At 34.2% G+C, this 72,089-nt stretch overlaps 3 protein-coding genes across 9 annotated transcripts in view; 1 reads left to right on the forward strand and 2 right to left on the reverse strand.

Moving 5' to 3' along the window:
• Positions 1-10,876: 10,876 nt before the first annotated feature.
• On the forward strand, positions 10,877-14,801 carry LOC114281873 (uncharacterized). The gene is made up of 6 exons (XM_028224467.2): positions 10,877-11,229; positions 11,891-12,497; positions 12,617-12,829; positions 12,918-13,019; positions 13,145-14,409; positions 14,521-14,801. Exons 1-6 carry the CDS (start codon positions 11,116-11,118, stop codon positions 14,596-14,598), a joined length of 2,379 nt encoding a protein of 792 aa, XP_028080268.2. The 5' UTR covers positions 10,877-11,115; the 3' UTR covers positions 14,599-14,801.
• Positions 14,802-16,578: 1,777 nt separating this feature from the next.
• FU (kinase family with ARM repeat domain-containing protein) lies at positions 16,579-35,169 on the reverse strand. 4 transcript variants are annotated; one of them, XM_028254244.2, is made up of 23 exons: positions 34,927-35,169; positions 34,284-34,420; positions 34,114-34,188; positions 33,579-33,671; positions 33,343-33,417; positions 33,082-33,174; positions 28,953-29,016; positions 28,731-28,815; positions 26,865-26,937; positions 26,717-26,785; positions 26,542-26,622; positions 26,343-26,430; positions 26,102-26,254; positions 25,469-25,607; positions 24,840-25,011; positions 24,238-24,336; positions 23,608-24,156; positions 21,922-23,070; positions 21,415-21,648; positions 18,498-18,641; positions 18,202-18,282; positions 17,913-18,101; positions 16,579-17,161 (listed from the first exon to the last, which is right to left on the reverse strand). In XM_028254244.2, exons 2-23 carry the CDS (start codon positions 34,371-34,373, stop codon positions 16,916-16,918), a joined length of 4,041 nt encoding a protein of 1,346 aa, XP_028110045.2. In that variant the 5' UTR covers positions 34,374-34,420; positions 34,927-35,169; the 3' UTR covers positions 16,579-16,915. The 4 variants fall into 4 exon arrangements, with proteins under 4 accessions (XP_028110045.2, XP_028110043.2, XP_028110044.2 ...); XM_028254242.2 differs by having other exon boundaries at positions 26,328-26,430; XM_028254243.2 differs by having other exon boundaries at positions 26,328-26,430; positions 34,284-34,382; positions 34,927-35,057.
• Positions 35,170-56,199: 21,030 nt separating this feature from the next.
• The window catches only part of LOC114274175 (uncharacterized), a 23,182-nt gene continuing 7,292 nt past the window's right edge, over positions 56,200-72,089 (reverse strand). For 2 of the 4 annotated variants that reach the window (XM_082885719.1, XM_082885730.1), the window contains exons 6-18: positions 70,280-70,374; positions 69,496-69,628; positions 69,214-69,393; positions 67,840-68,030; positions 67,625-67,691; positions 66,764-66,897; positions 66,446-66,512; positions 65,161-65,223; positions 64,826-65,070; positions 64,617-64,746; positions 63,908-64,000; positions 57,387-57,590; positions 56,200-56,735 (exon numbers count right to left, since the gene is read on the reverse strand). In XM_082885719.1, the coding sequence (XP_082741845.1) occupies positions 56,478-56,735; positions 57,387-57,590; positions 63,908-64,000; positions 64,617-64,746; positions 64,826-65,070; positions 65,161-65,223; positions 66,446-66,512; positions 66,764-66,897; positions 67,625-67,691; positions 67,840-68,030; positions 69,214-69,393; positions 69,496-69,628; positions 70,280-70,374 (1,860 nt within the window). In that variant the 3' untranslated portion in view covers positions 56,200-56,477. Of the gene's footprint in view, positions 56,736-57,386; positions 57,591-63,907; positions 64,001-64,616; positions 64,747-64,825; positions 65,071-65,160; positions 65,224-66,445; positions 66,513-66,763; positions 66,898-67,624; positions 67,692-67,839; positions 68,034-69,213; positions 69,394-69,495; positions 69,629-70,279; positions 70,375-72,089 lie in introns of all 4 variants that reach the window. The other 2 variants (XM_082885715.1, XM_082885726.1) reach the window with 1 other exon arrangement.

The following is a 72,089-nucleotide window of genomic DNA, read 5'->3' on the forward strand; positions in this document are numbered from 1 at the left end:
CAAAGTTGATCCAAAATAAGTATATAAAACTAAATTTTTCAATAATCCCCCACATGAATGAAATGATGAAGAGAAAATACAACAACATGAAGTTTCTAATGAGAGTACAAAAATCGAAAATATTATGCAAATGATATATAGCCTTTGGCTTTGAACCTTCCCTTATGAGAGACACTATCAGATTTACTAGCTAATCAATGAACATGATGTCTTGAACTGTTCAGCTATTTGTGTAAACTAAGACAATAGGACTCACACAGCATATTTCCAAACACAGTTTGGTTCTCACGATTGTGTTCATTTTGGCCTTGAATAACCTGTACTTCATGAGTGCTCTAGAGAATTGTAGCCCTCACAAATCTTATGGAATTGGCCCAATTCACACTCATATAGGTGATTCTTATGAAAAGTATCCTGCCATACTCCACTAGATATTCCTAGATATAAGAATTATTAAAAACATTACTTATCCTAACACGCTACAAACATCACTATTTTTCATCATAAAAATGGATAGGAGTTCGACTCCCCAGTGATCTTTATGAGTTGTCCCTTTGAATCTAGATCTTGGAATCTCCACTTAACTAAGTTGGGTTACCGTTGTGGTAACTCTTATTTAATAGGCTTAAGTCTCATTCCCCTCGTTGAATTCTCAACTAACTCTCTTGCTAACCCTTTAGTTAGTTGATCCACTATGTTGTCTTTAAACTTCACATATTCAATGGAACTAATTTTATTAGAGAGTAATTGTCTCACGGTGTTATCACTACAAAAAAAATAAGGTTTTAGAGACTAAAATTTAGGGACAAAATTATTTTTTATAGACCAAATATTTTTGTTGCGAAAAGTGTAGTTATTATATTTTTAGCAATGAAATTAGACATTAGTGATAAATTATTATCCTTTTCGGACCAAGTTTTTTGTCTCAAAAACTAAACCATTTTGAGAACAAATTATTTTATCCCTAAAAGTCTATTTAGTAGTGATATTTTCAAAATTTTGTCGCTAAAAACCTTATTTTTTACTTTTCGCGACGACCTTTTAGCGACTATCCTCATAACGATACAAGTTGGTCCCTAAATGTCTTTTACAACAAAATTTTCACTTTTAAAAATCAAAATATTTGGTCTCTAAAACTTTTATATGTTGTAGTGTATGTAGACAACGAATGTGACGTGACTTACCATTATACATATGACTCTGTGCTATACCTATTGTCGATTGACTATCACAATATATGCATATAACAGGCACAAGTTTTGGCCACATTGGAATATCTTCAAAGAAGTGACAAAGCCATTCTTTTTTTTCTCCAGCTTTATCTAAAGCAATAAACTTTGATTCCATAGTAGACCTAGCAATGCAAGTCTATTTGGAAGATTTTCAAAATACAGCCGCACTACCAAGAGTAAAGACATACCCACTTGTAGATTTTGAGTCTCTAATATCCTATATCTAGTTCGCATCACAGTATCCTTCAATGTTATGAGTAAATTTGAAATATCTCAGAACCCTTATAATAGTTTTCCAGTGTTCTACTCCTAGATTACTCGTATATCTACTTAATTTACTTACTGCGTAGGCTATATCTGAGTGAGTGCAGTTCATCAAATATATTAAGCTTTCAATAATCTAGGCAACTCTAATTGAGAAATACTTTCCTGTACATTCTTAGAAAGAAACAGATTAACATCCAAAGGTGTTCTAGCAAGATGATTATCATCTTTGCTAAATTTGTCAAATATTTTCTCAATGTAATGTGACTGTGACAAAGCATATTCTTCTGATGTTTTGGTAATTTTCATACCAAGAATTATATCAGCAATCCACATGTCCTTCATGTCAAAATGTTTGCTCAACATTTTCTTGGTAGTTTTAATCATGTCATTATTGCTATCAATAATGAGCATATCATCAACATAAAGGAATACTATAACATAACCTTTGTTCTTGTTCTTAACATAAACACATTTGTCACATTCACTAATTTTAAACCCATTTAACATCATTGCATTGTCAAATTTCTCATGCCACTATTTTGGCGTTTGTTTTAAACCAAATAATAATTTAACCAATTTACACACTTTCTTTTCTTTTTCAAGAACAAAAAATCCTTCTGGTTGTAAATTTCTTCATTTAATTGACCATTTAAAAAATTTGTTTTCACATCCATTTGATAAATTTCTAGATTGTTCAAAAATGTAATGGCAATTAGCATTCTAATGGATGTTATTCTAGTAACTGTTAAGTGTATGTCAAAGAAATCAAGACCTTCTTTTTGTCTATATCTTGTGACCACAAGTTTTGCCTTGTATTTATCAATTGATCCATCTGCTTTCATTTTCCTCTTGAAAATCTATTTGTATCGAAGAGGTTTACAACCTAGTGGTAAATCCACCAATTCCCATGTGTGATTTTGCAAGATGGATTCAACTTCACTATTTACAGTCTTTTTCCATAAAAGAGCCTCAAGAGTAGACATAACTTCTTTAAAAGTTGAAGGCTCATTTTCTAACAAAAATGTCAGAAAATCTAAACTAAAAGATTTTAAGGTTCTAACATGTTTACTACGCCTAGGTTCCTATTCTTCATTTTGATCTATCTCTTGCTCTTGTACTTGATCTTGTTCTTAATCATGACTAGCAATAGCATCGTAAGATCTTTTGTTAGTGCTAGTCTCTTATCCAGTTTTATTAGGAAACACATGTTTAAAGAACGATGCATTTCTAGATTCTATAATAGTATTTACTATTCTTGGCATAACCGATGAATATGCAATCAACGGTTTTCGGACCTATTTTAGTCTTTTTAGGACTAGAAATAGCCATTTTAACCAAACACCCCCACACTTTTAAGTATTTGTAGGATAGTACTCTTCCATGCCACATTTCATATAGTGTTTGATTTACTTTCTTTCGGGGGTATTTTATTAAGAATATAATTAGCTGTAAGGATTGCTTCCCCCAAACAAGTTCTGAGGTAATCCAAAACTTATTAACATGGCATTCATCATTTCTTTTAAAGTCTTATTTTTTCTTTCGGCAATACCATTTTGCTAAAGTGAGTAAGGAGCGGTGGTTTGATAAATTATTCTATATTCTTTACAAAAATCACCAAAAGGTGATTCATATTCACCACCTCTATCACTTTTTAAAATTTTAATTTTCTTGCCAAGTTGATTTTTAACTTCATTCTTATATTGAATGAAAGTTTCCAAAGTTTCATCTTTGGTTCAAATTAAATAACCATAAATATATCTAATATAGTTATCTATGAAAGTGATAAAATATTTTTCTCACCTCTAGTTTGAATTTATTTAAAATCACAAATGTCATTATAAATTAATTTAAGTGGTTCAGTACTTCTTTCAATTGAATGAAAAGGAGTTTTAATTAATTTTACCTCAACACAAATTTCACATTTATGATTTGGATCAATTTCAAATTTAGGTAAACATTCCATATTAATTAATCTACGTAAAGGTCCACAATTAACCTATCTTAGTCTACCATGCCACAAATTTGAATACTCAAGCTAATGAGAAGAAGATGTATTTTTATTATTCATAGAAGGTACAATAGTCATTACATTCATTTTGAAAAAGGCCATTAATCATGTAACATTTTCTTACATGCATTCCATTTTTGGTAAGTACAAATTTGTCACTCTCAAAAACTAGCCTAAACCCATTCTTGCTCAACAGAGATCCAGAAATAAGATTCTTGCGAATGTCTGGTACATGCAACACATTGTTGAGGGTGAGTTCCTTTCCATATGTTATCTTCAGAATAACCTTTCTTTGTCCTTCAACTTTAGAAGTTGAGGAGTTGCCTATGAACAGGTGTTCTCTATTGTCCACCATTGAATAGGAAAAGAACATCTTTTTGTCGGCAGAGATGTGACGAGTAGCTCTAATGTCCACCCACTATTCTTTGAGATTTCTGAAAAAGTTAGCTTCGGAGACAACGGCTGAAAGGTTTATGTCATCAACACCATTAGAGATTCTGTCCATTTCGGTGAAATTGGCTTGAGCAGGTTTCTTACTTGAATTTCCTTTACCTTTGCACTTGCTACAACAATATTTGGCCTGATGTCCCTCTTTGTCACAAATGTAGCATTTGCCATTAAACTTGAACTTCTTGGTGTCACCTCCCTTAGAGCCTTGTGAGGAACCCCAGTAAACTTTCGTTTCTTCGTTTTTTTTGCATGTTCCACCACATTAGCCTTTGACTCTATAGGATGCTTTCCAGTCCACTATTCAAAAGTTCAGTTGTCTTCCTCAATCCTCAAATGCACAATCAATTTCTCTAAAATCATTTCTTTGCGCTTGTGTTTGAGATAATTCTTGAATTCCTTCCAGTGTTGTGGTAACTTTTCAATTAAGGCAGCAACTTAGAAGGACTCGCTCAGTGACATGCCTTCTGCATGGATGTCATGCAGAATAAGTTAGAGATCCTAAACTTGGCTGATCACAGTATTTGAATCAACCATCACAAAATCCAGAAATTTGCCCACCACAGATTTCTTCGAGCCAACATCTTCTATTTTATATATATTTTTTCTCCAACGACTTCCATAATTCCTTTGTCGTATTGATAAGGCTATAAATGTTATACTATTTATTATCAAGCCCATTCAAGATATAGTTGCGGCAAAGGAAATTTGCATGCTTCCAAGTATCGACCACAACAACCACTTCTCAGTCAGTTTCATCCTCTTTCAGAACAAGAGCATCCTCATGAAGGAAACGGACCAGATTTAAAGTAGTAACATAGAACAACATTTTTTGCAGCCATCTTTTCCTAAGAACTTTTCTGGCTTTTCCTCGTGATTCATCAGCACTGTCACAACAACAGGAGGGATTAGGGCAGTCAGTACCCGCATTAACACTGGTTTGAGTAGTTTCAATAGCCATGAATTCTGAATTATAAAACAGAATTAGAATTAGAAACTGATACTACACAGAAAATTACACCTTAAAACACATAATATAAAAAAATAAAAGAAACTAAATTGTAATTCTGGTTTGGAGGGTTTTTCTGCCCTTTCGAACAGATATCACAATGCCTATAAATACAGGCCTTTTTTTCAGCAAATTCATTCATTCATTTTCCTTCTAGTTTTTCATTCTTTCTGTTTTTACTCTTCATATTAGTTCTTAGAGATTTAAGAGAGCTACAAAACTCAGGTTCTGGTTCGCTTGCACAGATTGTTTGTAGTGCTACTACAATTTATGATATTGATCATTGTATCTGGGAGATTGACACCAATAATCCGTGAGCACCTGTGCAGCGGCGAATCTGTCTTAAGGGTAGAATGTCACACGCTCAACTTGATTGTACTTTTGCTGTTCTAATTTTTCGGTGATTTTGTTGTTCTAACTTTCCGATACAACAACTTTCTGTAAGTAATTTATCTTGTTAGTTTCAGTTTTATTTTATACACAAAAGATTGTTCCAACAATTCTTGCCTTCTATCTTTGTTGTTGATGTGGCATTCCATAATGTAAGTAGTATTTGAATTAATAGCTAAAATAAAAAGCAAGGTTGAAGTGAAAATATAAAAAAGAAAATTTAGTCAAAAGTCCCTTAACATAATTATGTAGTGTTAAAATGACAAGTGAATATTTTCTAATGCATAAAGTACTTTAAATTTTATGTATCATGAATTAAGGACATAAAAAATATACATGCATTTTATTTTAGACAACTTTATCATTTTATCTTCCATTACTTTTCTCTTCCTATTTCAACCATCAACGTGATATACCTTCTCTCTCTCTCTCTCTCTCTCTCTCTCTCTCTCTCTCTCTCTCTCTCTCTCTTCATATATATATATTTCAAGGTAAATTTTTTTTAAAGATCGTAAGAGATGGTTCGATCGAGTTGTAAAACTTGGATAATTGCTATATTTCGAATCTTATTTGTTGTATTTGGATAACTGTTTTGATCGAAACTTGCAATTGAGACGTACAAGAAGTGTGTATTTTGTTTGTTTCTTTAGATGAAAGAGTAAGTAATTGTTGAAAATGTTTTTGGTGAGATTGAAGATTGAACAATGTGTATTTCATTTGTTATGATTATTTTTTATTGAGTTTAACTAAATAAGGATGTTTTTTTGTTTGTTGTTGCATTAACTTTACTTTTCTGGTAATATATGGCTTGTGTTTTATTTGTTGATATGCTCTGTTTGAATATGACAGTGAACTTTTACTCTAATTTGCTATAACAATATGTAATCTATCTTTTGTTTGCTAATTCTGTTTTAAATTAACAGTAAAATTTTACTTTGTTAATATTATCATTTCATTGTTTTAATAAAAAAATTATTCAATTTTCCAATTGTTGCGATAACAATTATAGTACTATAGTGTTTAGTGATGATGATAGTAATTTACTATTTAAATACTAAAATTTCATAGTGAAATTTACTATGAATCAGTGTAAAATTTTATTATAAAACAGAATCAAATCTTACTGTTGATGTTAATTTCGACAATAAATATTTTGATTTTTTTTTAAAGAATTTCATGGCCAACATGGATTAAATAGATTTTAACGAGAGGATTCTAAAAGGGACTATACTGTCTCTAGTCCAGTTCGACCTAGTGGGTCAAGCTTTGAGCCATGTTTTGATAATTTAAACCGTTCACATTTTAGGGTATGTAGAATACATCATCCCTGCAAAAAATGAAGTCAATCGGATAACAAAAATCACATGTTCAAATCAATTTTATATGACCTGTTTATTTTCTCACTATCTATTTTTTTCATACAAAATTGATTTGACAATGGTTGCCGTTATCTGATCAACTTAATTTTTTGCAAAGATGACGTACTCGAAAAATTCTAAAAAATAAATGATTCGAATCATCAAAACGATGCCAAAAAATGAGTGAAAGAGCCCAACATCACATCTCCAGTCCAATTTAGGATTGAAGAGAAGCAAGTCTCATTCTAAAAATATCAATTTTATTAAAAACCGACACAAATCAAAAATTATATCATTTTAAAATTTGAAATATAAAAATTAGCCACTCACTAAGGATATTTTGACAATAGTGGTGTATGTTGGCGTTTTCATGACAATTTATGTGATTGTCCTTAATGCATAATAATTTTATTACTGGAGGATTTTGACCAAATTCTCCTATATAAAATGGATATGTAAACTATTATATATATATATACATATATATTATAGCCATTTTTACATAGGCAAAATGCTTAATAACATTGGAAATGCTATTATAATATTAGATATTTGGCATTTTTTCCTAAAGAGATTTTCGCATTTTCACACAAAGTGCTTGACAAGTGGCTTTTTTTAGGTAAAAAAGTCAAAAAATTACTAAAAAAATAAAAAAAATAAAAAGTTAACAACTTATATAAAAAAGTCAAAGATTTTATTTTCTCTCTACTTTTTGCATATCTTTTCGTAAAAACTAAAAAGTCATCCCAAACATACTAATTTTTTTTTTACATTATATTTTAGCCAAGAAACCAAAAAATAATTAAATAAATATGTTTCTAAACGAGACCTAAAAGAAATGATCCTACACACAAAGGGGTGTTTTAAAAAATTAGTAAAAAGTTGACTTTTTGACTTTTTATCTTTTTTTGTGACTTTTTTGGCCAAAAAATTAACTTTTTTGGTGACTTTTTTATGACTTTTTTAGAAGAAATTGGTAAAAAGTCAAAAAATTAAATTTTTACTAAGTTTCCAAATTACCCCCAAAGTAGCTTACGTAAACAATAAATAAATTAACTTATGTAGTCAAGGACTTTGAAAAGTCCTGCCAAACACCACCTAGTCAAGAAGGACTTTAGTATGTGTTAATTTTTCAGAGTAAGGATCCTCTAGAGTGATTTTTTCTTAAAGTTTCCTAAAGTGCTACAGTGTATGGTTGAGATTTACTGGCAAGTCACATCAATTTTTCTGATGTGACTTGCCAATAAATCTCAACCATACACTGTAGCACTTTAGAAAACTTTAGAGAAATTTCACTCTAGAGGATCCTTGGTGAATTTTTCTCTTACATTACATGATCAAATTTAACAGTGTCCACCTTTTCACTTTCCACTAATTATATGAAGACAGATCTAGTATCTTAAAAAATAAAAAACAGAAGCTAAAATCACATATTACTTAATTTTCAGATAATTAATTCTTTTCAACTTATTTAAAAGTCTTATAAGACATTACACCAAAGACTCTTACACAAAATTTGAAAATAAAAATAGAGTAATAGTATATGTACCAATTAGTGTACCAACTAATGTACCAATTAATGATGTGTAATAATTTAAAAAGTATTTGGTATTTGTAATGTAATTAATGAGTGTACTCAATAATAATATCATAACTAGTATTAATACACTAATTAATATATTAATTGATATATATAACACAACCAATAAAAATAATAAAAGCCACTCCAAAAAACAACATCAAACAGAGCATATATGGATCATTTTGCCTTTCTACACTGCCAGCATAGCAATTAGCATGGCTTGGATTGATGTAGGCCTAGTCAGCCCAATTTGTAGTGGAGGTACTGGTTGATCTTATATACCGTCACGTGATACTCTAACAATGTTATGATTTGGGGAGAGAGTGGGACTTGTTAGAGAATTAAAAAATATAAGAAGACATGATGGATTGTATTAATTGGTGAGAAATATGGTCATGTGGTGCCCTAAGTTAGATTAACTAATAATTTTTGGAGAACGTACTAATAAGTCTCATATATAAAGTTCAAAATTGATCTAGTTCCAAAACAAAATACTTGTACAAATTAGTCTTATATATTTTTAATTGTTACCAAAAAATCTTTTTTTTAAATAAAAAAAATTTAAAAATGCTCCTACATCTTACCACTGTCGGACATCCGTTAGACGGTCATCGAAGACTCGCCGGATTATTTAACATCACTGGGAAGTCGCTGGAATATCATTGAAAATTCGTCGGAGTATCGCCAGAATATTCTGAACGGCATCGGAAGTCGTCAGAATGTCCAGAATATTCGCTGGACGTCAAGAATATTACCGGAGACTCACCGGAATGTTTAGAATATTGCTAAAAAAAGAAGAAGAATAAACTGATAAATTAAAGTGAAAAAACATAGCAAAATGTGCTAAATATTGATAAACTGAAGGGAAAAAAAAATTAAAAACAAACAACAATAGGAAAATATATATATATATATATATAAAGACAATTGAATATACTATTGCGTAATTTTAAGGACAAAATCGTCAATTTGATAAAATATAAACTAATTTGATAAAAATAAATGTCAAAAAAATATTTTTGAATATTTAAAAATTGTTTCTGCCCACTAATGATAAAATTATGTAAAATTGATAAATTTTTTAGATATTTATATATATATTTATTTATTTATTTATATCAAATTAATTTTTACTATGTGTTTGGATGATGATCATGTAATGGGTAGTTTTTATTTTTATTAAATTAGTTTCTATTTTTTTAAAAGTCAAATATGGCGACAACTTTAATATCATTATTAAACCAACCCATTAAATCAAAAATTCAAAACTAAAAACATTTCATATATTAAATATATCAATTATACATTATAATCGTAACAACCACCCATTACATAGTCATCATCCAAACACATAATAAAAATTAATTTTGTAAAATAAACGTGTAAAAAATTTATCAATTTTACATAATTTTATCTTTGATGGGTAGAAATAATTTTTAAAAATTTAAAAATATTTTTTTGACATTTATTTTTGTCAAATTAATTTATATTTTATCAAATTGACGATTTTGCCTTTGAAATTAAGCAATGGTATCTTCAATTGTCCTTATTTGGAACAATATTCAAAATTCAAGGTTAAATGTGTCACAATTGAAAAGTTAGGGAACAAACTGACACGAACCCCGAACTATAGAGACTGTTAGTGTAATTCGCCCTTTTTAATATTGATCAATTTGAAAAGCAATTTTTAAAACTATAAAATGTTACAGTTTCAAAGTATGATTCTATTAAGTATTTATCCTTATTAATCAAACTGGAAAACATGTTATGAAATTACAAAATTTTACAGTTTTAAAGAAAGTTATGAAACTATAAAATTTTACAGATCTAAAGAATAATTCAATTCAGCACCAAAAAAACAAAAACTGTAAAATTTTACAGTTTTCATCTCCTGTAATTAAAATTCGAAAATAACTTGTTTAGAATTTGAAAATTTTCTCCATTATAACAAGAAAATAGAAGTGTATAGTATATAAAAAAAAAGTATTAAAACTGATAGATCAACTAAAAGAGACGAATATAGAGAAACGTTTGTACTCCGACAACTATTTTTTGGTTTAGATCTAATCTGATCTAACGTCAGATTTACTCAATCTGAGTAGATCTAAATCAAATTTGAGTAGATCTACTCATCTTCTTCGCCGTCCATGAGCACGAAGCAAGGAGTTAGTGTTCAGTGGTTGTCTGTGAACCCCAATCAATGGTAGTCGTCGATGGTAACTGTAAATTAGAAAGAAAAAGAAAAAAATGAAGGCATGATCGTAGTCATAGTCGTCGCCGATATCAGAGAAAGAGAAATACAAAGAAAAAGCAGGGTGTAAGGAAAGATGAGAAGATAAATAGGTAAAAAACTTTTGAGTGTATCTAAAAAAAAATTAGGATTAAATAAAATACACCTTTTACAAAAAGGACTCCCCATAATTTTTCCAATATGTAGCACTGCCACAGTCCAGTCCAACATTTCAAAAACAAAAGCCCCAATTCTTGTACGTGGGCTTTCTCTCTTCATGGGCTCACTTTTTCGTTCTCTGTCGTTCGTTCCGTTCCTCCAAAACCTAACAACAATTTCTCACCCAAAAAAATAAATAAATAAATTCAAATTTCAAATCTCCGCTCCAACGGTCATCTTTTTGAAGGGTTTCCTTCCACCACACCGTATATATATACCCCATCATCACCACCGCCTCTTTCCCCAAATCAAATCAGTAGCAATCTCAGCTATTTCTCTCTCTCTCTCTCTGTCTCTCTAGAGAAACCCTATTCTCAGCATTCACAATCAATCAATCAATCAAATCACCAAAACCGTTAATTCTTCCTCATCAATGGATTTCCACAGCCTCACAAGGAGAGAACTCCAAGCCCTCTGCAAGAAGAACAAGATCCCAGCAAACATTACCAACATCGCCATGGCCGATGCTCTCAAAGCTCTTGAGATCGTAAGTCTTACTCTCTCAAATTTGAGTGAAATTTTGGTTAAAAGCTTGATCTGCTATGATATGATATGAACACCTTAATCTTTTTTTTTACGAATTCCAAATTTTTGTAAAATTTTTTTTAATCATTTTTGTGAAAGAAAACCATACCCAAATCCTTACTCTTTTTAACATTTAATCCTATTTGGGTAGAAATATGACTCTTGAACATTTAGTTAACGACTGAAGCTTCGTTTGGGAAGTTGGTTTCGTTTGGGAAGTTGGTTTAGAGGTTTTTTTGGGCTAAAATAGTCGCAAAAAACAAAATAGATTTTTTAGCCTAATAAGACAAAACATCACATCCAACCCATAATCGTTCCCTTCTTTTTCTCAACAAAGCCAAAAAAAGTCAAAAAAGTCAAAAAAAACTAAAAGCTTTTCCCAAACCAAGCTAAATAGCCAAAAAAAAAAAAAAAAAAAAACTAAAAAGTCAACCCACTTCCCAAACATAGCTTGAGTTCATCCTTGATTTGATAAAATAGTTGGAGCACATTTTTATTGAATTTGATGAAGGATTGGAGATGCTCTTAAAATGCATTACCAATCCCCTTTTTCTTTTTCTTTTTCGTTTTTTTTTTTGGGAATTGTATGTTTACAGATTTTATGTATTTTGATGCGGCATTAGGTCGAAGGGATGGAAGAGCTCTCGAAACCGTGCGAGTCTGAAACCGCGCAGTCCTCTGTTGTGTCGCCGGAAAAGACGGTGAAAACATCGCCGGGTGTTCCTCCTCGCACTGGTTGCAGAACATCTACTAGGCGAAAAGTAATTCAAAAAGAGCCAGAAAGTTCACAGATTTTGACTAGGACAAGCCGCGGAACAAGAAGAACAATCACTGGAGATGTGGAAAATGCAATGTTTGATGTGCCTACAACACCAGCTATGCCAAGCAGCCGAAAGATAGCTCCTGTTGCTTCCACTTGCCGGAAAATGGAGACCCAATTGAATGAAGAAGCGGAAAATGAGAAAAATGTGCCTGAAATGCCTAAAGAAACGATTACCCGGAGGCGGGCGACAGGAGCTTCAGCTCGCCAGAAAACGGAGACAAAGAAATATCAGAAAGAGGAGACTTCAGGTCTGAAAGTGTACAGCACACGAAGAACGATGAGGTTGTCAGAGAAGAAAATGATGGAATTGGAGTTGGACGATAATGACAAAGAAATGTCCAAGGATGTGGAAAGAATTGTGAAAGAGGATTCAGATGATTTTGGCAAAGCATTGGAGGAGGTTCAGGGTATGTCTTGTTTATGTTTGACTTATTATCCAATAGTATATTCATACTTGACTGTTTATAAGTGCATTTTATTTCTAGTTTTTGGAGATTTTCTGACGTGGATCGTGATTATCTTGCAGAAATGCATCGGCAGACGATATCTGATGATGTGCTTGTGAAGACTGATGATTTAGAAGCTCTTTCGGATAAAAAATCTGATTTGTTGCCAGAGAATGTGAGTGAACTGGAAGATAATGTTCAAGAGTGTATAGGAGATAACCAGGAAATAGACGACGTGAAGGCGAAACCGCAACAAATTTCCGAGCAGCTCCATGAATCAGACGAGAACAAGGGTAAGATTTTTTTCCTGGTGTTTCAGTACCAAAATAAATAAATAACTAAAGAAATTGTTTTTGACCTTTTCTACTCATCAAAATGCAGATGATGATGATGATTCACAGACAAAATCAGGAATGGGTTGTGAGAATTATGGTGAATCAGTTATTCTTTCTGGTGAAAAAGATGATATCTCAGACAAAGAGGGTAGGTTTAGTCTATCTCTCTGTCTGTATCTATCCCTCCCACTTGATTATCAGAATTAATTCTTAGTCAGTCACGGTTTTGGATTTTTCTTAGCTTTTCCGAATCTATTTGTGATTGAATTACAGGGTGTGATGATTCTGGGTTTGATACTGAGAACCCTACTAACTGTTTGGTGCCAGAGAATGTGGAAGGATTGAATGCTGACATAGATTTGGGTTTGAAAGATTCAGCTGATGTCCTATCCTCTGGCAGCATTGGCGTTGGTGTTGGCGGTGATGCCATTGACCCTGTTATTGCTCCCCTGCAGTCTTCAGTGCTGCAAGAAACCAATCACTTGTCAAGTGAAGAAGCTGTTGTTGATGAGGATTTGGTGAGTGAAGATTCAGCTAAAACAGAATCTGATGTATTATCGACTTGGATTGTCTCTGATGCTGCTGAAGCTCAGAAGGAGGAGGACGTTGAGTCTCAAAACCTAGCCAGCAAAGAGTCTGAGTGCTTTAACCCAGAACTAAATGATGGTCAAGATCTCTATTTGGAGCTTGCCACCAAAGAGCTGTCTGATGAGAAAGCCCCTTGTGATGATGCAGAAACTGACTTAGAAGCACATGGAGTTCAAGATCTCGAATCAAGCCTCATTGGTGAAGACAAGGTCTTAGGTGATGATGCAAAAGTTGAGTTTGATCACCCTGAACATTCAATTGTATCCAAGCAGTTGGAGAATGAAGAACCTGATCAACTTGATATTGAGTCAAGTAATGAAGATGAGTTGGATTCTGACAAGTCTTCCATTATAGTATCGGCAGTACTGGTAGCAATTGATGCACAAATCAATTTTGATCACCCTGAACATTCAATTGATTCCAAGCAATTGGAGAATGAACACCATCCAACTCCCGACACTGTCGACTGTGGAGAAGATGAGTCGGATTCTGAGGAGTCGGATTCTGAGAAGTCGGCCACCATAGAATCTGCAGTACAGGTTGCAATTGATCCTTCTGTTGAAGAAAACATGATGTTTTCAGCAAACCCAATTAGTTCTCACCCTGTGATTTCTGAAAACAATACCATTGAGCAATTAGCAGGCCAAGAGAGCATTGATTTTGTCAATCTGGTGGCTTCCGCAGACCCAAGTACACTTTCTTGTCCCACTTCGCTAACACCAATGAAGAAATCTTCAACTAAGACACCAACCACAAACCGAAAGATCAATAGTCTTTTGGATGATGACAAGGACAAAGAGAACATTGACAAGAGTGGCAACAAGTTGGATCTTACAAAAGAGAAGCCAAAGAAAGACAAGAAGGAATTAATCAACGAAAAAAGTCTAAGGCAGCTAAGGAAGATTTTCAAGGAAAAGTTGCGGATTAATGAAGAGAAGAACGTTGCTAAGGTGAGGTCAAAATTTCCCTTTGGTCACTTCACTATCAACTTTTTTGGATTGTGATTATTTTATGAGTTTGTTGTTTACTGATATTGTTGTTCGTTAACTGTTGACTAACAGGCAGGAAGGGTAAGACCAGCTTTGCAGACACTGTCCGAGAATCATTTGGCAGCAACTGAAACTGAAGACAAAAACTGAGTGCTTACATTGATAGGGTGGGTTGTGCTTTGATTGGGGGTTCAAAACCTTGGTTTGCCTTCATTTTTTTTTTCTTCGCAGAGAGAATATCACAATTTTGTGTTTTTTGTTTCTTTTTTTAAGTACTGAAATGAAATAATGGTGACTCAGCCAAATTTTTGCTGATGATGGGATTAATTGAGAGATTTATAATGTTTTGTTCATTCATTGTTATCCCTGTAGTTGCCTCTCTCTCTCTCTCTCTCTCTATTTGAACAATTGAGTTTGATTAGGGAAAAAATGGAGAAGAAAACATCAAAGAGCTCCAGATTTCTGATTGTTGCACCGCCATATCTAACATCATTGGCTTGATTTAATTTACCTTCATGCTGCAATATATCCAATAAAATTTCTTTGTGTTAACTATGACATGTGAAAATTCTTGGCATTTGTTGTGCTAAGCTTCTTTTTTTTTTTATACAAAGGAAATGCGCAAACACAATCAATGTCAGAGTTACGAGAGGTTTTGTTGAATGAAAGGCTCTAATACACTATCTAAATGAATGATGTCACACCAATGCAGGAGAAATCCAAAGGGTTTCATGCCCTTATCAAAATCTTGAGGTTTAATATCCATCAAAGTTTTTCTCTACAATCAATGTGAGATTGATAGTTATACGCAATTCCCAAAAATAAAATCTTGAGGTTTATTTTTATGAGACACAAAAATAATTTTTTGGTAACTTTAATGTGAAATTAAAGTAGGTCCCAACTATTGGTTGAGGTAGAATTAAATGGGTTTAGATTCTTTGAAATAAAGTTTTTTTCACCACAAAAAAAAAAGACCAAAAATCATGGAGAATTGAAATAGGTAAAAATGTTAATAATAAAGTGTTATGAAATCGGTGAATAGTGTTGTTTTGTAATTTACCAAAAAAAAAAGAAAAAGAAAAGTGTTGTTTTGTAGTGTTTCACATTTGTTTACCCTTTTTCTTTTTTTCTATCTGATCACATGAACTTAATAGTTAACTCATTCAGTATATTTATTTAATAGTTAACTCATGGCTTGAGAAAGAGACCAAGAACCCAAAACTCAGGAGAATTTCTCAATGGAAACTCTAATTGAAGAAAAAAAAAACTCTCAAATTAACCAAATCATGAGAGAGACAGTAATTGAGTAGTGCTCCATGTCCACGGCTTTTATTCACCGCATCATCACACTAACTGACATGGTGAGCATATGTAGCAAGCCATTTTGTTCGTGACTAATAAACATTTTTAGGATGATATTAGAAATATACAGTGAAAAGAAAAATAGCTTTAATTTAGTTTAGCTGTATCAGAATCCAACTCTGCATCTAACTTCAACTAAGGCTTGTTGATGCTGTTCATATTGGCTTATTGTCGGCAGGAGTCCCATCATCATTCTCATCCTCTGTTGCATTTCCCTCTCCTTTCTGGTCCAGTTTTATTCGAATTGATTGATTACCATCATAATGAAGAGAAGGGCAGTTTTCCAATTCATTTATCCGCTCCAAGGTTCATAAATGAAAATTGAGGCAGTTTACCAATCTCCAGAAAAAGTTTACAAGGTAAGCGGCAAGGAGGGAGGTGAGGCAGTTATGTTTTATTTTTTATATTCCATCTTTTTCTTCCCCTTTCTTCAGTATTTTAAGTGAAAATTGAAGATTAAATAACTTGTGTGGATCGCCACATAGACAACCAAGTCAGCTGACAAAAATCAGTAACCATATTGGGTATATTTAGCATTTATTTCTTTGTATTAAATTCTTTAAATATTTTCTTGGGAGCGACATGGTCTCAAATATTTTGGCTCTGTTCTTTCCACTTTTTTAAGCTTTGGATGAATCCATATATCAATAGAGATGATAAGTGCTTGAAATAATAGGTGTTGGATAGAATTATGCTCAAATAAACATTAGGGATGATAAGGTGCTTGAAAAAATTAACTAGAAAAAATAATCATAATAAAGTATCAACTGAAATAATGATAGACAAAACTGGTATTAATAAAATGCATATCTGACATCAAATTACAATGTGCTAGCCAACCAATTCAAATACATTGGAATCTGATGTCTTGAACACCGGTTATAAGAAGCCATAAACTGTTGTGCTCTTTAACTATTGATCCATATACAAATCTTCATTTTACTTGCTTAAGATTTACAAATTATCCAACAACGTTGGACTTTATGCATCCAATCAAACTTACAAAAGACCAAAGTCATTTTGCTCCGCCCTTCAACAGAAGTGAACCGCGATCATCGATATTGTGTGGAATTCAAGGAAATGGTATTTGTATCTGACACCAACTTCAGGCGTCAGAAGTTTTGCTCACTATGACAGAAGCATAATTAGCAATGGTCGACTCGGGGGATTGTCGCAGCCTTCCAATCACTGGAAATAGGTCTGATGAGCGGAGAAATTCTCTGCACGGTGGGTGCGCACACATCTTCGCCAATGAAAAAAGAGCTATCTTTAAAGGTGACTCGTTTATAGCATCCTTCCTAGTTGGGTTCAAAGCCACCACTGAACAATCTGCTACCAACTTCAATAATGCCTGAAAATGTTTTATTACCACCAAAAAATCGCATCAAAACAGTTCTTGAGGGTAAAAAGTTCCAAGTGTCATGTACATCATAAATTAACTAATGCTAGAAGGTGGCTTTTACCATATGCCATTTGTAATTTTCATCAAATACATGTTATTGTCCCATATAAAAAAATGTCATACCCAGTGCACAAGGCTTTTACTTACAACAGAGTTTGGGAGAGGTAGAAGATAATTATCTTGCCTCCACTTCTTTGTGGAGGCTAACTACCATGATTCGAACCCACGCCACAATGTTGGGAGCAGATAGCACTTGTTGTCATAGCTCTAGGTCACAACCTCTATCTAACCATCTCATATTTGTATCCTTAATGCATAAATTGTATGAAGCCAAGTGTAAAAATCGAATTTTCAATTGAACTATTTGTTTTATCAATAGAAAACTATTGAAATATTTTATGTTGCAGCAAACAAAAACAAACAAATAATTGGCAACCTGATTTTAAAAATGGACAACCCCTAGGCATTTGTGAAGAAAATATAATCATTTTCATTTTGTAGTACAAATATTACATAAGTTCACACGTTAAAGTATATTAACAAGACAAAGGTAGCTCTTGATAGCAATTTAATACAATTTAATGCATTTTATACTTGTTTCACATCTTAACTAAGATACCTTTCTAAACGAAATCAAAAATGAAAAATTAGCGTGGATAACATAACATGTAAAAGTAACAGGAAAAGCATGTCAACAAACCTGCATGGCTCCTTTAGAAACAATATCTTCACAAAGCTTGTTGGAATTGCGAACCAGATTACTTAGAGCACCTGCTGCATTTGCTTTAGTTTTGTCCTCCTCAGCCGAGAGAAGCAAATTTGCAAGTTGAGGAATAGATCTCCTCAGCTCTTCATACAACAGGTCATTGTGGTAGGCAGCATTGCCAATCTAGAAAAAACCAGGGAAGATGTTTGACAATCACTAATGCCAGAAACATAACAGGTTCTAGAATAAAGATCGTCTACATAGTACATGGAAAGGAACTTACAGCAAAGCAAGCAAATTTCCTTGTACGTTTATCTGAATCAGCACATCGATCAATAAGGAGACTAACAATATCACGCTTTGCCTATAATCAAAATTAGGATATAAGATAACTGCAATAGTTCCAGCCTCCCACAAAATATGAAAGAGAATTAACCTTTACTATCATTTATTTCAGTAACATCACAAGATTCAATCACTCAAAAGAACGAAATTCATTCTAAAAGAATCAAAAAGTCTGAAACAGAACAATTTATATGATTTAAAATGTTATGAAGCAATCTATCATTCAGTACTTACCAATGAACTATAGAAATAGGAACTATGCCGACACATGTTGCCTATAGCACTACATGTCTTTGCGCGTACATTGGGATCTTCATGTGTAAGAAAGGCCTTCAAGAACTCCAACATATCAGCCCCATTTATGTATTCATAGAAAACCTGCATATACAAATAATTTAAAGTTGGCAAGTTTCAAAAGATGTTGACCCCCTAGAAAAACACCTCATCCTGAAATCAAATAGATTTGCAACAAGAACACAAGATAAGTAGTTAAATTATTACTTCATCAGTGAACAAGAACTAGCAGAACAAACAGAGTTGGTTGATGTTAAACTTAGTGGCAAAATTACCTTTTAGGTGCATAGTGAAACTAGAATTTTTCTTGCACAAAAGCATTTAGACTTGAATGAATTACACAAATAATTGTCCATATCCATGTATGTATATAAGAGAAAGAGAGAGAGAGAGAGAGAGAGACCCAAGAAGCAGACTGAACTAGTTAAACACATTTCCTTATCATACACAGGTAAATTACAATGTATGGCTTAAATTTCTACATCAAAAACCATCTCTGCAAGACAGAAATCATGACTTGGTTGATAAGACAAAAAGAAATTCCAAAATTTTGAAAAAACAGCAAATCAAGAAAACATAGTGGGCACGGCTATGAAGCACCGACACTTCAAAATAAGTGTCGTTGCCTGTCGGACACAGGGACACAGCGGCAACACCACATGGCACGTCCTTTTATTTAATTAATTTTTTATCAAGGGACACTTCGGAGAACTCCGGGGACACACCAAGTAGTTGTTTTTCCCCCTTTCTTTAGTGGTTTGGATGGATGTTGGTGTTAAGTCACCAATTTTCCCAAAAGCCTAAGCTATTAGGAAATGGGCCCAACAATATATAACAAGCTATCTAACGCCCTCCCTCACATGCAATCCCGTTTTGCACGTGGAGAGACAAATAGAGAATCAAACAACCAAACAAAGAGGAAGAAACTAAACGGGGACATAATACCAAATGCTAAGACTTGAACCCAAGACCTCTTTCAACCAAAACTCTAATACCATGTTAAGTTACTAATTTTTCCAAAAGCCTAAACTATTAGGAAATGGACCCAAACAATGTATATCAAGCTATCTAACAGTTGGTTGTTGAATGTTTATTTCTTTTTGCTTAGATTTGAATACTTAATAGATCATCCATAAATATATAAACGATAAATATTAATTTAAAAGTGATTTTAGTATTAGTTTTTGTTAATTTTAATTTTTTGTGGATGTAATATTAATCTACATAGCAAAAAAAATAATTTTATTGTTGTAACCCTGTCCATATCTCCATTTCATCATGTCCCGTGTCCGCACCTGTGCTTCTTCGGAACACAGTTTTCCATTATGCACATCATTATCTACTAGATATAACATAAATGGCAACGAGAAAATGACCAAGAGAAATGCTGGCTTGACTCTAAAGGCAGTTACTTCATGCAAATGTTGTTGTATTAGGTCTGTTCCCTGTCATCTCTTCTGGCACTCTGAACTGACAACAAAAATCTAAATAACAGTCATTTTGGGCCTTGTTTCTACCTTTGGCTGATATAATTTCTCTAAGCCATTTAACATTTAACATATCAAACCTACCTATTTTAACATTCCTTATCTCCTCATTTATCTTATTCAGTGAAATTCGGCATAGTCCACCTTTACTCATTTTCCTTTGCTGCATTCTTACTGTATTTTTTATGCCCCGAATCAGCTAGTTAAACTTGGGCCTGTCATGTGTTGCACTGCACAAGAGAGCCCTATCCAAATTTAGCTGGTCATTGTTTGTAAGACGCACCCATCACAGAAACCTAACTTCATCCTTTTAATGCTCCTCTTTGTGAAGCGAAGTCCCACATTGCTTGGCTACTAAAGTAATATGCAATATAAAAGCATGAGGGCACCATCACCTCAATAGCTAGTTTTGGGGGTTAAGTTCTACCCAAGTCATCATGGGTTTGAGCATCATCATGAGGGAAGGATTGTTGGTACACAATGCCACTCCCTGCGATTGCTCAAAAAAATTGTTGGTACACAATGCCACTCCATGTGATTGCTCAAAAAATAAGCCTGCGGGGCTCGATGTCGAATGCCATAAAAGACACAAGTGAAGCCCTTAGGGTAGATTGCTGGTGGATCAATAAGATAATATTTTTAAAAAATTTGAACATAGTCTTCAAAAAAACAAATGTTACATAATTTTAATTTAGCTTTTAGAGTTGAGTTCTACCCAAGCCCGAGTAACATGGTATCGAATGCCATAAAAGACACAAGTGAAGCCCTTAGGGTAGATTGCTGGTGGATCAATAAGATAATATTTTAAAAAAATTTGACCATAGTCTTCAAATGTTACATAATTTTAATTTAGTTTTTAGGGTTGAGTTCTACCCAAGCCCGAGTAACATGGTATCAAAGCTGAAGTACCAAGGATGAGTAGGGTGTGTGTCCCTAGCTTGCACATTGCAGGTGCTGCCAAGTGATTACGTTGGGCATGAGGGAAGGTATGAAGAAGTCCCACATTGCTTGGCTACTAAAGTAATATGCAATATAAAAACATGAGGGCACCATCACCTCAATAGCTAGCTTTTAGGGTTGAGTTCTATCCAAGACCGTGTAACACTCTTAAACTAAGATAAAAGTGTGAATAGATATTAAAGGCTGAGGAAAGGAAAAAAACCAATAACAAGTTAGGCATTGCCAAGGTGTCCCCTTGAGCAACACTTCAAGAGGCAAAAGGCCTACTTTATTAAATGATACGGTCAATTGAAGCCATTCCACATACACACAGTGTTATGCTGGGAGCAAAACTAAACTAACACAACAAACATACGATAAAGAATGCCAGTCATTTTCTCGGAATCAATTGGAAAGAGTTAGAACTTGACCTTATCCATACGAGCCAGATCTGAGACTATCATTAGAACATCCATCATAACCTCTCTTGGACATGAACCACCAAGCAACCTTCTCACTCTGCCAGGATCCAACAAACCTTTGCCCAAAAGTTGTACTGCAAGAGGCCGATGGCTTATCATTTTAGCAAGAAATGCAACAGGTCTTGCAACATCTTTTAACTCCATATGTTCCAAGCACCGAAGAATAATGGCAGGGACTCCTACCTGTAACTTAGAAGCAATTATGTAAGAAACCAAAAAAAAAATATATATATATATATATAGGCTGTGAGACACCAATATCAGCATGTAGCATTTAATGTTTATTTTTAATGTTAAATGCAAAATAGATTTAACAAATGCTTTTAAAGTGAAACATATTTTATTTTGATGCAATTCATAACAAAGACATAAGAATGCACATGAAAGCGTTTTTCTTTCTCCCTCCATAAAAGGACCCAAAAAATAAAAATAATAAAGGAAAAGATAAGATCTGACCTCCTGAAGGATCTGTATATATTTTGCCATGTTTGTCTCAATTGCTTTTACCATGTCCTTGTCATCCATGCAAACTTTCCCACCAGGTGAACCCATGTTCAGAAGGAACCCACTATTCACTGAAGCAGTGGCAGATGGCAAGCCTGGGGCATTCTGTACTGCAACAAAAGGAAATGCTAGGAGATCAACCACGGCATTTATTATATCTCTGATCCCATCCTTCCCCCCACCAGGTCCACTCCAACATCTTACAAGCTTGAGATGTGCATCAGATATCAAATCAGTGATGAACCTGATGTGCTCACTCCTAACCAAAATCTGACGAAAAGTTGACACTCCACCTGAAAGACATTGACATATTGAAGAAACCGCCCACAAAACCCCAACCGGTGATAGACCAACATGATCGTTTGTATAGTCAATTCCTTGGGAAGAAGCATCTGAATGACTCTTACCCAACAAATCAATCAGAAGCTGAGGGATACCACTTGCACACAACTGTTGAACAGCTAATGCTCCTCCCCACTTCAGTCTAGATTCCAATAAGCCAACACACCCATCCCTAAGACCATGCCAGTGAGAGAGCATACCATTCTGCATAGAAGGCTCTCCATTTTCACCAACTGGTGGAATCTTAAGGTAGTCACAAAGTGTGGCAGTTCGCGGGATCAAAGGCACAGCTATTTCAGATATGGAAGACTCACATGGAACTCCACTTTCGAGGGATAGAATAGATGCAAAAGCCAGCATAGCAGATGCACAATGAAGCTGAAAAGAAGTCTTCGTCCTATCATCAGAAGAAAAATGATGGGCAAGAACAGAATGTCGAGAAAGCTGCTTTTTTGAAGATGTTGTAAGCATAAAAAGTGCAGAATTCCTTCCAGTTGTCTTCAAACACTGTGCAACGGTGGCAAGGATAAGACATGAGTTCAAAACAAGGACACGTGGATTGGCTATTTTGCATTTGACATTGCCAGCTTCTGTTTGGGGATCCTTATTTGAAGATGAAGCACACAAAGCTAATATGGTGAAAATCTCTGAAATAATTGTACCATCCCCTCCACCATTGACAACTGTGGGTTGAGAATTTGATAGTCCACAGAGAACGCTTGAAACAATTCCACTGTGCAGGCAACACCTCAACATAATCTAAAACATTACAAAAATGCATTACACTTCTGAATATGAGACACAAGACAATACGTGGCATTTGGCAAACTAAATGTAGAGAGACTTCCTAGTTATAGACTCTTGCAAACAAATGCAATAAAAAGATGCCATTTACACAAGGTTGAATTTGGGTGCTTAAGCACTTTTTACACAGACATATAGTCCAACGGAATTGGAATAAAACAAGAAAATAACTTCTGTCTAAATTTACCATGAAAAAAAAATCCAGTAAATTAGAATTTGCAAACAAAAATCCTATGTCTATTGCTAGCATATTGTTCCTAAGAAAAAGGAACCCAATGCTTCAAGGATACATTAACACTGATACCGATTGAACATGACAATAAAGTGGAAGGGTATTTGAATTAGTAAATGACCACGCATGCAAATAAGATTTGTAATAAACTAATGCATGGTCTTAGGCTATTAATGTTAAAGAAGATATTAGCAACGTATGCATGTGCTCATGCAATAGATAGAGCTAAACATCAAGATAATGAGGAAAGAAATAATCACCTGGATAGCAGCTGACAGGGCAGCCTCAAGACGTTGACGAAGACAGTAGTAAATAGCAACCTGCGTGGCTTTGGACCTGAGAAATGCTTTTGTCACTGCATCAACAATTTTTGATGACTCTGTTCCGACCAATGAACCTTGGTCATGTTCCCTAATGTCAAGTCGGAGTAATGAACGGCTTCTCAAAGCATTTAGTGGGAATAAATAAGCATTTTCTTTTACAGAAAGAATTTCAAATGCATTTATCAGTGACCAGATAGCCCTACAAGCTTCACAAGCAGCACGCAACAAATGTGTAGAGCCCAATATGAGACTTGAGCCTGAAGTTGCTAAGCACAGACATAAAAGATCTGCTACACCTGATACTTTAGCATGGTCCAAAACCAGTTTAAGAATATTAACCATTGTAGGAGGAGCAGAATCCACCTCAGTAGCCAACGTCGCTCTAGATGCTTTTAGACCCTGAGCTACTCTAGATAACACGACGGCAATGCATGCAGTGGACTCATTTAGAACTTTTCCAGATGCATCATTAGTGCAACCAACAACCTAGAGATTCAATGACATGAGAGCTAAAAGCAAGTTCCAAGATAGCTGATACGGAAAAAATTCCTAAGAAAAGAAAATAACCTGTGAATACAATTGTACAGAAGCAACCCAATGTGTAAGATATGAACTGCCAATCACAACCCCAGAATTATCAACTAGCTTTTTTATGATTGAGAAGCTCTGCACCAGAAATTTTACATGTCTCAGCATCCATTAAAAGGAGACTGCAGCTTGTACTCAACAACAATAAAAATTTTACTAGACAATATGAGAATTTAAGGGATCCACAGGCCTCCCAAAAAAATTAAATTATATCCAGAAACTAATTGCAACATTACTTAAAAGCATGGTAAAGGAAAACAGTCTGCAAGTGGAGAAATTGCCATGCTAAATCTGATAATTAACTCCACAAACTTTTATTAGAAATTAAATGAGTTAGCTGCAATATTGACACTAATCATGACGTTCTGATTATTATAAAAGAAAATGTGGTTAAATGTGCCTTGGAAAAATTTTTAAACTCCAACAAAATAAACAACATTTAAGCAAAAGAGAAATGGTGATTTGGGACAACATTTCAGCTAATTTTCACCTGTAGAACTACAAGCATTACAGCCAAAATGGTAAAGACACAAGAAGTGAAGCCAGAAGCATTCTTCTTTGGAAATCAAGCAAAGATGTACCTTTGCAATTATATCATTAACATCAGGGGATTTTAGATTCAGTATGTTAGCAGTAAACCCAAGCAGTTCATGTATTATTTCATCTAGTACTCCAGAAGAATTGAGAGCTCCAGCTGCAACTAAGTTCAAAAGGATTCTCAGTGACTGGTTTGAACTAAGAATATCTTGATCCCTGGAAAATTACGAGAAGCTGTTAAGCCGGAAGATAAACACAACAAGAATTCTCTAATATGACAAAGACCAAATAAATGGTTATGTAATGAGCACCCAGTAAATAATTTGGCAGGTGACTAGCACGACAAGAATTCACTGAACACCAGTGTCCTGTTCACTGAATCGTTGGGATGGCCCTGAGACACCCAGTTGGTAGATGTTGAGCATTCTAAACACACAACAGAAAACTACAAACATGATGATAATGTCAAAGTGATTAATCATCCTTGACCAAACACACCATTAGGACATTTTCTAACATAAGATTGTCCCAGATTGAGATTTCATCTTGGTACCTCTATGAATTGTCATGCATACACCAATATTGTTGTATTTGATAATTCACTACCAGTTTCGGCGCCAGAATTTTACATCCAAGTACGAACATATTGTTTAAATGCATGCATCCCATTTACCTGCAAGAATTTTGCTCTCCTTTGCACCAGTTCTTTAAAGGTAGCAAAATAACAGATAATGCTTCATTGTCTAGACCAATTAATTTAGCACCCTTGACTGTGCGAGAATTGTTTTCCAACCTATCCAAGGCCTGGCAACCTAAATGAAAAAATATCGTTCGTATAAGTTTCCTATGATTAATACCACAAGCTCAGGAAGTAATTATGCTAACTAAAATCAAGGAAACAAAACGCCCTAAATCAAAGCTACTAAAAAGAAATAAATGCTAGACATGCAACTGGTACATTACACGCTAGTTAGAAAGCCTACAGTGCATAGAATCATGGATAAGTGTGCATTCAGCTCGAGACAGAATAGAGCAGGAAAAGAAATTATAAAAAATTGATAAAAGAAATACAAGGAACAACATAATGGCATTCTATCTAGTAAGGAAAAAAAAAAGGCACATGAAGCTTAAATAAATATTATAAAATAATAAATAAATAAATAACCAAACTTGACAAGAATAAAGAACTAACTGTGTGGTAAATAAGCCACCTATGCATTAAATAAATAAACAAATATATAAAACAAATAAAACATAGCGAAGACAGGGAAAAATGAATATTTTGCCAATTTAGAACATAAGCTACCTGACTGCTCAGCATCAGTGGGAACCGTAAATCCAGGGAACTCCTCCCTCGGTGAAGAATTATCCATCATTATGTTAGGACTATTTGATTGGGCATCACTCCGATGGCTTCGAACACTACCGTTTTCCATAGCAACAGGAGATTGATTTTTACCTATCAGAATGTATCCAATAATAGTTAGATTCACTAAAATCATAATTACATATAATATACAGTGCAGGCTTACTATCAGGACTTGCACCAGCCAATCCAACTGGCAAATAAATGTTTCCTTCACCCCTCCAAGCTGCATTACATCCCCTAGCTGCAGCAGTCGTAGCACAAATCTCCTGGCAATGATTGACAACATTAAAGCATTATTACTTGTATAACTAAACTAACAACTAGAAAAAGAATTCTCCAAAACCTTACTTTATAAGAAAAGCAAAAGTAATTATTACCCTGGGTTCCAGTTCTTCTGAAGTTTCTTTAACAAATGGGTGTACCAGTAGAGCAGGCCAAGTCAGTCTATTATGTGGTTCCTGTACCCCATGATTTAATAACTAAATTAGCAGCTACTAAAATAAATGCTAAAAATAGGCATCCAATAGGCGTAGAGTTTTAGCAAATTAGTACCTTATTAAGCAAACCTCTTAGGAAGCTTTTGAAATTCAAACTCATATTGTCGGGATATTTCACTGGATCCTGGTAGGCAAAACTAACTTGTATCTAAATGCATTTCATTTCAGATTCAGAATTTTATGCAAGGTTTGCACACATTTACCTTAATGATGTGCCGGATGAGTGCATAAACAGAATTTGTATAAAATGGAGGTTGGCCAACAAATAGTTCATACCTGATCATTCCCACAATCAGCTAGTTAGATGACCGACAAGAAAATAGGGTGTACAGAAATATAAGGAGGGTTAATACATGATGGGAATGGTTGCTAATCATGCTGCATGGATAGACAGGATAAGTCCATATAGCTATTCTGATAGATATTTATTTAGTCAAGAAAATAAAACTTGATAATTCCTACACTTGTGCTGTTAGCTGTAGCTGTACAGATTATTCTCATATGCAAGTAACAAATTTCTCTTGGTGACACCAAAACAACAGCCTAGTGGATTGCCTACGTGCTACATCAAAGTTCAAACTCCTAGTGGTGCCAAATGTACACTATACAATTGACATGCTATCTATCAAATATATGGTTTTAAGATGAACAAGTAGTCATCTGATTGTATAATTTCTGAGTAATTTCCTGCAAATCTATCTTAACAAGAGATCTACAAATGCAATTGTCTTCCCATTTTAAACATGAACAAGAAAAAGGGAAAATCATTAATTTTAAAGTCAACACATTGAGAATTCATTCTATAGAACGCCACAGAGAAATATATATATATATATATGTGTGTGTATACATATAAATCATTAGCAATTAGTATCAGTTAACAACATAATTCAGGTATGATTACAGCAATTAAAAACTAAAAGATGATGGGTTAGATAACTTATCTCAGAATACAATTTCCATTAACTTTAAGTTTTGTGATTAATAAAGTAAAAAGTATGCTCAATTTAGTCCCATTAAGGAGGGTGTGGGAGGAATAAATTTTATATAGACCTAACCTTTGGCATTATTTGCCCACAATGCCCGCCGTCAAGTTCAAACCGCAACCTTATGGTTAATAAGCCAAGTTTTAACCACTAAACCTGTGCCCCCTGTTTTGTTATTAATAAAGTATTGTATTAAAACTCATTTTTCCAAAATCCTCAAGTTTTAATCATGTACAATGTGCCTTTAGCAAAGATCAGCTTTTAAAAATACAACTATTTGCAACTCTAATAATTAAAATATATAAAATTAACTGAGCATATGACTTCAAATAGAACCAATTAGAGGAAATTGATCCATGTAGCTAACCTAAAGTAATTAGGACAAAGGGTTGCCAAGTTGAGTTCAAAATAACTAAAAGAAATCACCCTAGTTCTAAAATAAGTAGAATTTTGAGCTTGTTTGCTAGATAATTTGAACTGATTTAACAAGAAAAACTAATTTATTTGGGCTAAGTAAATAAAAAATGATTAATCAGCCTAAATAATCTAAACCAAATGAGCACTTATTATTCCTAAAGGCAAATTTTCAATTTGAAGAAAAGATGGTTCAAAAGGTTCTATTGATTAAGGTGAATAAACAGCATTAGTTGAAAGTGCTTAATAATAAATTAAAATCTAATGAAAACAAAAGACCATAAAAAGAGAGAGCTTAAAATCTTTACAAAAACAAGAATTAGAACATCGTTCAACCAAAATAACTTAGTGCTATGGAAACATAACATCTCCAATGATGTGCTATCCTCCATGCCAATGTCAAATTTTGGCAAAAACTCTCTCAAATGCATCACCATTGATATGCGATCTTTCATGCCAAAATTTGTCAAGGACTCCTGTTTTATATGTGACTTTTTGTGGGGGGAAAAAAAAGAAGAAACGGCATTTACACCATTGAAGCAACATTGCTAAATTTGGCATTGCCTTTTTGGCACCAACAAGTGGAGATGCTCTTAGCAGAATAAGTTTTGGTAAAATAGTAGTATGAAAACAATCAATCCCAAAACAAGAATAAGAAAAAACACATACAAAATGACTCCAAGAGACCATAAATCAGCAGTGTGATTGTAAGGTTGTTCCCGTACCAACTCTGGAGCCATGTATAAAGGAGTCCCTGAAATAAATTCATAAAAGAAGTAGTGAATGACAAAAGGAACAACAAAATCTGTTAGCAATCATTAAGAACTTAACGGTATGTAGCTTTTCCTTCTGTTAGGACTCTGTAATTGTCACTAAAACATGCTAACTAACCTTTTATGGATCTAAGAACAACAGTATTCGTGGACATAGCACGTGCAAAGCCAAAATCACAAAGCTGTGTCAAACAAAACGAATATTATGTTGGGTTCCTTTGATGATGATATAAGATACAAGATTAAATTTTGAGAAATTAAGTAAACATATAGAGCAGGTAAATAAAATCCAATATAAGAAACGACCAAGGCCAGCAGGAAAAGCTCATGACTTCTTTGTGGTGCATAAGCTCAATATCTGCAAACTACTAAGGCATTCAATTTTAATATTTCCCACAAGTAATGAGAGGAATGTCCAAATGATAACTTGAGAACCCTGATGCAATTTACTAATGATAAATTAGATGCATTGGTACATGAAGAAGACTCAAAGAACAATATACCCATGAAATACTCAAATACTAAGCTCGAAGGGATAATGCCCCCACTGATGAAAACCACCAAAGGCACACAAGGAACAATGTATGCAACCCGAGTTATTTATGAATAAAAAATTCATTTCAAAATTAAGAATAAGCAATAATTCTAAAACTTGCAAACCATTTAGCTAAATGCTCGTACACATTTATCTTTCATACAGCCCCGTCAATCCCATATCACTAGTAAACAAGTCTTCATCTCAATTTAAAGAACATAACAATTTTTTGTGCTGCTTCAATTTAATCACTTCCATTCTTCATATTACTTCTGGAAAGGTCTAGAATCTAATTATACCGTTGCTGTCCTCCACTTCACAGCATTTGTTTTTTTCACATTACACATGATGGATCTTTCCAGCTATTATACTGACAAAGCAACATTATCAACAAAAAACATGTGCATGTTCAAAAATTAAAAATGACAATTTTCCACTGTTAATAATTGATCTGGTTTGTTCATGCATCAATGGCACGCTCTAAAATCCATTAACTGCATTCACGTGCTATAGTGACAATTATGATTTAGAAGAGTTGCTAGATATAACATCTAAATGAATATCAATTTTCAGCCAAGTTTCCAAAACTTAGTCCCAACTATTTGGGGCTAGAAGCACCTTCTTTCCTACCATCCTACTCTATTTAAAGATATTATATACTAATTTTTTGTACAACAAAATGATGGTGCAATGTCGTGAAAGAATTTAGCTATATATTGTGATTTTAGAGGTACATTTGGGTGAAATAGGTTATTGTGATTAAGAAATGATGACAATCACAGCCTAAGTACAAGCTTCAAAGCTAGAAAGTCTCCATTCATTATATATTAAACTCCATAAAAGGGGAACTATAACTATTATACATCTTTGTAAATTTTACAAAGAAACAAAACAATAGTCTTGGAAATAATTTGATATCATCCATCAATTTGAATGAACTAAAAAAGACTCAAAAAATGGAGAAAACTTTGAAATGGGCCCACACCACCTTCAAAGCGCTATTAGGAACTTCCATCTTAAAATCAAGGAAATTGAACCTTCTACACTTCGTGCTTTGCATCATTCTAATTACCTTTATAGACATCTTTTGTCTTCCTATCTTTAAAACAACTTCCACCAAACCATGTTAGTTTCTGCTAGTTTAGTCACCAATTTTTAGCAAATAGCCAAATTAAATCAAACAAATTTCTTCTCTCTTTTTTGTATAAATAAAAAAAGTTTATTAAAAAGCATCAAGATGATGCAAAGAACACAAAAATCAAACCAATAACACCCAATCGCTAACTAATCAAATCCTCAACAAAATCTACAAAAACTAACACATCCGGATCAACAGAAACTGTAACCCAACTATGTAAGACAATGAGCAGTCATTGCTCCAACCATTACACTGAGTAAGAAACCCCCTGAAAAATGCGTCTATTTTGCTCTAGCGAAACCAACCACATCAAACAATGACCTACAAGCACCCACGCCTTTTTGCGCCTTCTCCCAACTCTTCCCCCAGCCCAACTTTGCAACACTGCCAACACCGAACTTAGTTGAACCCACACCAAACCAAAAGAAGCAACAATAAGCATCCAAAGACGACAAGCTATTGGACAATGAACAAGCAAGTGATCCACCAACTCCGCATCCCCACAACACATGCAACACCAATTACCAAGAATGTGTTGCCACTGAATCAGGTTTCCAAGAGTTAGAATTCACCCTAAAGCCGCTGTCCACACAAAGAAAGCAATTTTGGATGAACACCTAACTACCCAAACACACTTCCACGAAAAAGAAACAGCCAACCCACCCGCCAAACTATGGTAATACAACGAAACCGAGAACATCCCCTTGCATCTCGAACAACTCCATACCATATTATCAACCCCCACACCCCTAAACAACAATCCATATAGAAAACCCAACAACTCCACCAATTGATCCAGCTCCCAATCCTGTACCTCTCGCCTCAACTGAACATTCCAAACCACAAAAAGGAGCTACAACCATTTCTCTAGTTTAATGAATATATTCAATTCTAATTCCATCTGTTTTTTGCTTTTCCATTACTCGATCTCAATATTATAATTGGAAGTACAACGTACTTATTAAAAAAATTATCATATCCCACTTGAATACTCCATACCATCTACCATGGTAAAAAGGCAATATGAAATTTTCAAATTTTATGTTCTTCAACTTTTTGTAGGATGTATATTTCCATCCAAAACTTGTTTTTGTCATAGCTATCAAAATATTAGAATTCACAATTCACTCTACAATTCATGCATATATCGAGTGAATGAATCTATTTTGGGATAGAATCGGTGATACATCTTATGATTCATTGTTCAATTCATAATTACTAATTCATGCAATTCTTGAAACTATCAAATCTGCCATATTTCGATCCCCTTTTACATCTTTTGTGAAAAATGTTAGAATATAGCTTCTTAAAGGCATATTGTGTGAAAAGAACCAACACTCACATATGATTTGTTGCTCTTTTGGTGATTAGAGGGTTTAATGGGATTGAATTAGACTTGACAAGTTCTTTAACCCTTGCTTTTTTTTTTCTTTTTTTTTTTTTTTGAAGGAAAAAAATGTCAAAATATAACTTCCAATAATGTTTTAAGGCCAAAATAAGTTGAATCATTGAATTATCAGAGTAGGATCAATTAGACTCGACAATTCCACAACATTGTTTTTACTTTTTTTGGACAATAAGTAAACAAGACGCCTTTTCTAGATGCTTTATATAGAAATTAAAGGAGTCATACCTACTCTCTCTTCTTAGTCTATTCTCTTTTGAGTTTGAATGTCAAGAGAGAACATGGTTTTTAAAGAATCTTATGATTGGTAGGAATTGTGATGAAGGCAAATGTCTTCCTAATTAAACAATGCAATCATGTCCTTATATAAGAATTACTCTATAATATGTGATAAAGTTAATTTATTTATTTTGTTTCATGTACATAAAATAAATCAAATTTTAAGATTTATACTAAATCTTATAACACACAATTCACAAAATATGGATATTGATTCACAATATGGTTTGTGTATATAAATAACTCAACAGCATTATGTGCATCAACAACTTAGGCCCCGTTTGGGAATAGGCTACTTTAGTAACTTTTTGGCTATTTGGCTAAAATATGAGCTAAAAAAAACTAGTATGTTTTGGATAACTTTTTGGCTTTTTACGAAAAGATGTGCAAAAAGTAAATAGAAAAAAGAATCTTTGAGTTTTTGATATGGGTTGTTGGCTTTTTGGCTAATTTAGTAACTTTTTGACTTTTTGGCTAAAATGGAGGGTTCCCAAACGAGACCTTAGGTTCAACATAATCAAATAGATATCAAGCTCAAAAACACGCAACTATAGGAGGGCCAAACTAAATCTAACTAGACAATCCAATATGTTTATAAATTTGAGTATCAAATTAGTTCCAAGTTTGTGTAATCAGAGGTTCAACCACAAGAAACATTCACAATCGTGTCAAATTTGAATTACATCATGGGGTTGTTGCATTGCATTTAATAGATGGGCAATTCAAACCTTGTTTAAAGTTTCAGATGTGTTGGTTGCTACAATGCATTTTCAACATCTCTATGTACAACTTCATATGCATATTCAATGACACAGTTAAGCAAATAAAATAGTTCATGTTGAATTTGTGTGTTAAAAGACAAAACAAATTTGCATTTTCAATTAGTCAACCTTTACGATAGAGCCTGCACCAATTAGAATATTTTGTGGCTTCATGTCACGATGGATTATTCGGTTGGAGTGTAAATAATGCAATGCTCTCACCTGAAATTTTCAAAGTCATAAAGTTAGGGTCAAAAGAAAAGCAAAGTATAATGGGTGAGATTATTTATAAACTGCAAGCATGGAATAAACTAATGCTTTTGCATCAAAGCAATCCCATTTGACAAAACCACTGGAAACAAAAAGCAAATATTCAGGATAATAAAGTACCAACTGCTTTGCTATAGCTTGAACTTGTTCTTCAGGCAAGCACTTGTCGTCCTCAAGAATCTCAAATAGTTCACCCTACATATGGATAAAAGTCATCAACCACCCATGCATCTAAGCATTATTAAATATTATTAAACTCCTTGGGCCGCTGGAAATAGTCCTATTTTATAGAATAAGAAACATCTTATACCATGCATTATGCATGTGTTTGCATCTGAGGGAGAGGAAGTAATTACTTGAGCAAATTCAGTGACAACACAAAACTCTTGCTGGCTTTCAAAAGAGTCCAGCATTTCAATTATATTTTCATGCTTCAACTTTCTCAGAATCTGCAGATTTTGCCCATCAACATGAACAATAAATTAGCACCTAACAAAAAAAATTGTTGTGGCAAATGCCAAATATAATCGCTTATATCAAATTACATGTTGCTAAATATCAAGGTAGTGTAGCATGTTATTTTTTTCTTAAAATAAAAATGAGATAGAGAGAAACATGATTGAATTGACTCCAAGATGGCAATGACCATCCTTTTTACGATACTAAAGTGTTTCCACAAGCTAGATTGTTCAAACTTCAGCTGCCAATGGTTACCACTTGAGAAGGGCCAGCCACATGTAATGTGCCACACAATCAAATAGTTGTGCAAGACAACAAACTATTTCACTAACAATTTCACATAATATTAATATCTGCACCTATAAAATAAATGTCACAAAAAATATAGAACACACTTTTTATGACCCAATTACAAAATGTTGGAAGATATACCTCAATTTCCTGTCTTAAGTTATGAATGTCCTTCTCACTTTTACCGTGCTTAAGGATAAATTTCATTGCAACAGTCTGAAACAAATGCAAATCCGGAACACCACCATTAGAAACATGAAGTAAGCGTCAAACATTTGAATCACCGGATGACACTAAAAATGCACATATACCTGGCCCGAGTACTTCCGCCTTCCCTTGTATACCTTCCCAAAAGAACCTTCACCCACAAGCTCAATTACATGGTAGTTTTCAACACCCATATTCTGAATCTGCAGATGATTTTCTTTTCTTTTTAAGGACAGAATTTCTGAAAAGCATAATTAAGTATTCCAATGAGATTGGTCCGCAAATTGACATTACTGGGTTAGTTTAAATTGTTCAGTTCAATATTCCTGTTTTTATCCATTAATTAAACTGTTAAAATTGTCAAACGATTTCTCTATCAGCTAACTGTAAAAAGGGCATAGACACTTCTTCGATAGTTACGACGAACATCAAACAAGCACTATAGCAAACTGATTCAAGCCACATACTAAAAACACAGATAATATAAACTCGAGACCTGGAGAGATTGTTTTTTCATTTATCAACAAAAACAGATAAATTTGATCCGAAATTACAAATTTGGGGACAATTCGCTGTTCTAGATTAAAATCAAACACATTAGTGAACCATACTCGGTCTACATCGTTACTCAGAATTCTATAATCGAACCACGAAAACACACCTAAAAAAATTGAAAATGGAAACGCATAAAACCCTAAAAAACCAATTGACAGAGCACTGGGATAGATCAGTAAAGATAGTGAGTACCTGAGTTGGTGAACTATAAGTCGACAGTAGCGATGGATGAGAATCGATTGCACAGAGAGAGAGAGAGAGAGAGGGACTTTTTTGAAAATGAGAAATTAGAAAAATAAAAAATAAAAAGGAGACGTTTGAAAGTGCATTTTTCCCGCCCGTTGGTTTTCAAGCCATGATACGCTGCAAGCTTATCTACCAATGCAACCCATGGGCCAGACCTTTTTCTTTTCTTCAGGTTTTTTTAACAGAAGTGTTTCCCATATTTGCTTTGTGGCTAAAATAGCCAAAAACATACTCCTTTTTGGTTTTGGCTTTTTGAATAAAAAAACACAAAAAATAAAATTAGTTACATAAGTCAATAAGATAAAATATCATATTCAAACCGTAATCATTACATTTTTTCTCTCACAAAAATCAAAAAAACCAAAAACAAAAACCAAACTATACTACAAAAGTCAGGTTAAAATAGTCAAGAAATCAGGTTATTTTAAATCTTTCCAAACAAAGACTCCGTCTCATTTACTCAGTCCATTATTCTATTTTTTTGTTATTCCAAAAATATGCCCATTTGAAAAGTTAAAATTTTAAATTTAAAAGCTTTTAAAATTATCCCTTACAAAGTAATTATAAATATATTTAAAAATGAGAAAGGGTATTTTTGAAATTTTATCTTTTAAAATTTTAAATTATTTAGTAATTGTAAATATATTTAAAAATGAGAATAAAAGGGTATTTTTGAAATTTTATCTTTTAAAATTTAAATTTAGCCTCCGTTTGGGAAGTGGGTTGGCTTTTTAGCTTTTTGGCTTTTTTGGCTATTTTAGCCTGGGCTTAAAAGCTTGATTTGGGAAGGGCTTTTTGACTTTTTTGAGTTTTTTTGTGAGAGAAGAATGTAATGATTATGGGTTAGATGTGATGTTTTGTTTGTTATGGCTAAAATAGCCTATTTTGTTTTTTGTGGCTAAAATAGCCAAAAAAACCTGTAAACTCACTTACCAAACACAGGCTTAAAGTATTATGATCATATCTCCTTAAAAAGTTTGAATTTTCAAAACTATAAGGACAATTCGTGTTTTAGACAAATCTCAATAAATATATTTATAATTTATCCTAAAATTAAAGTTGTTAAAAAGTGGCACAACCAAAAAAATAAAAATCAAAATTTTAAGAGTTGTCTAGTTACTTATGTTTGTAGTTTTGTTTTTATATTTGTAAACTATTTAGGTGTCGTTTGGGAAGAGCTCATTTGGACTCTTTTGGCTCTTTGAGTCACAAAAGACAGAATAGGCTATTTGAGCCACAACAAACAAAACATCACATCCAACCCATAATCATTACACTCTTCTCTTACAAAAAAAAGTCAAAAAAGTCAAAAAGCCAAAAAGTCCTTCCCAAACCAAGCTTTTGAACCTAGGCTCAAATAATCAAAAAAATTAAAAAGCCAACCCACTTCCCAAACGGAGGCTTAACACTACAAACAAAAACTCACTAAACTGATTTTTTACTTTTTCATAATTATTAAATTTTTATAATCACAAAAAAATTAATTTCATTTGTTTGAAAAAAAATTTCTCTCTCGTCCACTTCTTCCAACTATTACTCAATACTTACCCTACCACTCACCACCATCACTGATAACCTTCTCCAACAATTACCTTCTACGGCCAAGAAACCAACTTCATAACTAAATTTGGTCACCATCTCCTTACTATTAAGAATCATTTTCAGCCATCACCTCCATCAATGGCAACTACATTTAGCTATCATATTCAAGGATTGATTAAACCATCTCTAACCACAGTATCTTCAACCACTAGACATTCAAGTATAAAATTTTAAAACACAGCCTATTTTACTTTTGTTCTTACCAAAACAAAACATAAATATATTTAATATACTTGAATGTCTCAAATTTTAAAAAATTATTATTATTATTATTGTAATTATGGCCTAAATGGCCTTTTTAAATTGGCACTCTAAAATAATTAGGTGTCTGCCAAATCAAAATGATGCGTACACATTTACACCCACGGAGTTCATTCAGGAAGCATCTATTTCTTTTGATAGGAACCGTTTGTTTGTCATGTTGAATGGGATTTGTATTTGTTTATACACTATTGTAGTAATGTTAATTGGTTGAGATTAAATATTTAAAATTACATAAAATCCCTCTTTGTATAAAAGATGATTTTGTTATTTTCGAAAAATGATGACGAATTAGTCTTTCTATCTCCAATCCCATGAGATTATATTTCAATGTCACCTCCCTCCTGTGATTGTTAGTCCCCTCCTTGGAGGGAAATTTCATAGCCCCATAGGATCATGACAAATTTTCAAACCAACAATATTGTTGTGGGCCCATTTTCACTACTAATTCAATTTCGCTATTAATTTCTAAAAACGAACATAGGGTTTACGTTTGTTTAGTGGATTAGGTTGGATGATATTGTTAGAAATGAGTTTTGAAGTTTTGGACAAACAGAATTTTTCTTCAACTTTGATCTAACTTTTAGGTAGGACCCATGCGCCAAAGTTGGCGGGTCTAAGTGGTAACGCGTTGTGATTCACGTAGTATATTTAGTTACTCAAAACCATTATCGAGTGAATGGAAAATTGAAACCAAAGTGAGCTTCATGGAAATAGAATTTTTGTGAAAATTTCTTAAAGATATGGTTTGAGGCTTATCCCACATTGATTCGGTGGGCATACTTTGAGTAGATTTATAAGGCTTGAGTTTGAAACTTAGGGTAGGCCCCAAGGGGCACCCAAGTTTTGTAGAGAGGGAGGTTATGGACAAAATGGGCTAGACCCATTAAACCCAAAATAAACACGCGCGCGTCACTGCCACTGTTTGTTTGGTCGGTCGGGCGGGCTGGGTGGTTGGGTTGGGCTTGTCTGGCCCAATACCTATCTTTTTAGGCAAAAAACATTTGAATTTTATTTTTCTAAAATTAAATTCTAATTTTTTGGAATTTGAATTTCAAAAATTAATTTAAAAATTGGCTCCGGTTTTATTTTTCCCACCCGAACATATTCATATCTGTTCAATACAGTTTTTATCTGTTCAAAACTTGAACCCAACAGATTTGTATCTGTTTATTCAAACCGAACAAGTAACATACCTATTCAAACAGGTTTTGCACCTGTTTAATTCAAACCATACAGCCACAATTTTCCTATATAAAGGCAGTCCCTCATTTGGAATTTTCACTCCAATTTTTCGTCCAAAATTCTGGTTTTGCTCTCTGCATATTTTGTTGCATTAACTACATTAATTTTCTGTGAGAATGAGTGTATACACTTTATGTGTTCGTTGTGTGAATAGTATGTAGTGCTGCTACTTTTCACTATTGATCATTTTATCCTGGGAGATAGACGTCTACAATTTGAAACACCGTAGAGAGAACGAATCTGTCTTAAGGACACAATGTTAAACACTGGACTTGATCAAAACTTTGTTCAACAAATTAATTTGATAAGTAATTAATTTACTTTTTTGTTTTATTATTTTTTTTGTTTCAGATTTTGATTTTATTTTTGTAACAAAATAAAAATCTATTTTATTTTATTTTATTTTCTGGTTTGATTTTTGTAATCAAACAAACTCTCTTATTTCCTTTATTTCTTTTACATTCCGTTTGTTGTTAAGTACACAAACATAATTTATTTTTTAAATACAATGAAGATTGTCTAACAATCTTAAGACAAATTATTTTTTAGTGTTTTCATTGTATTTAATTTTCTGTACTTTTACAAAGTGATATTCTGATTGGAAAATATAAATAGTAGTAATATACTGTTTGACAAATAGTAGTAATATACTGTTTATTTATTTATTTTGACAACTAGTAGTAATATACTGGTGTCATTAATAATTACAAAAAATTAATTTGTGTTACAGAAAATTATTGTGGTATTTTATTTTTCTAGTTTTAGTAATAAAGAAAATAAAATTATTTTGTGTTATAATTTATTTTTTAGTTTTAGTAACTAGAAAATTAATTTGTGTTTTGATTTTTTCTGATTTTTGTAATCAGATATTATGGCTACATAAAGTAGTACTCCAAATCCGATCGTCACAACTGTTAATCATATTATTTAATTTTGATGATGTCTAAAATATTATTTGCAAAACTCTGAATTTTTTAATATACATATTATTTGACACAAAATATTATCTGTTTAAAATATATATATTTGTTAAACATTATTTAAATAAAAATATTTTTGAAAACTCAACTATTCACTTTTTAAAAAATTAGGCTGATCACTATTTACTTTTTGACAAAATTAAAATTGATTAATTATATTGATTGATTGGTTGTATTATCCTGACAAATGTGATATTAATGAGTTGTCTTCTTTTGACAAAAGTGATATATTCAAATGTAGTGGTAGGATATATTTAGTTTAAAATCTCTACAACATATACAATATTTTAAAGAGGGTATATATTTTCAGATCCATCATAAATATTATTAAAGAGATTTTTTTGTATGCAAATATTTGATTAGAACATTATTTATATAATGCATATAATATAAATAGAATACATCACGTGCGCTATTAAACTTTTTACACTACATTGAGTATATTATACCACGCTACACTACATTGATTATATCATATTATACTCAAACAAGAAGAAAAAGATGGAGTTATATATATATATGTGTGTGTATATATATATTATAAACAAGATGGAGCAAATCATTTGTTTGCTTGAAAGTTGTGAACTTTGTATTAAATTGTCTACAAAAACGGTGGTTCCATGTTTGAAAAAACAAAAAAGGAAAAAAAAATTAGTCTTACTTTTATCTTTTTAATTATTAACATTTGCTGACTATTTAAAATCAAAGAGCGTACTTATATAAGTCATGACATCAAGAGCGTGCTTATGTAAGCCATTGTTGAGTGAGGCTCAATATATAAGAGTAAGTCATGTGTCAAATCCACAAGTTTTGTGGTGTATTAATTCAATTGATAGTAAAGAAATTCTCAAGGAGGTTCATTGGGGAGTGAACGTAGGCCTGGTGTGCCGAACCACTATAAATCGCAGTTTTTGATTTTCTCTCCCTATCTGTCTTACTGTTATATTGATAATTATTATTTTATTTTTTTTTATTTATTAAAATTCTGAATATTGTGTTAATTTTAATATTGTAAAATTTTTAATAACCCAATTCACTCCCCTCTTGGGTTGCGTATCTGGGATAACAACAACGGCTCTGGTCCTTATTCAGAACCATGTTCAAGTTCCAATAAATCATAGAAAAAAAGGAAAAAATTTTAATGGCAGTGAGTATAAGAGATGGTAATAGAAAATGTTGTTCTGTCTTACAACTCTAAATCTAACCCATTTTCTCCGTGAAGAGGCTCTAGTACTTAGAGAGGATAAAAGTGATCGGCAAGTTGTTGCTGCTGTAGACGCATGGAAATATTTTGATTTTCTGTGCAGAAACTACATCCTCAATGGCCTTGACAACATGTTATATAATGTTTACAGCCCTCTGAAAACAGTAAAAGAATTGTGGGATTCTTTGGAGAAAAAATATAAGACAAAGGATGCCTACATAAAGAAATTTGTTGTCGGTAAATTTCTGAACTTTATTATGGTAGACTCCTAGACGATAATTTCTCAAGTTCAAAATTTTCAATTAATTTTGTATGATATTCATTCTAAAAGTATGTCTCTCAGCGAGTCTTTCCAAGTCGTTGTTTTAGCGGAAAAGTTACCACCGGCTTGGAAAGATTTCAAAAATTATTTAAAACATAAACGCAAAGAGATGACCATGGATGAATTGATTGTAAGACTAAGAATTGAGAAAGATAACCGAAAGGCTGAAAAAGATGAATGGTAAAAATCTCATTGAGTCCAAGGCTAATGTGATTGAACAAGTGCATAAACCACATAACAAAAAGATGAAGTTTACTGGAGATGGTCCTAAACAAGGTGACAACAATGGCAATAAAAAGTTCAAAAGTAAATGTTACAATTGTGGCAAGACCGGACATCGAGCTTCTGATTGTCACCGCCCTAAGAAGGATCGCTGAAGTATAAGCAAGAAGGCCACCAATCAAGCCAATGTGGCAGTACTTGATTACATCTCTGATGGGGTAAATGACATCAATCTCTCTGCTGTGGTATCTGAAGCTAATTTGATTGAAAATCCCAAGGAATTATGGGTTGACACTGGGGCAACTCGTCACATTTGTACGGACAATAAGATGTTCATTACTTACAATGAGGCTGCAAATGGTGAACAACTTTTCATGGGAAATTCCTCTACTTCTACTGTGGCTGGACGAGGAAAGGTGATCTTGAAGATGACATCAGGAAAAGAACTTACCCTCAACAACATACTACATGTACCAGACATCCGGAAGAATTTAGTTTCTGGTTCTTTATGAAGTAAAAATAGTTTTAGACTTGTATTTGAGTATGATAAATTTGTATTAACAAAGAATGGTATGTATGTTGGTAAGGGATATATGAGTGATGGTCTTCAAGTTGAATGTAATGACGGTTGTACCAAAACTTGCTATTAATATGAATAACACATATTTTGCTTATATTCTCGAGTCGAATTTCAAAGTTTTGCTTATATCGAAGTTTGAAATTGATCATAATCACAAATGTGAGATTTGTGTAGAAGTGAAACTAACTAAGGCTCCATTCAAACGGTTGAAAGAAAAACCGAACCTCTAGAATTAATTCATACTGATGTATGTAATCTTAAATTTGATCAAACTAGAGGAGACAAAAAATATTTCATAACATTTGTCGATGATTGCACAAGATATTGTTATGTATATTTACTTAGAAGTAAAGATGAAGTCTTAGAAATGTTTAAATTCTACAAAACTGAAGTTGAAAATCAACTTGGTAAAACCATTAAAATAGTTAGAAATGATATGGGCGGTGAATATGATGCACCATTAAATGAATCTTGTACACAACATGGCATTATTCACCAAACTACAACACCCTATTTTCTACAGCAAAATGGAATTGCTGAAAGGAATAATAGAACTCTTAAAGAAATGATGAATGTCATGTTACTAAGTTCAAGCTTATCACAGAACTTGTGGGGGAAAGCAATATTGTTTGCTAATTATGTTCTTAACAGAACACCCCACAAGAAAACCAACAACTCTCCTTATGAATTGTGGAAAGGTCGACCACCTTCCTACAAATACTTAAAAGTGTATGAGTGCTTGGTAAAGGTAGAAGTTCTTGTTCCAAAAAAGACTAAGATAGAATAAAAAACAGTGGATTGTGTGTTTATTGATTATGCTCAGAATAGTAGTGCATATCAGTTTCTGACTTACTTGATATAAATGTGAACGTTATTATAAAGCCAAGGAATTTGAACATGTCTTCCTTGCAAGAAAGGACATGAATTAAGTTCACAGAAAAGAACTTATGATTGTACACAAAGTCAAGAGACTAATGACAATCAAACACATGAGACTAGTAATGGTCTTGACCAACAAGATTTAATTGATGATAAACCAAGACGAAGTAAGAGAGTAAGAACATCAAAATCCTTTGGTCTAGATTTTCTGACATACCCATTAGAAAATGAACCTCAAAGCTTTAAGGAAGCAATGACAAGTCTTGAAACACCTTTGTGGAAAGAGGCTGTTAATAATGAAATTGAATCCATTATGCAAAATCATACTTGGGAATTGGTGGATCTTCCACCCGGTTCTAAACCTCTTGGATATAAATGGATATTCAAAAGAAAAATGAAAGCAAATAGTTCAATAGACAAGTATAAAACGAGACTTGTAGTAAAAGGTTACAGACAAAATAAAGGTCTAGACTATTTTGATACATATTCCTCTATAACAAGAATGACATCCATTCGCATGCTTATTGCTATAGCAACGTTGTATAATTTAGAAATATATCAAATGGATGTTAAGACAGCTTTCTTAAATGGTGATCTAAATGAAGAGATCTATATGGAGCAACCTGAAGGGGTTGTAGTACCAGGGCAAGAAAATAAAGTTTGTCGGCTTGTAAAATCTCTTTATGGATTAAAACAAGCTCCTAAGCAATGGCATGAAAAATTTGATCATGATATGCTTACTAACGGATTTAAGTTAAACGAATGTGACAAACACGTCTATGTTAAAAACATTGACAAAGGTTATGTCATCATTTGTCTTTATGTGGATAACATGCTTATCATTGAAAGCAGTTAAAACATGATTAAATCAACTAAACAAATGCTGAACAAAATATTTGATATGAAAGATATGGAGGTCGTAGATATAATATTAGGAATGAAAATTACTAAAACATTTAACGGATATGCATTATCTCAATCATATTATATTGAGAAAATTTTTGGTAAATTTATCAAGGATGATATGAATGTAGCTAGAACACCTGTAGACATCAGTCTTTATTTATCGAAAAATAAAGGTAATGCAGTGTCTTAGTTAAAATTTCTCAAATCATTGAAAGCCTAATGTATCTAATGAATTGTACTCGTCCTGATATAGCTTATATTGTCAGTAAATTGATTAGGTACACTAGTAACCCCGGAGAAGACCATTGGAAAGCGATCATTCGAGTTCTTAGATATCTAAGATTTACCCGTGATCATGGTTTGAACTTTACGCTATATCCTGCAGTACTCAAAGGTTATTGTGATGCCAATTAGATATCGGATACTAAAGATTCAAAATCTACTAGTGGATATGTCTTTACTCTGGGAGGCGCTGCTGTTTCTTGGAAATCCACGAAACAAACATGCATCGCACGATCCACAATAAAATCTGAGTTCATTGCTTTAGACAAAGCAGGAGAATAAGCATAATGGCTTCGCCACTTCTTAGAAGACATTTCAACATGGCCAAAACCTGTGCCAGCTATTTGCATTCATTGTGATAGTCAATCTACAATAGGCAGGGCACATAATCATATATATAATGGTAAGTCACGACATATTTGTCGTTGACATAATACTGTAAGACAATTGCTCTTAAATGGAATAATCTCAATAGATTATATAAAATCTAAAAAGAATATTACGGATCCGTTAACAAAAGATTTGACAAAAGAGCAAGTGTATAGTTCATCAAACGGGACAGGATTAAAGCCTATTACATAAGAGTCATCATAATGTTAACCCTACTTATATAACTGGAGATCCCAAGAACTAAGTTCAAAGGGACAACTAAGTTATGTGTAGCTCATCAGAAATCAGCAAGGGATTTAAATTCCTTACCCATTCCTATGGTGAGACTGATATCTACAACATGTGTTATATGTAGGGGTTTAAGGATAAGCTTTGCTTTTAATGATTGCTTATATCTTGATTTAGGCATAAAAATCAAGACGAATATAAGAGATACTCACAATAAGAATCACCTATATGAGTGTTGAATTGGAGCCGATTCTATGAGAATGAAGAGGCTAAATTCTCTAGAAGCACTCATAAACAACCAGGAGCGTTCAAGGCCAAAATGAACATAATTGTAAGAACCACAATGTGTCAGAAGATATTTTGTGTGAAATCTATTGTCTTAGCTTACACAAACGGTTGAACAATTTAAGGCATTGCGTCCATTAGTTACCTAGTAAGTCTGATAGGTTATCACTGGGGAAGGTTCAAGGCTGAAAGCTACCTATCCTAACGCAAAATATTTTCGATTTATATTCTTTCGACAAATTCTGCATATTGTTGCATTTCTGTTGTCATCAAATTCCATTCATCTGGGGGATTGTTAGAAATGGGCTTTGAAGTTTTTGGAAAAACAGAATTTTTCTTTAACTTTGGTCTAATTTTTAGGTGGGATCCATGCGCCAAAGTTGGCGGGTTTAAATGATAACGCGTTATATACCGTGTTGTGATTCACATAGTATATATTTGGTTTCTCAAAGCCATTATCCGGTGAATGGAAAATTGAGGCCAAAATGAGCTCCATGGAAATGAAGTTTTGGTGGAAATTTCTTAAAAGTGTGGTTTAAGGCTTGTCCCACATTGATTTGGTGGGCATACATTGAGTAGATTTATAAGGCTTGAGTTTGGAATTTGGGGTAGGCCCCAAGGGGCACCCAAGTTTTGTAGAGAATGAGGTTATAGACAAAGTAGGCTAGATCCATTGGACCCAAAATAAACACAGACGCGTGCCACAACCACCGTCTGTCCGGTCGGGCGGTCGGGCAGGCTGGGCTTGGGCTTGGGCTTGGGCGTGGATGCGGGATGTGTGGTTGGATTGGGCTTGTCCAGCCCAATACCTATATTTTTGGGCCAAAAACATTTGAATTTTATTTTTCTAAAATTAAATTCTAATTTTTTGGAATTTGAATTTCGAAAATTAATTTAAAAATTGGCTCTGGTTTTATTTTCCCCACCCGGATAGATTCAAATATGTTCAATACAGCTTTTATCTGTTCAAAATTTGAACCCAACAAATTTGTATCTGTTTATTCAAACCGAACAAGTAACATACCTGTTCAAATAAGTTTTGCACCTGTTTAATTCAAACCATACAGCCACGAATTTTCCTATGTAAAGGCAGCCCCTCATTTGGATTTTTCACTCCAATTTTTCGTCCAAAATTCTGCTTTTGCTCTTTGCATATTTTGCTGCATTAACTACATAAATTTTCTGTAAGAAAAAGTGTATACATTTAGTGTGTTCGTTGTGTGAATAGTGTGTAGTGCTGCTACTATTCACTGTTGATCATTTTATCCTGGGAAATAGACGTCCACAATCTGAAAGCACCGTGGAGAGGACGAATATGTCTTAAGGACACAGTGTTAAACACTGGACTTGATCAAAACTTTGTTCAACAAATTAATTTGGTAAGTAATTAATTTATTTTTCTATTTTATTATTTTTCTGTTTCAAATTTTGATTTTATTTTTGTAACAAAATAAAAATCTATTTTATTTTATTTTCTAGTTTGATTTTTGTAATCAAACAAACTCTCTTCTTTCCTTTATTTGTTCTACATTCCGTTTGTTGTTAAGTACACAAACATAATTTTTTTTTAAATATAGTGAAGATTGTCCAATAGAAATTATAAAACCGGTGGGATTGGGTATTGGGATTAATAGTGTGGTGATATTAAATTAGAGATATAAAAAAAAAATGTGTTTGTTTGTACGCTTGTGTAATGGTATTAATTAGTTTAGATTAAATCTACAAAATACGTAAAAAAAATAATAATATACAAAGTAATTTTGTTGGTTTTATAAAAGGGACACTTACCAATCAGTCATATTAATTAGACTTATTTACCTATATGTTTTGACTAATAAATTTATCACTTAAATTTATTTATAAAAATAAAAGAGACTGATAAGTTTATCACTTGATAAATTTATCAATAAGACTTAATGGGTAATAAGTCTAAAAAGTAGGACATATTGATAAATATAAAATGGGAGGCAAAATAGTTATTTAGACACTGATCCATGGGATTGGACTAGTAATCCTTGTTAAGTTATCAATTTTCTCAAAAGTCTAAGCTATCATGCTATTTAACGCTCTTCCTCACGTGCAATATCATCTTGTATATAGAGAGACAAACAAAGAATCAAATAGAAAGAGAGGCAAACAACCAAACAAATAGGAAGAAACCAAATGGGAATAGAATACCAAATGTCAATGAAGAAGCGTAAACCCAATACATCTTTCAACCAAAGTTCTGTTGAGTCACCAAATTTTCAAAAAATCTAAACTATTTGGAAATAAGCCCAACAACGTATATTAAACTATCTAATAATCCTAACCCTACTATGAGAATGTTAATCCCATCATAGGACATGGTTGATAGTCCTATGAGATTAGCAATCTCATTCAATTTCTCTGCAAACAAACATGATTTTAGTGAGGCTCATGGATTGCTAATCCAATCCTCCTTCCCAAATCCCCAATCAAAATGGTCATAGAGTTGAGAGGAGGTTTGATGGAGATGAGTGCATCAGTTGAAGAACTTACAAATGACTATATTTCTTTATGTCATAGTGGTGGTAGACACGTGAGGGAAGTGTCGTGGTGGCGGCGGTTGTAATGGGGTGGATGGTTAGGTGAAGATGGCGGGTGTAAGGTTATGAGGGTTTTTAAGTTCGATGAAGGCGGGTAGTATGGGAATTAAAGGTGTGTATCGATAAAAAATTAGAGTTTTAAAATTCTTGTTCTTATTTATTAAGTCATGTAAACTGTGAAAAAGTGATACGTGATAATAAAATATCTTATGAAATTACTCTTTTGCCGTGCTATTTCCTTTAAAAGTATTAGGATAAATTATGTTAACCATTCCTATGATTTAAAGAAAATATAAAAAGTTTAATAGTTTTAGTATAACTATATTAACCTCCGTTTTAATAAGAATATAAAGTTGCTGGAATTAATGCAGGTAATGTGTAGATATAATGATAATAGATAAAATATATATTTTTGTGTAAAAGGCCCAACAATATAAAATTTTTATTTATATATATAAAAAAATAATTATTGAAAAGATGGGTAAGTATTATATGAGTTAAATCTTAATAGATATAATTATGTCAACTTGCAAAATTTATTTTCTTTAGACCTCAAGAAAGATAGTGTAATTTAGCCAAATTATTAAAGCATTCCATATGTAACTTTCACATAATAATTATGTGATTTTTTGGGTTAATATCGCTTCAAATCCAAAATAAAAAAATAAAGTAAAATTATACTATAGAGCTAATTATATTTTGGATATGTTGAACAACAGGTAAGACACTAATGAGGGGAGTGTTTGGTCAAAAATAACTTGTAGACTTTACACTATTAAAAAAGTGTATGTTATATTGGCCTTGCTAGTTGTCTATTTTAATAGGTTATTTTAGTTTTTAATTATTTTAATATGTTAAAATATTTGTGTTTGAGAAGAGTTTATATTTTTTTGTAGTCGGATGTAATATTTGTAGGAAAAAAAAAATTATGAATTTGATGTAATATTTTGTTAGTCTATTTTGGGTTCGTTTGGCATGAAGGTTTGGGTTGGGTTAGAGCTATTTTAGCCATAAAAAGACAAAATATATTTTTTAGCATGATAAAACAAATGTTACATAAAAATCATAATTATTTTATTTTTTCTCTTACAAAAGTCAAAAAAGCCAAAAAAATCCATACCAAACGAAGCTTTTTAGCCACAAATTAAAATAACCAAAAAGCTAAAAAGTCAAAAAGCTAATCTACATCCCAAACGAAGGTTTTGACTTTTTGTGAATTTTAGACAAAAAAAAAAAAAAAAGAAAAAGAAAAAGAAGCCAATCTTTGGCTTCCCAAACACCCCAATTATGATTGCTGCTATTAACACCCCCATCAATTATTTCGGACTTCCTATTTCTTTGGACCCCTACTTATAAATTCTTAAACCCTAAAAAAAAAAAAATTCCCTCAAATAATACCAAAATTATCATTTTGAAAAACATTTCACCAATTCAATTGAATACACACCCCCACACTCCCAAAAGCCTCTCCCTCAAAAACTTTAACAAAACCCACGAAAGTGATTATTACTTCATCTTAACATATTTGTTCATGACCTGAGAAAATAAATGTAGGGTTTTTGTTGTTGATTCAAAATTCAACTTTTGTGGATTTTACAATTGTCGCGCCCCAAGCTCCGTGACAACGCCGCACACTCATATAAGTGAGCATGCAAGGCTAAGAATCCAATCACATAACCCACAATGTAAAATACTCAAATTAAATCCTTAATTGTCATAATGCCAAAATCCATAAAAATAAATAGTTCTTATATGAAAATGTCCACAAAGTCCACTAATTTAATCCACTAACAAAACAATAATCCAAGTACTTAAATCACGGTCCTACTCTCGACACTCCCACATGTAAAAAATCTTGCCCAACTCTACTCTTCAGAATCTGAAAAAAAATAAGGGTAAGCTAGATAGCCCAGTAAATAACCAACCATCACTGCTAGCTGGATCAAGTATACAAAATAAATAAATAAATCGATAACCAATAAATATAATTTTTTCTACAGTTCAATAAATGAACAATTATTTGTAAGGTGGTTTCATAGCTAAAAATAAACAATGTACAATACATTTTAAATGAAAAGCCAACAAGATAATTCAAAGTAATTCGTTGTTCAAATCGATGGTTCGATATTCAGATGGTTCAATGATTTGATTCACAAAACCCAAGTCTTAATAACTACGATCACTTAGCCCGTGACAAGACCCAGAACCACACATAGGCCGGTGGTAAAGCCCCAAAAGAAACTAGTTTCTGTGTGTAGACACCCCATTTTTGACCGTCCTTAAGACTTGGACGTCAATGTTTGAATACTCGATGATCACCCATGTTTGTGTTCGTCTTGAGTTCTCGGAGGTTTCGGCTACACGTCTTGCCTCAAGACCTCTCGACTTGTTTGTTTTGTGTTTGGTTTTGCATCAAACACTTATTGTTTTACTTCTGAGGGTGAGAAATAGCTTGTTGGCCATCCCCACACCTCACCGGCCATGGCTTGAGGCCACCGGCCCTGTTTTCTTGCTATTAGCCAAAAGTGTTGGCCGGTCGGCATTGTGTTTGGTTGGCCAACTACTGATTTTAGTCAATCGGCCACTTTTTCTGGTCGAGACCTTTTCTTGAGGAGGTTTAAACCTTTTGAACCTTTGTTTTGGCTTCTTGAAAAAGTTTGAACCTTTTGAACCCTTGGTTTTAGCTTATTGAGGAAGCTTGAACCTTTTTGAACCCTTGGTTTTAGCTTCTCCAAGAAGCTTAACCCTTTTGTTTTGGCTTCTTAGAAAAGCTTGAACCCTTTGCTTAGCTTCTTAGAGAAGCTTGAACCCTTTGCTTAGCTTCTTGAGGAAGCTTGACCCCTTTGCTCTAGCTTCCTCAAGAAGCTTAGCCCTTTTGCTACAAGCTTCTAAGAGAAGCTTGACCCCTTTGCTCCAAACTTCTCCAAGAAGCTTGGACCTTTGTTCCTCTATAAAATAAGAGCTCCTCTTCCATTGCAAGGGTTCCAAAAAATTTTGCTAAGGCACAAGAGTTGTATCTCTCTCTATCTCCATATTTTGAGCCCCAAAAGTGTTGGTTGTTGACCCCTTTGCACCACACCTCATAGCCACACACCTCCACCACTCATCTAAGGTCCTTGGAGGCCATTTTCAGAGGTTGAAGGTCTGGTTTTTTGGTCTCAAAGCTGCTGGTTTTGCTGAAACTACAAAGGTAACACACTTTACCATCTTTTGGTCTTTATTTTGCTTCATCTTTTAGCCATACTTAGAAGCATTTTAGAGCTTTGTCATAAATTGAAAAAAGTCTTATTTTGAGCTCCTTTTGAAGTTTCTTTAAGATCACTTTTGTGTTTGGGGTTGTTTACCCCCTCTTAGGCCTTGTTTGGCCTCATTTTGTGCCTTTTTTGTGAGTTTCGGGACCACCTTGTCTTGGCCTTCCCACCACTAAAATCCAAAGGGATTCCAAAGGAATTTCAGTGATGGGGATGGTGCTTTAAGGTCCTAAGAAGGAGAGGCCATCCCCTCTTCTTGTTGTCTTCAACAATGGTCATTTTAGCCTTATGTGTGAGCACCTTTCTTAAGTTCATGTTGGCCATGTCTTAGGTGGTATTTGTGCTTATTTTGCCATGATATAGCATTGTTTTAAGTTGGTTTAGACACACCAAGCATGCTTTGCATACTTGTCGTGTAATGCCATGAAATTGCCTTAACATACTTTGTGCTTTGAGCCTTGTTTTTAGCATGATTTTGGCTTAGCTTTGTGAAGCTTTTTATGCATGTTTTGATGTGTTTGAGGTCTGATTTTGGTTATTTGGGTCGTCCATGACTTGCTTTGTATAGCTACCATGCAATCTCCCTTATAGGCCTTGAGTGTTGGCCCCTCTAGCATGCTCTCCTTGCATCATTTCAGTGATTTGGCACCACTTATCATGTCATTTCAGTTCATATAGCATGCTTTTATACTTAAATTTATGTCTCCTTGATGTTTCAAAAGGTTTGTATTTTATGCTCCATGTTTGGACCTTTGTGCATGCCTTTAGACTTAGGCCATTTAGATGCCATCTAGGTGTGTCTTTGACCTTGTTTTGGTCTGCCTTGGGGCTGTTTTGAGTCCCTTTGGCCCTTTGAGGCTTGGTTGGCATGGCCATGGTTTAAGCCCCTAGGTTAGCTTTGAGTCTTGGACCTTGCTTGCATGCTTTGATTGCTTTGTTTAGTTGGTTTGGCACCATCCTTAACATGATTTTTAGAGCTTGATATGTATGTCATATGTCCATGTTTATCTTCTTTTAAGTGTGCTTAAAAGTTGTCTCTTTGATGCTTAAGTGTTGGTCCATTTGCATGCATATTTGTATGTGTATTTGTCCCTCATTCCATAGCATTTTGGCCACTGTTTTGGGCCTAGTAGAGAGCTGTCCATCTTGGTGTAAGACCATCCCTTGCATGTTGTTACATGCTTTCCTTACATGTTGTTACATACTTGGCTCATTAACATGTTGTTGCATGTTTAATTGCATTTGGCATGCTTGAATGATTGCATATCTTGTTTCTTTACATGTTGTCATATGTTTGCCTTGCATGCTTGAATGTCCATGTTTCATGCTTGTCTAGGTTGCATTGCATTTGGCATGCTTGTTACCTTAACATGATCATGTTGCATTAGTTTCGCTTACATACTTGCATCCCATCCCTCTTGATCAACCATGATAGAGATTGGGGTCCTTATGTGTTTATGTGCATTTCATTTGACATTGAAATTGCACACTTAGCCTCTTTGGCCATCACGCATTGAAATACGCGATTGGTGGCCCAAGAGTCGAGTACCATACTCAATTGAGTCTTAAACATGATAGGGAGGTTGGTTGTGCAAACATTTACTTTGAAATGCATTGCCATGTCTTGTCTGTCCTCTGCTGCTGTCAAACAGGTTTCTACAGGAATATATGGCCGGTCGGCCATCCTCAGTGCCGGCCGACTATCTATATTTGGCCGAGAGCTTCATCTGCGGTCGATGACCACTTCCCCATGGCCGGTGATCATTTCTTTTGGCCGGTGGCATCCCACAATGTTCAGAGAGTGTACCTTGGGATTTGTGCAATTTTCAGAGGTGCAGAGCAATGTAAACAGGGGCAACATGAGCATGGCGTTGGATTTCCGAGCGAAGCCGAGTATGTGTGCATTTGACTCTCTTCCCAAGGCTGTTTTATTACTTTCTTAACTTAATTAATTTTGTTTAATTAGTTAAGTGGTTGTGTAATATTTAATTAGCTTGTTAGTTAATTAATTTGTATTATTCTTTTGGTCCCTCCGAGAGAGGGCGGATTATGTAATAAGCGTGTGTGTGTGTGATGTATGTCTTCCAACATCCACTTCTTTCTCCCTTTTACTTACCTGCTTTTGATGGTTAGTACTAGGGCATATTTCAATTAGCATCCTTATGCTCGCATGTTTGCATCATTCGTCTGTATTGCATGCACCGGGCTCAGCGTATCATACTAACTGCATTGTATTTTCCATTCCAAAGTTGAATACATGCTATCTGTTGCATTTCATATGCCATCTTATAATAGCCGAGCCTATTTCTAGTTGCATTTTGCATGCGTTGCATTATCCATCTTAACATGAGCTAGGATCACACATTTGATTACTAACTAGCTTTTGTTTTGGCTCGGAGTACTAGGTAAGCTTTTATGCTTTAGCATCCTTGCATGTGTGTGAGTGACTGCCATGATAGCATGCTTACCATGAGACTATTTGCTTATGTGATATAACTGCCTGAATGCCTGTGGGTGAAGGTTGGGTTATCTGAATTGGAGCAATGCATTGAACACGAGTTTTAAGCCCACTTGAGAGTGGCAAATCACCCTATTTTTCTAAGCCCACTTAAGGGTGGCAAAAATCCGCATTTTAGCCTACTTGCAAGTAGCAAACCGTTTTTCAAAATGAATATGCAATGCTTTGTTCCAACTCAAGCGACCTAGTCTATACTTGTATGTTGTGCGCATCACATAGTAATTCTAAGCTAATAAACCGGAATAAGAGCACATGTGTTTTCGAAAACCAGATACCATGTTTAGTAGTGGCCGATCTTTGATCGGGCGAGCAGGGGTGCTCATAGCTGACCTTCCCCAATCGTACCCAAGTTCCCGAGCCGAGGCAACTTTGGTGATGACGGACAAGTGGCCTTAGGCATGAGTCAGGGTTTCCTAAATTCTCCCAAAATAAAATATTTAGGTGGCGACTTTGTATCTGGAAAAGTAGTCTATGTTTGACACTTCTTTCTAAAAAATCAGTTTTCCAAAATGATTTGCCGGATTTGGACTCTTTGGTGATTTATCAGTCTTACATTGCACTTTGCAAGATCAGATTAAGAATCGTGATATTTGAGTCCGAACTGTAGTGAGCCCAAATGAACAAAACGGGGGATTTCCCCCGGGACGTTCGGGGACGTCTACACTGTGCCAATAAATAACCCCTATTGGCTAGGGTCCAAATCATAGTCAGACTAGAGTGATATTCAAAATTCAAACAATACACAACTTTTAAATAAAATATTCGATATTTTCAGAATAAACATTTGGTACAATTTTCAGAATAGTTTCACAAAATATTCAAATAACTTTCATAATAATATTCGATATTGTTTTATACTTTACCCATATTTTATTTTAAGAGAACATGAAGGCTATAAATAAATAGTTATAATTTTAAACGATTCAGTAGGAATAAAAATGAACCAACAGTGATAGAGGGTTACTTACCTTCAAACAGCTAAAATAATATTTTCCAAGCTAATCTCAAATTACTAAGATCCACCTCAATCTCACAAACTTAATAAAATATTACACCGCTTAAACAATTATTATGTGCACCCATCCATCTCTTCTTGTAACAACAATAGAATAAATTATCCCAATAGTCTATTAGGAACTCCCACGATTTAGCATCAAAACAAAGCCATCACGACTTCAGAAATTCTCAACCCATATTATTCTATTGTTGTTTATATACATGTAAAAATTTGTAATTGCTTGTAGTCAATCGTGTATCTCACAAATACACCACCATTAAACTTAACCCATCACATATCAATCTGAAAATATGAACCACCCAAACGGGATGCAAAATACACTCTAAAATTGAGCAAAATCGAGACCCCCAACATAGACTATATCAATATATCTATTTAATCATATATGCCTATAAAATCATCTATTGATATATTAACACCAAAATCATAGATAAGAATACAATAAAATAAATCTTACCTTAAGTGATAAATAAAGAAAAATCACCACTCTATGAATCCTCCTTCTTCACTTTGGTTTTGTTTTGTTTTGTTTAATTTTTCTTTTACATTCTCAAACCCTAGCCGCCTATGGAGTAATTCCCAGCCTCTATTTTGTTTGTTTCCTAAGACTTAAAGCCACAATAGGTGAGCTTATTAACATAATTTCTCAAAGTTACAAAATTACTCATCTAAGTAATAGAAAATATAATGCCATCTCATAACTAATTCTTTGATATTAATAAATGACCCATATAAATTAATTTAATTACTAATCTATCCAATAAAATAATCCTACACACAACTTGGGTTTTACATTACAATCTCTACAAGTTTAGATTTGTGATCTCTTAAGTGGTTTCTTTGAATTCTCTAACAGTTTCAATTCTTGTTCTTTATCTTATTAGGATTTGTAATGTTAAAGTTTGAAAAAGGTTAATTAATAATGTTCGGTTATCTGTTCTCAAACAAATAAGAAATGTTTGGTTGTTCATGAACAAATAAACAATGTTCGGGTTTGTGTTTCCAAATTTCGGTCATATGTTCGGAGTTAAGTTCCGAAAAAATGACGAACAGTTTTTATTATTTTTGTCATTTTTTCAAAAAACTTATCCTTAAAAGGCCAATCTTTTCTAAACTAAGAACAACATCAAAACTACAAACCTCCTATGAGTTTTTATTATTGTACTCCTCTCATCTCATGAAGTTGTAGTTGTCAAATTTTTTTTGACTCATTGTCATTAGAAGTGTAGGTAAATAAATTGTTGCCACCGTTACCATCGAAATATTGCCGCCAAGGATTTTCAAAGTTTTGAGAATGGATATGTTTTGAAGGTAGGATTTAGGGAAGATATATGGGTAGTGATAGAAGTAAATACTCTCATATATCCTAACTCATGATGTAGTGGGTGTGTAGGCTTAATTGTGAGATAAATGCCTTGTTTGGTTTAACTCTCAAAACACAATTTTTGAAAAAAAATTTCAAAATTTTGTTTGGTTGGAAATTTTTCTAACTAAATTTTTAAAATCACTTTCTCTCTCCTCTCTCATTCTCAATCATTTTTTCTCTCTCTCACATGTATCTACTCAACTATAACAAAACATCAATTCATCCCCAACTTCCAAACTCCAAAACTATTTTCAAAATATGCAACCAAAACCAAAATTTTTTCTAAACTTTCTCCCTAATTTTTTTTTTTGAAAATTTATCTCGAAACACAAACCAAACACGCCCAACGTTTCAAAATTATTCAGTGTGTTTGGTTTGAGTTTTCTGGATTAAGTTTTTTGAAAATTGAATTTTTTAATTTTCGTATTTTTTTGTTTTTAGTGAATATTTTTAAAATTTTAAACAATTTTTTATTTTTATTTTTTTAGATGCACCTTACTTAGATGTATCTAAAAAGTAAAAAATTTGTGAAAAAATATTTTAAAAAATTAATAAATTCATAAAAATACAAAAAATGTACTAAATTCTTGTATTTTTTTTTGTATTTTTGGTATTTAGTAATTTTTTAAAAGATTTTTTTTACAATTTTTTTACTTTTTAGGTATATTTATGTTAGGTATGTATAAAATATCAAAAAATTGCTTAAAATATTAAAAAAAATCAATAAAAAAAAACACGAAAAAAAAGAAAGTAGAATTTTTCTGAAAAGTGTTTTTTAAAAAATGAAAACAAACAAGCTGATTGATGTCCTTTTTAATAATTTCGTTTGAAATTATTATTCTAATAAAAAAAAAAACTAAAAAATGAGGAGTTCAAAATAATTTATATCACTTTTAGTCGTTAAATCTTAAAAAAATGAATCTGAATAACCTAATTTGATTTGTTATAAATGGGTCACAACTACTTCAAACCGCAACATAATTTAACAAAACACCATCAAACCGGTAACCAGGTGTGTACACTAGAGATATAACCAGGTGTGTACAATTGAATTCTCGTACTATACACCATTAGAAAATAAAACAAGATATACATATTTTTAACATATACATATTTTACAACAATATTCTATTGCTGCAGAGCTGAAATTTGATTTGAATAAGCCAAGAATTTTGTGTCAATTCTAGTTCTAGCAATAAAATTGACATTAGAGACAGCCATACTGACTTTAGCCTTGCGGCTTCTATTGAACCTTTCACTAATCAAAACACGTGATCTTGTGCCCTTCCTATAATACAATTATGTTTTTTTTCTTTTTTTCTTTTTTTAAGCTATGTACCTACTAATAACTGTACTGATGAATACAGATTTAATTTAATTAATTAAGTTATTTACATTCTGACTTCAACTATATCTCCATCTCTGAGCTCAGTGTTGGGCAATACAAGCTGACCATTTACTGAGACCAGCTTTCCATCAAGGCCTACTCTTCTAGCAGCATCTCCAGCAGTGCTACCACTCCTCATCCTCATTATTTCACCGTGTGGCCAACATACTATCACTACTTCTCCAAGAGCTACCGATTTCCGATTACCCGCTTCCGACCTCAGCTGTTCCTCCCACTGAAGCATTGTCCTCAGTAGTTTCACCTACAATACACATTTTACCAGTAATAATCATCAGTCTAGGAAAAAAATCACAATGAGAACTATAAACTCCTCTTTATAGCATTTCTCCATTTATTTAGGCAACAAGGTTGGGGTTGTAGGTAGGTAACAATGTGTGAAGGTGACAACGGTTCATATAAGTTTCCACCTTAATGATTTGGACTTAAGAAGTACAGACACTTCTAAAAGTGTAGTGTGTTCGTGTTGGACACATCCTGACACATTTCAACACTTATCAAAATGTGTTGTATTTAAAATAAATATATATATATATATACCCCCAAACACTATTCAGACATGTGTGCATTGCTTGGGCACACATGTACTTCAATTAGACACAAATGAAACTAATTATAAGTTTAAACAAAATAACTTAAAGATATAGCGTTTAAAGAACAAAAATTTAAATTTATAGAAATCCAATTACTATTATGTTGCATTTTTTCATTATTGTCTTTGAATGATATTCACATATGTAATATGACCTTTAATAAATATAGAAATATATACTTTGCACATGTCCTCCATGTATTGTATCCTGCATTTTTTGAAAATTATCGTGTCGGCGTGTCCGTGTTGTACTTTGTCGGTGTTTGTGCTTCTTATATTCAGACGCATAAATAAAAAAAATACCTTGTTATTGATGCCAGCTTCCGCAGGAGTTGAGGTAGAAGACTTGGAGACAGGGCTGTCATAACAGTCATAGTCAGAAATGTCAGAAGTAACCTGTTTGCCTTCAAAAACAGCGGACATAACCGCCAAGTATTCAGTTTCCTCCTTTTCTGTCAAATCAATGACCTGAATGAAGGTTGGTAGTAGCCGCTGAAATTGGTCTTGCTGCACAGTAATACAATACACTTAGAAAATATGAAGAAGAAGAACTCAGAAAATATGAGGAAGAAGGAATATATTTCTGTTATATTCAAAACTTCTTATCTTACAAGACCAAATGACACTCCTTATATAGGAGATATTACAAACATCATCATAACCCATTATATGCCACTTACATATTATATATTACCACTATCTACCACTATCATATTATATACATGCCACTATCTACCACCAACACCACTATCATATTCTATACATGCCACTATCTACAACCAACACCACTATCATATTCTATACATACCACTATCTACCACCAACACCACTATCATATTCTATACATGCCACTATCTACCACCAACACCACTATCATATTCTATACATGCCACTATCTACCACCAACACCACTATCATATTATATGCATGAACACAATTTCCAGCACTCCCCCTCAAGCTGGTTTGAAGATATCTTCCATAGCCAGCTTGCTAGTCAGCTTATCAAATTGCTTCTTGTGTAGTCCCTTCGTTAGCACATCAGCTAATTGTTCACCTGTTGGAAGGTAGGTCATACAGATTATGCCAGCATTGATTTTCTCCTTGATGAAATGTTTATCCACTTCTATATGTTTTGTGCGATCATGTAGAACTGGATTATGAGCTATAGATATAGCTGCTTTGTTGTCACAATAGACCTTCATAGGTGTCGGGTGAGAAAGCTTTAATTCTTCAAGAATTCTTTTAATCCACATTACTTCACAGATTCCATGGGCAACAGCTCTGAACTCTGCTTCTGCACTACTTCTAGCTACTACATTCTGTTTTTTACTCCGCCATGTAACTAGGTTCCCACCTACAAAGGAGCAGTATCCGGATGTTGATCTCCTGTCTGTAACACTTCCTGCCCAGTCTACATCTGTGTATACTTCAACTTGAAGATGTCCATGTTTCTTGAATAGTAAGCCTCTCCCTGGAGTTCCTTTCAAATATCTTAAGATCTTATAAACGGCCTCAAAGTGCTCTGCCCCTGGTGAGTGCATGAACTGACTTACCATGCTGACTGCAAAGGCAATATCAGGCCGCGTATGAGACAAGTAAATCAATTTCCCTACAAGTCGCTGATATTGTTCTCTCTCTTTGACTTCTTCAGCCTTAGCAGCTTGTAACTTCAAGTTAGGCTCGATCGGAGTCTCCGCCATCTTACAACCAAGCATACCTGTTTCTCCAAGGAGATCAAGAACATATTTTCTCTGATTAACGAATATACCTTCCTTGGATCTTGCAAATTCCATTCCGAGGAAATACTTGAGGGCTCCCAGATCCTTAATGTGAAATTCTTTTGCGAGTTTCTCTTTGAGGGCTGCTAACTCTGCTTCATCATTACCAGTTAAAATGATATCATCAACATAAACAATCAAAATTATAATTTTACTGTTTTTTGAATGTTTATAAAATATTGTGTGATCTGCTTGACTCTGCGAGAAGCCACAACTGATAACTGCCTTCCCAAAGCGTTCAAACCACGCTCTTGGTGATTGTTTGAGTCCGTATAATGACTTGTTCAATCTGCATACTCTGTCACTTCCAAGTCTCTGCTCAAAACCCGGCGGTAGGCTCATGAACACCTCCTCTTCAAGATCACCATTGAGAAATGCATTTTTAATGTCAAGTTGATGTAGAGGCCAATCTGAATTTACTGCAAGAGATAACAGTACTCTGATGGAATTTATTTTAGCAACAGGAGCAAACGTCTCCTGATAGTCGATCCCATAAGTTTGAGTGAAGCCTTTAGCTACCAGTCTCGCCTTGTATCTCTCAACGCTTCCATCTGCGTTACATTTTATCGTAAACACCCATTTACACCCAATTGTTTTCTTGTCTTTGGGTAGATCAACTATCTCCCAAGTACCACTTCTCCTTAAAGCATTCATCTCCTTCATGACTGCTAATTTCCAATTCGGATCATCCAATGCTTCCTGTATATTCCTTGGAACAAACAAGTGTGAAATCCTAGATGTGAAAGCTCTATGGTTTTTAGACAGTCTTTGATAGGAGAGGTAATTTGCAATAGGATGTTTAATGCAATTTCGGACACCTTTCCTAATTGCTATAGGTACATCAAGGTCGGAAATAGAAGGAATAGGATTACCTAAAATTTCGATGCCAGAACTCGGGTGGACATTCGGGTCATTAGGATGGACATTCGGGTCATTATTCCTCAGATGAAATCGCTTCCTAGTATAAACCTGAAGCTCAGGATTTAGATCATTTTGTAGTACTTCTCCCCCTAAACAAGAATCTTCTTGACTAGGCACCATAGAACTTGGTTCTCCTAAGTGATCATTATCAGACAGATGTGGTTTTTGTGTAGGATAAATGACATTGGGGAGCGGGATAGAAATATCCCAAAAAGGGTCTTCTACTCCACTTGTCTCCCCCTGAAGAGAAGTGTTGGGGAAATAGGATTTTGTTTCCACAAATGACACATCCATACTCACATGAAATTTCTTGTTTTGAGGATCGAAGCACTTATACCCCTTTTTGTTTGAGGAATAACCCAAAAAAACACATTTTATAGCACGGGGGTCAAGTTTTGAACGAAATTGACTGGGAACATGAACATAAGCAGTACATCCAAAAACTTTGGCGGGTAAATCAGAAAACAACCTTGTGTCAGGAAAAAAAGTTTTGAGACAATCAAAAGGTGTTTTGTATGTTAACACCTTTGTAGGCATCCTGTTTATCAAATAAGAGGCTGTTAAAATTGCTTCACCCCATAAATATTTAGGAACATGCATGTAAAACATTATAGCACGTGCTACTTCAAGTAGATGTTTATTTTTTCGTTCTGCAATGCCATTTTGTTGAGGGGTATCCCGACATGTAGATTGATGAAAAATCCCATTTTTTTTCAAAAAACTCACCCAACTGCTCATTGAAATATTATGTTCCATTATCAGAATGTAAAATACCAATTTTGGTTTGAAATTGGTTTTCAATCATATTGTAAAAATTTGTGAATAAATTTTTCACGTCAGATTTTTTATTCATCAAATAAATCCAACATAAGCGGGTATGGTCATCAATAAATGTAACAAACCATCTTTTACCAGAAAGAGTAGTGATTTTAGAAGGGCCCCAAACATCACTATGAATCAAATAAAAAGGTTTTGAAGCCTGGTAAGGTTTTGGCAAATAAGTAGAGCGATGAAATTTTGCAAAAATGCAACTTTCACAATGAAAAGAAGAACAATCAATCCCTTTAAATAATTCTGGAAATAAATGTTTCAGATAAAGAAAACTAGGATGCCCTAGCCTATAGTGCCATAGCATTATTTTTTTTCGAACAGAGATTGAACTGGTACTATTAAAGCTCTGAGCTTTTTTATTACTAACAGGTACTTCATCAAAGTAGTAAAGACCTTCAAGCATCCTAGCACGCCCAATCATCATCCCTGAGTTCTGGTCCTGAAATTCACAATGGGATTCAAAAAATGTAACACGACAATTAGAATCCTTAGATAGTTTACTGACAGACAAAAGGTTACAGGCTAAGTTGGGGACGTGAAGAACAGCATTGAGATTAATTTTCTCAGTTAGTTTAATAAATCCTTTTCCTGCAATAGGTGAAAAACTACCATCGGCTATTCTGATTTTGTCATGACCAGAACAAGGGAAATATGTACTAAATAAATGGGAAAAACTAGTCATGTGATCGGAGGCACCGGAATCTATGATCCACGGAGAGAAGTTTAGGCAAGAGAAGGCTTTAGGATTTCTACCTGTTTGTGCCAACAAAACACTAGGAGTACCGGTTGAGGAGTTGGATTTTATCAGCTTTAAGAGTTGATCAATCTGCTCTTTGTTGAAGGGACCTGAATCGGCTTCATTAGCGGTAGGAAAGCCACGATTCTTCTCTCCTTGTTTGCTGCTTTTCTAGTTGACAGGTTTGCCATGAATCTTCCAACACGTTTCGTGTGTATGGCGAGGCTTGTTGCAAAAATCACACCAGATCCGTGGCTTATCATCAAACCTGCGCTGGTAATTTGCAGCCTTGTTGGCCGCAGCATCGCTAATTAAAGCAGAAATTTCAATTGATTCACCATTACCTTTTTTCTTAAGCATGACGCTCCTTCGGCTCTCTTCCCTTCTGACTTCGGCAAATACTTCGCCAATGGATGGGAGAGGAGGTCTGCCAATAATTCTTCATCGCACTTCATCGAACTCAATGTTGAGGCCGGCAAGAAACTTGTAAATACGGCTGTCTTCCACAGTTTTCTTGTGGTGGTTGCAGTCGTCAACCGATTTCCATTCGTATGTGTTGAAGATGTCAAGATCCTTCCACAACCTTTTCAACGAATTGAAATATTTGGTGACGGAATCATCTCCTTGACGAATCTCTCCCAACTTCAAAGTTAATTCGAAAACTTGAGATTGATTTCCTAGGTCAGAATACATCTGACTAACATTATCCCACAATTCTTGTGCAGTAGTATAGCACATGTAATTAGAGCTTATATCCTCCTCCATGGAATTGACCAACCATGTCATAACCATGGAGTTTTCAGCGTCCCAATTGTCGAACAGCGGATCATTAACAGCAGGAGCCTTCTTGTCACCAGTGATGTAACCGATCTTTCCTTGCCCACGGATATACATCCGGACAGATTGTGACCAGCGGAGAAAATTATCACCATTTAGGCGGATGGTGGTGATTTGGACAGAGTGAGAGTTGGACGTTTTCACCGGAATGGCAGCGGCAGGGGTTGAAGTGGTTCCGAACGTGACTTCCGACATGGCTATGACGGTTTTAGGGCTGCTGTGTTTTTTGTTGCTCTGATACCAACTTAGAAAATATGAAGAAGAAGAACTCCGAAAATATGAGGAAGAAGGAATATATTTCTGTTATATTCAAAACTTCTTATCTTACAAGACCAAATGACACTCCTTATATAGGAGATATTACAAACATCATCATAACCCATTATATGCCACTTACATATTATATATTACCACTATCTACCACTATCATATTATATACATGCCACTATCTACCACCAACACCACTATCATATTCTATACATGCCACTATCTACAACCAACACCACTATCATATTCTATACATACCACTATCTACCACCAACACCACTATCATATTCTATACATGCCACTATCTACCACCAACACCACTATCATATTATATGCATGAACACAATTTCCAGCAAATACAATACTTTTTAACATATTTTCTTAATGCAACAGAATTAGAAGCGAAGATTATGTTATTATTAACTAACAAAATGCTAATACAAGTAGTGCATGTTTGATGATTTATGATTCTAATTCAGGGCCAAATGCCAACAGAAGCAGCAAAATCAAGCTGACACAGACATAAATAAAGGAAAGTACGTCTATAGCCACCATTTGGGATGTGTCATCAAACTCTAACATCACAATAAATATTTGGAACATGCCATTATTTTGTCTTTATTCATCTCCGGTTGTAATATTTCAATATTTGAAGAAATTCGACCAAGTACCCTATACCGAGCGGTGTGCCACCAAGCCTAGGGGATAATTCTGAAGCCTCATGTGAGGTGTGATGCAACCTAGCCTTTGGGGGTCAAACCCGACGTGACATTAAGGGGGCAAAGCCTAGAGAAATTTTATTCTTCTTCATTTTGAGCAGTTACATGTTTTCTGTTTTAATCATAAATAATTGACATTCTTCTTATTTTTCAACCCAAATCATTTTCAAATGCTCACCTTCCCCAACACTAAAAGTTTTCTCCATGGGGTTTCAATAATTGTAAATACCAGCTGTCTGAAACTTCCAACAATCTGTTTACTCTTAGAATCAAATTTCACTTATTCTTATTGAAAAACCTCACAATCCTTTGTCAGTCTATTGACGTTCCAACTGTACAACAATTATAAGTAGCACCACACTCAATTGTCAAGTTTTGACCTGCATCATCCTGGGACTGTACACACACACCATAATTGCAAGAAATTTCATGGTTTTAGAATGTTTTTAAAATGCAAGGGAAAGAGCCATGGACCATTTTGCTCAGTCATGCCTCAACTTGAAGGTTTTCACATTGCTGTTGACTTTACAACATCATGTGCCTCCTTGCTTGCCATTTAGCAATTTAGTAAAATTCGTTTTTGTACTCTTACAGCACATGGAATTTGTGTATTGGGGTCAAGTTTTGTAACATTCTTATATGGCCACTCTAATGCTAACATATACTCTCTCAAAAATCACGATAGAATAAAAATGAAAAAGAAATAGGCGAAAAGGAAAAGCATGGTGAACATACCTTGTGGTACATACCATCTCGACAAAGTGTGTACTTTTCAAGGCAAGTACACCAATCTCCGTGTCCTGGTTCACACCACCATTCGTCAGATACCTAAAGACCAATTTTTAGTTAGTCCGAGTACGATAAACAAGATAGTTACTTCAGTGTTTTCTAAAAAAACACTTGACTAAAGATTTCACAACTTTTTAGAATAAGAAGATAAGTAAAGGAAGAACAAGAAAGATGGACATTTGGACCTAATTTCTAGAAATGATCTCTGAACCTGTGTGTATAAACTGGTGAAATATGGGAAACATTCATCATCAACAGTGTTTTGGTCAGACTCTTGGATTATAATCCATGCTGCCACTTATCCTCTTTGTCTAACGCTAAATTCTGGAGCATTATGTGTTTTCAGGAATACTACCTCTATATTGTGCATCCTTTTTACCTTTTGCCTTTCTTCTCCAAGCACTAGCATTAACAAATGAAGTTTATCCAGAACATGATCAAATCATATCTCAGACAGTTCTGATTATATGTCACCTACTTGATATGGTGAGTAGTTTTTTTCCTTCAAAATCAGGCTACTTATCAAAATGGCCATTCTTTTTGTGAATCAAGGAACTCTGAAAATTAAATAACAAGCCATGAAGAAATGATATAAATTTCTAAAAAGCTATCTGACCCATTTTAGATGATGAAGCTTCTATTCAATTTATTTAACCTTTTTATATAGCCTTGCATAAGCTTCCCATCGCTTTATTTGGTAAGAAGATCTCCTATCAGCTACTGCTTCAGAAGCCGGTAGTACAAAACTCACAGCAACAAGCAGTTCTCTTCCACCTTTATCTACTCTGGAAATGCAACAATCATGTAAAAAGTCAACAAGTGAAACGCATGTCATTTGCTGCATGTAATTTAGAGGTTACCAACCTGACAATAACAGCAGCAAGCAAATGACTTCCTTTTACTCTAAGGACTGGATGCCCTGCCTTCAAGGCACTATATTTCCAAAATGAATCATCTTCATTTGAACTCTGATACCCCATATCTTCTGAGATATACGAGGACACTGTTACTTCAGAATCATCAATGCTGCCCACGGAAGGCAACTTGCTTTCAGTTTCTTTATAAAGCCAATGTGCAGCAAGTCCATGTTCAGCATACTCGTGCATCCTCTAAAACAGTAGCAGCAAATATTACCATCAGTTAAATCAAATGGATACGGAAATGAAATTGACCTTGCAAGATTGGGAGAAGATTGGCACCTGTGTTCGTATTTGAACTTCCAAAGGAGAGTTGTCAGGACCTTGTACTGCAGCGTGCAGAGACTGAGATTAGAAAAAGGAAAGTCAGGGTTTGGAAAGCGGTTTGGAAAGAGAATAGCCAAGAAAGATACATACACAAACATATTCACTATGCATAAATGTATTTATGTACATATTCATATTAGTTAGAATGCAGAGTATAAGAAATTAGGGTTTAGGGTTAAAGAAGAAGAAGAAGAGGAAAAGAGAAGAATTAAACAAGATAGGTATCAGATTGTTAATTAACCCTAAACCTTAACACTTATGTTAGAACTAAAAATATAACCATATGACAATAGTACCCTCACTAATATAAAATAAAAAACACTAACTATTCTGACAATAATAATCCAACAAGGTTTTTGCATACATAATCAATCCTCATACAAATTCATATTGACCCTTTTTCATACTACGTTTCTAGGGAATACAAAAAAAATGACTATTGTAGTTTCTGGCATAGAAATTGAAAATAATGTTCTCAATTCTCAAATCGGGACAAAAACAATATATTCTCCGGAAACATGCCATCTGTAATCAAGGAGGTCATATCTTTGTATGTATGTAAAAAAACATGACATTAACACACACCTTGACTTAGTTGTACTAAGATTAAGAATGGAACTTAATTGGGAATGACTTTGTTGACAATATATCTAACTGAATATCATCTGTATAGTATCAGAACATTTTTCATTACTTATGTACTTCCTATATGCATCTAGAAGATTGGCACACAGTAGTCACCAAGAAAAGATGTGTGAAGCTTACAAAGGACTTGAATTTCAACCAAAAAAAAAAAAAAAAAAGACTTAAGGAGTATATGACGACAACATTCTATCAGATCATGTAGAACTGCCAATGAGCTAATCCATGCTAGATCAAGAACTGTATGGGGAATTAAATCTATGATAGCTAATATTTTTTAAAATTAGGTGATCTAGCTTGTACAATCAACCCCACAAATTATGATTAAATTGTCAAGACAAAATCTTCAGATAAGTGGTTCAATAGTAGAAAGGAATGTGCACGTTATTTTCAAAGTTGCAGCAAGGTGCTCTTCCGTGCAGGTGTTTAACATGTATATTCTTATTTCAGAACGAGTTCCCTATAAAAATCCTCAGGTTGCTAGGGAATAATCACCATTACATGGAACAATAATGAACAGGGCATTGTGTCAACTCAGTGAGTGATTGGAATCCTCATCTTATACTGATACTGAAAACAACGAAAAGGGAAGTGTAACCTGATAGCCACTTGGCTTTGGATTGACAATGTAATCATCAAATTCACCATCAATAGGGGTCCAAAGCCTGCATATAGTGAAAGGAAATGTTAGTGACTTCTCAGCCATTGATCTGCTGTTCATGCCATGTATTCTTATTGACTGATTATATGAAGCCCATAAGAAGAAGTTTCTGTGGTATCTCCCATAAAAATAGTCATATTTTGGCATTGAAAAACAAAACAGCAGTGACGCCCTGTTCATATCACCAATTTTTTGTACAAACAAATTTCATGCTTAACAAAGATAAAGGGGACCAGTAAAATTTTTTTCACTCACCTGTGCACAATGTTGAGTAGATTGTAACAACACTGAACTGCCTCTCCATGTAAAGTCCCATTCTTATCACCAACGATTACCCTCAATGCACGGGCATCATATACTTTATTGATGCCAACATCTTTTCGTTTCATCTATGACAAGTGAAAGTAGAAACATAATCGTTCATATAAGCAATCATGTGAATTCTCTGCCAGGGTTTATCCATTAAAACTTTGGTGGAGCGAAGATAAAATGAACATACAAAATGATAAATTAACAAGATAGACGTGTGCACCTGCTTGAATGGCCGTGCACAGAGAGAGAGAGAGAGAGAGAGAGAGAATAGGACAAAATTCCATAACACAAGCACAAAGGTAAAAGTACATATACAAAAAAAAGAAAAAGAAAGAGCCAAGCAATGTGTAACTGAAACTTGTCAACGGAAGTCCTTATTCCAAAAACAGATGGTCCTCCTTCGATCAGAATCCAATTTATTAAAACATTATTCTCTTTTTTCGATCTATTTTTTTCAATTGTTAAGATATGAAGAATAAAAATCTAAAAGTTCTGGAAAAACTAGTTTTGCACACACTTTTGATGGTGGAAAAGTTACTACAGAAATTCCGCAAGGGACACAAATATCATAACATGATACTTTTGTCACTAACAAATGAATGAATCCCTTGAGTACATCATATGTAATTGCAATTATTATGCCACATATGCTTAAGCACAATGTTTAATGTCTGCCATAGGCAAAATAAAAAATCCCCATGAGGCTGTGTTTGGATCTTGGATTTGTGGAGAAAAAAAACTGCATTCCTATTTTGTTGTTATTATATCTGTTAATCTCTATTCAGTACAAAACTGCATTGATACCTTGCTGTAGATACTGTACAAGCTTTTTAGACGGCTAGATAAAGTGACTTCCATCCCTGGAACATAACTGCAAACATAGAACAGAAAGCAAAGTCAATGACCACCATGTGTGGCAGACTGATATAAAATGTGATTTCTTTTTTATTCTTTTTGAAAAAATCAACTATTCTAAGTATCAACATGCAGAATTATGACAATTGATAAGCAGAACGTACGAAGTTGATATAAACAACTCCCGCTCAAGTGCTTCCTCACACACAACCATTGATGCTAAAGCAATTCCAGCATCCCTTACAACCTTCGGTTTTGCTTGAGACTCTGAACATGTCTCAAGATTATGAAGAAACTTAATTCGCTTTCTTCGATCCAACAAGAGATCAAATGGAAGTACAGCCTGCAAAAGGTCCTGCTAACAGAAAGTACATGTAATTTTTTAGGTTAATGATGATAGAAAAATTAATGCACAAATATAATATCAAAAGCAACACATCTATCAATTGAGATAGAATAAGCCTCAAACTACGTTATCCTTAAGTGCGATCAGTTCTCTGTTACCACCACCACTTTAGTAACGAATTTCAGTAAATTCATGAAATATGTTGCACACCACTGGTTTAGTGGTTACAATTTGGCCCAATAAAAGTGGGTTCAAATCTAAGGGCAGCCACTTTGCACAGATTATGATCAAAGGTTTAGTCTGTAGACTCTATACCCAATCCACCCCTCCTTGACCTAATTAATTTGGGGGGGAGGGGGGCGGGGGGGACAAACGGGGTGTACTTTTACGCGCACACTTGCAATATCATTAAATCCATAAAACAATAAACTCTGTTCCTCACCCCTGATATCCCTTTGATTTATGCTACTGTATCTAACATGATGAAGGTGTTCAAGGGATTTAGAAGTACTCACATAGTAAATCTAAAAAGAATGCATAATCTTATTTCCCGTGGTGGAATCAAGCCTAGTGTCTCTATACCCACTGAAGTATGAGAAAAGAAAGGAAGATAAACTTGCATTGAGAATTATCTAAAAGCAAATCATATTATACTGTCACTCCATGAATGTGAATTTGTTTTTCACAATTCAGTAGATACAAGGATTTGCACAAAAGATAACGATTTATGTATTGAAACTGCCACAAAAGATGGACTCTTGTCCGTCATTGAACAAAAGTTTTTCTTAAGCACACAATTAATGGCCTATAACCACTGAGAAAAGGCTACCAATTGATTCACATCAACAAAGTTAATTACAGTCTCAGTATTGAACAGACTGTATGTCCGCCTCATGTTTGAAATAAGTCACATGTAATGTTAAAATGGGGTTTTTAAAGTTAATTTGATTGCAAATTTAGAGCGTCACTAAGAAAGTGTGAAACCATTCATCCAAAGTAGGTACTCAGAGAAAATGAGTTTTAATTTGTCAATAATTTTCATTTCCTTTGGTAAAAGAAATCAAAATCTTAAATATATGCAAATATTACTATTGGCATCATCAAAGCTTATTTAGGAATGAAGGCATTTAAAAACAGGTTTTGACCTATTTATTAAGCACAAGGAACGATAATTAACTACTGAATATCTCACCTTTATGCTCGTGTTGTCCTCATATATCGCTTTGGACCTTTCATAGTTAAGAGTCGAGTCTTTTTCATTCGATGGCACAAGTGAGATGGTTTTTGCAGATATTCTTCTCAGATTGCCTGCCCTGTTGCTAGAGCTCCACATTAATGCCAGGTCAGCTCGCATTTGACGGAACATTTGAGGCTGTATGTAACATAGATAACTTTTCTGTTAACCTACCCGACATTTCCCTTTACTCCATACAAGGGCATTTGCTCAATAACAACTGAAAAATTATTAGCCCACCTGAATTACAGCAAAACACAGATCTTCCAGTTCAGCTTTTAAAGCCCACAGACCCAATCTGGAAGCAAGTGAGCACCAAATAACTAATGTCTCCTGAGCGACAGCTTGAGCCTTGGCTGAGGGCAGAGCATAACTGTCAGAAAAGTCATCATCAAGGGGTAAGAACCATGTTTCAGCATTACTTCAGTGTGGTCAACCATGCAACTCTAAGAAATTAAGCACTACAAGATTCATAAGCTTTCAATAATTAGTAATTTTCTTGGCCTAAAGACTGGTATCAAGCTTATGACAGCACAAAATGGACTTTGAAGAATAACACAAATGCCAAAGGTAAAACAAAATTATACATATGATAGCAATATTTTTCTAGGAGAGAGAAGTAATAATCATTTTAAAATAAGGAATAAATTTCGAACGAAATAAAACAAAATCAGTCTATAAGATATCAGAATATATGGAGATCTCATATTTGTGCTTATTATGATTTTATGTATCTTTGATTTATTTCAATTCCTTAATTGAAGGGATTTGATTGCATCTCCCACTCTATATATATGGTGTATCATGCAAACAAGAGTATTAAGTTGAGTGAATGAAAGATGTAGCCCATAGGGTTTTGCGTGTGTGGATGTAGGCTAATATTGGTTGAACCATGTTAAACCTTTGTTATTTCTTTTCTCTTTTTTGTCTATATTATTTCTCCATATTCAACCTTATTGCCTTGTTACAAAATTCAACTACATATTAACTGCAAAAGAACATGAACCGAGTTTAGAGCCATTACATGGTTCTCATGTTATGAAGACGATCTGCAAGCTTGATCAGCACCATACGTGGATCATCAACCATGCCCAAGAGCATGACTTGTAAATTATTTGCCTAGAAGACAAATGAACAGTGCAACTCATCAGAAATACAAGATTAGAATTAGTGCATTATCCTTTTACAGAACCCAAGAGATCACGCTTCTAATATCACCTTATTATGTAGTTAGGTAGAACTAAACCCATGTACATTATTTTTCCTTAATTTTCATTGAACATAATCAACTGCTGAGTGACTATATAAATCAAGTAAAACAACTAAACTCATGTTTCAGCCCTCCATCAAGCTGTTCAGAAATCTATTTGACTTCTTGAATGCATTGGATAAATAAATTTGAACCATGGGTTATGTAGTGTTAAATGCAAATCAGTTTTATAAATAAAAACACAATATAATAAGCAATGTCATATTGAACTATGAAAGATGAATTTATATTATATATGACCAACACCGTCTTAAGAAGCTAAAACTAGCAAAATTAACAGATTAAGGAGGATGACAACTTCATCAGCCCTGAGAACACATTAATAAGATTAGGCTTCAATCCACTGTGAAGTGTGCAATTGAAAGCACCACTAGATTCTTCAGAATATTCTGTTAAGGTTATTGACATAGATCATCTAATATTATTATGCGGTCATTTAGCCAAGAAAGAAAGAAATAAAAAAAGGAGATGTAAAATAAATTGATGTATTATTATTGATTGATATATTACAAGATTGTTATATATTACAAATCAGAGTGGCTCATTATATAGGAGAGGGTTTGGGTAGTAGGTGAGGAGTAGGTGAGGGTAAATTGGTGGTAGGTGTAGTAGGTGTGGTAGTAGGTGGTGGTAGGTGTAGGTAAATTCTAACAGCCCCCCGCAAACTCAAGGATGAGAGAAACTAACCAACTTGAGTTTGGAGAGAGTAACAAAACAAGAAAATACATAAAAATAAAAAAGGATAGGAGACACTGTATGGTCGTGTCAGACCATTGGTGAAGACACTGAATGGTGGTGTCATAACGTTGTAGAGGACACTGTATGGGGGTGTCATAACCATGTAGAGGACACTGTATGGTGGTGTCATAACGGTGTAGAGGACAGTTTATGGGGTCATGTCGGACCGTTGTAGAAGACAGTTTATGGGGTCATGTCGGACCGTTGTAGAAGACAATGTTGTGACAGTTTACGGAGTCTTGCTGGACCCTTGTAGAAACTAACCGGAATCAATGTCGGGACAGTTTACAGAGTCTTGTCGGACCCTTGTAGAAACTAACCGGAATCTATGTCGGGACAGTTTACAGAGTCTTGTCGGACCCATAAAGGAGCTAACCGGAATCAATGTCGGGACAGTTTACAGAGTCTTGTCGGACCCATAAAAAATCGCATCCTCAAAAGGTGCGCTCAATTTTTTTTTTTAAAAAGGCGTGCCATCAAAAGGCGTGCCCAATTTATCAAAAGGTGTGCCGGACATGATGGCGAGGCACGTGGGCGCCTTGGCTTGCGTGCCCGTTTGTCGGCTGGTGGCAAGAGGCGCGCGATGCGCGTGGCTGCCTCGGCTATAAGACGGAGGCGGAGGCTGAGGCTGAGGCAGAGAAAAGCTGCGAAAAAACCTCTGAAAAAAACTTCGTTGTGCTGAGAGAGAGAGTCTGAAAAACTCTGTTGCCCAGACAATGGCCTCCTCTTCCTCTTCTTCCCGTGGTCTGCTTACTCTCTTTCCCGAACTGAACGAGTCAACAAGAGAGAGAACTGGTGCGGAGACCAGTGAACCTCAACCAAACAC

The sequence above is a fragment of the Camellia sinensis genome, chromosome 1, assembly GCF_055761805.1.
Source record: "Camellia sinensis isolate YWXY chromosome 1, ASM5576180v1, whole genome shotgun sequence".
Taxonomy (NCBI): Eukaryota; Viridiplantae; Streptophyta; class Magnoliopsida; order Ericales; family Theaceae; genus Camellia; species Camellia sinensis.

Excerpts from the sequence above, each read along its gene's own strand:
- LOC114281873 (XM_028224467.2), top strand. The coding sequence starts at position 11,116 with ATGGATTTCCACAGCCTCACAAGGAGAGAACTCCAAGCCCTCTGCAAG. Across the intron at positions 11,230-11,890 it reads CTCTCAAAGCTCTTGAGATC|GTCGAAGGGATGGAAGAGCT; the intron begins GTAAGTCTTACT and ends ATGCGGCATTAG. Across the intron at positions 12,830-12,917 it reads TGAATCAGACGAGAACAAGG|ATGATGATGATGATTCACAG; the intron begins GTAAGATTTTTT and ends ATCAAAATGCAG.
- FU (XM_028254242.2), bottom strand. The coding sequence starts at position 34,373 with ATGGGTGTTGAAAACTACCATGTAATTGAGCTTGTGGGTGAAGGTTCT. Across the intron at positions 33,175-33,342 it reads AAGCTATAGCAAAGCAGTTG|GTGAGAGCATTGCATTATTT; the intron begins GTACTTTATTAT and ends TGAAAATTTCAG. Across the intron at positions 18,102-18,201 it reads GGAAATTTGCTTGCTTTGCT|ATTGGCAATGCTGCCTACCA; the intron begins GTAAGTTCCTTT and ends GGTTTTTTCTAG.